Source organism: Procambarus clarkii, chromosome 58 (genome assembly GCF_040958095.1).
Source record: "Procambarus clarkii isolate CNS0578487 chromosome 58, FALCON_Pclarkii_2.0, whole genome shotgun sequence".
Taxonomy (NCBI): Eukaryota; Metazoa; Arthropoda; class Malacostraca; order Decapoda; family Cambaridae; genus Procambarus; species Procambarus clarkii.
The window spans coordinates 7946213-8018301 of record NC_091207.1 but is presented as its reverse complement, the minus strand read 5'-3'; positions in this window follow the sequence as shown (position 1 = coordinate 8018301).

The window sequence follows — 72089 nt, the reverse complement described above, 5'->3', positions numbered from 1 at the left end:
GATACTGTTTAACGACACTGTCTGCTGATACTGTTCACTGGCACTGTCTGCTGATACTGTTCATTGGCACTGTGTGCTGATACTGTACACTGGCTCTGTCTGCTGATACTGTACACTGGCACTGTCTGCTGATACTGTACACTGGCACTGTCTGCTGATACTGTTCACTGGCACTGTCTGCTGATACTGTACACTGGCACTGTCTGCTGATACTGTTCACTGGCACTGTCTGCTGATACTGTACACTGGCACTGTCTGCTGTTACTGTTCACTGACACTGTCTGCTGATACTGTTTACTGGCACTGTCTGCTGATACTGTACACTGGCACTGTCTGCTGATACTGTACACTGGCACTGTCTGCTGATACTGTTTACTGGCACTGTCTGCTGATACTGTTCACTGGCACTGTCTGCTGATACTGTTCACTGGCACTGTCTGCTGATACTGTTCACTGGCACTGTCTGCTGATACTATTCACTGGCACTGTCTGCTGATACTGTACACTGGCACTGTCTGCTGATACTGTTCACTGACACTGTCTGCTGATACTGTTTACTGGCACTGTCTGCTGATACTGTACACTGGCACTGTCTGCTGATACTGTACACTGGCACTGTCTGCTGATACTCTACACTGGCACTGTCTGCTGATCCTGTACACTGGGACTGTCTGCTGATACTGTTCACTGGCACTGTCTGCTGATACTGTACACTGGCACTGTCTGCTCATACTTTTCACTGACACTGTTTGCTGATACTGTTCACTGGCACTGTCTGCTGACACTGTTCACTGGCACTGTCTGCTGATACTGTTCACTGGGACTGTCTGCTGATACAGTACACTGGCACTGTCTGCTGATACTGTACATTGGCACTGTCTGCTGATATTGTACACTAGCACTGTCTGCTGATACTGTACATTGGCACTGTCTTCCGATACAGTACACTTGCACTGTCTGCTGATACTGTACATTGGCACTGTCTGCTGATACTGTACATTGGCACTGTCTGCATATATTGTACACTAACACTGTCTGCTGATACTTTTCACTGACACTGTTTGCTGATACTGTTCACTGGCACTGTCTGCTGATACTGTTCACTGGCACTGTGTGCTGATACTGTTCATTGGCACTGTCTGCTGTTACTGTTCACTGGCACTGTCTGCTGATACTGTTCACTGGCACTGTCTGCTGATACTGTTCATTGGCACTGTCTGCTGATACTGTTCACTGGCACTGTCTGCTGATACTGTTCATTGGCACTGTCTGCTGATACTGTTCACTGGCACTGTCTGCTGATACTGTTCACTGGCACTGTCTGCTGATACTGTTCACTGGCACTGTCTGCTGATACTGTTCACTGGCACTGTGTGCTGATACTGTTCAACGAAACTGTCTGCTGATACTGTTCACTGACACTGTGTGCTGATACTGTTCACTGACACTGTCTGCTGATTCTGTTCACTGGCACTGTGTGCTGATACTGTTTACTGGCACTGTCTGCTGATACTTTTCACTGGGACTGTCTGCTGATACTGTTCACTGGCACTGTCTGCTGATACTTTTCACTGGGACTGTCTGCTGATACTTTTCACTGGGACTGTCTGCTGATTCTGTTCACTGGCACTGTCTGCTGATACTGTACACTGGCACTGTCTGCTGATACTGTTTACTGGCACTGTCTGCTGATACTGTACACTGGCACTGTCTGCTGATACTGTACACTGGCACTGTCTGCTGATACTGTACACTGGCACTGTCTGCTGATACTGTACACTGGCGCTGTCTGCTGATACTGTACACTGGCACTGTCTGCTGATACTTTTCACTGGGACTGTCTGCTGATACTGTTCACTGGGACTGTCTGCTGATACTGTTCACTGGCACTGTCTGCTGATACTGTTCACTGGGACTGTCTGCTGTTACTGTTCACTGGCACTGTCTGCTGATACTGTTCACTGGCACTGTCTGCTGATACTGTTCACTGGCACTGTCTGCTGATACTGTTCACTGGGACTGTCTGCTGATACTGTTCACTGGGACTGTCTGCTGATACTTTTCACTGACACTGTCTGCTGATACTTTTCACTGGGACTGTCTGCTGATACTGTTCACTGGCACTGTCTGCTGTTACTGTTCACTGGCACTGTCTGCTGATACTGTTCACTGGGACTGTGTGCTGATACTGTACACTGGCACTGTCTGCTGATACTGTACACTGGCACTGTCTGCTGATACTGTTCACTGGCACTGTCTGCTGATACTTTTCACTGGGACTGTCTGCTGATACTGTTCACTGGCACTGTCTGCTGATACTGTACACTGGCACTGTCTGCTGATACTGTTTACTGGCACTGTCTGCTGATACTGTTTACTGGCACTGTCTGCTGATACTATTCATTGGCACTGTCTGCTGATACTGTTCACTGGCACTGTCTGCTGACACTGTTCACTGGCACTGTCTGCTGATACTGTTCACTGGCACTGTCTGCGGATGCAGTACACTGGGACTGTCTGCTGATACAGTACACTGGCACTGTCTGCTGTTTCTATTCACTGGGACTGTCTGCTGATACAGTACACTGGCACTGTCTGCTGATACTGTACATTGGCACTGTCTGCTGATACAGTACACTGGCACTGTCTGCTGATACTGTACATTGGCACTGTCTTCTGATATTGTACACTAGCACTGTCTGCTGATACGGTTCATTGGCACTGTCTGCTGATACTGTTCACCGGCACTGTCTGCTGATACTGTACACTGGCACTGTCTGCTGATACTGTACACAGGCACTGTCTGCTGATACTGTACACTGGCACTGTCTGCTGATACTGTACACAGGCACTGTCTGCTGATACTGTACACAAGCACTGTCTGCTGATACAGTACACTGGCACTGTCTGCTGATACTGTACACTGGCACTGTCTGCTGATACAGTACACTGGCACTGTCTGCTGATACTGTACACTGGCACTGTCTGCTGATACTGTACACTGGCACTGTCTGCTGATACTGTACACAAGCACTGTCTTCTGATACAGTACACTGGCACTGTCTGCTGATACTGTACACTGGCACTGTCTGCTGATACAGTACACTGGCACTGTCTGCTGATACTGTACACTGGCACTCTGCTGATATTGTACTATTTACAATAGTAAATACATGCACACATGCACGCACACACACACACTGTAATGCTTGTATATATGTACAATACCTCATTCAAGCCTGAAAGAAGGGAGACTGCCAAGTATTTTTCTGCTACTGTTATTGGTAATTGCTTGCTGAAAGTTAACACCTTACTTCTGAGTGTCTCTTTCTATTGCCATTAGCTACCAATAACCGTATGAATTAAATTTGTGCATAACTTTATCGTCCTGGCTTTGTGATCAGTTGTCACAATCATGTGTTTGCCTGTGTCTTGATCCCTCCTTACTGATGAAGAATGAGATGTCATCATTTGTCAGGGCCTTTCTTGGTGCAGGCATGGTTTATAAGTGCCTCTGTACATTATTATTACATCACTCAAGTGGTAAAAGATCAAGTATTTGCTTTCTTGTACTTGCACCCACCAACACTACTAGCATAGTATCACCAGTGACATCACAATAAGTACAAATTACGACAATGATAAAGCAATTTTGATCTATTTGACAAAGACAGCTCTCTACAGCACTACCACTAATGTAGAGAGACAGTTCTCTACAGCACTACCACTGATGTAGAGAGACAGTTCTCTACAGCACTACCACTGATGTAGAGAGACAGTTCTCTACAGCACTACCACTGATGTAGAGAGACAGTTCTCTACAGCACTACCACTAATGTAGAGAGACAGTTCTCTACAGCACTACCACTGATGTAAAGACCGTATATCTCTTTCCAGCCAAGCATTCACACTTGCCATACTACTACTGTACAAGCATATGAACATTTCCCACCCTTCCCCACCATTAGCAACAAGATCACATAACCTCACAATGACCCATTTCCGTTCAAATCAGATTTTGTACTACCAAATATTCTCCAACTAACAGCTCGGACAGTGAGTGTGTACAACACAGCTTTGTGTCAATTTACCACACACCCTCACTACCACAATCTGACTTCACTTACTGTTATAGGAGATCATTTCATATTCTGACTTTTACCCGGTTATCCATTCCTCCGTCCTTACCCGTTGGCAGGCTTCTTGGTCGTCTGTTACTGGTAACAAACTACGTACTCTGAAATGTTGTGTTTCCTCGTGGCCGGCCTCCTACCACCGTAACCGGCGATGGGAAACGGCTCTGGCGAGGTTGCGTATTGGCCATACTCGCTTAACCCATTGTCACTTGATGGAGCGCCGCCCTGCTCCTTATTGTCCTAGTTGCATTGTCCCTCTTACGGTCGTGCATGTCCTTCTTGAATGTCCTGACTTCCAGGACGAGCGTGTGTCTTGCTTTCCGACCGCCCCTCGCGGTCACCTGTTCCTCAATAGAATTCTTGGTGACTCGGATACTTTTGATATCGTTCGCCTTATGCGTTTTTGTTCCCGTATTGGCATCCTTGGTGATATTTAGCGCACTCTGATTATTCTGCACATTTGATGGTGCTACATAGCCTTCCCGGTTTGGTGCCTTCTTTTGATAATTACTTACTTACTTCATATTCTGATGGATAATATACTGGATTCCACAATCAATAAAATGAGCTAACATTATTTTCATCAAATGTAATATCTTGTCATAAAATTTGCTGCTCCATCTGCAAATAAATTTCTCCCCACCTCAGTTATAATACAGTATATAGCTTACACAGTGATCAACAGTCAGTACAAATCTCATTATAACAAGCAGTCAGAAGTCAAGCCTGGCCCCAGGCTGGGCTTGGGAAGTAGAACTCCCAAAACCCCCCTCTAGGTAAGATCCATGTAAGACTATTTGTATCACATTAAGTAGCCTGCAGCAGCAAGTTTGCTTTTAATTGACAACATGAAAGGTTTTCTCCACCACAGCCACTTGCACCATTATCAACACGATCACTGTTGCCACAACTTTCACTAAAATCAGATATTGTTGAATCAAGTATACTTTAGGCAGGTAGTAGAGGCAGCCAGGCAGTCAACTAGCAGTTGTTAGTTAATATTAATAGATAAATACTTTGTAGTTTTTTGTATTTAAAGTTTTGCCGGGAGCAGAAATTTGAGTGCTGAGGAATGTACCTTCTGTCATTTGGGACTGGATCGAGAGTTTCAAGTGTCTCCTTTTCCCTTATTTAGGCCATTGGAGCCAGGCAATTGTCCCTGTATGTAGTGTATGCAATGTCCTTCGGGGAGGGGAATATTCTTGAAGGGAGCATTCGAGTGGCCTAAGTTCAGATATATAACCAAATTGTTCACACAAGGGAATTAAATAGGGATTATAGATACTGTACAGCTAAAGGAATTTTCCATCATTTTTGTATTTTTAAATACTGCTGATTTTCAGTGCTTTATTGCTAAAATTACTGTATATTGTACATTAATGAAATACCTGTACACATGTAATATTAATATTTACCATGCTTTCTGCCATCTGTCTAAATTTAAAGACAATATTTCTGGTTTCTGGTCTATTGTGACCTTAAGATGATGATGATTCTGCTTAATTTGAGCAAGTGTTTAATACCATTGAATTTGTAAATATGAGTGAGTTTTCGGTGATCATTATTTTTCAAAGTAGCAGAAGAGGTGATAAAGCATTTAGTTATTTCTGTATAAGATTTAAAAAAATACATTTTGTTACTGTTAAAAATGAACAGTGTCAAAAAAAGAAATTGTTATGGTCTGTAAGGTAAGGTAAGGGAGCCGGTCGGCCGAGCGGACAGCACGCTGGACTTGTGAACCTGTGGTCCTGGGTTCGATCACAGGCGCCGGCGAGAAATAATGGGCAGAGTTTCTTTCACCCTATGCCCCTGTTACCTAGCAGTAAAATAGGTACCTGGGTGTTAGTCAGCTGTCACGGGCTGCTTCCTGGGGGTGGAGGCCTGGTCGAGGACCGGGCCGCGGGGACACTAAAGACCCGAAATCATCTCAAGATAACCTCAAGAAGAAGATGGCACTGTCTGCTGATACTGTACACTGGCACTGTAGCCTCGACTACCATCCTCTTTTGTCCGGTCATGTTGGTCGAGTGGTTAAGGGATCCTGTACGCCAGCAGAGTGCTCCTGGCAGTATGGGTTCGAGTCACATTTTGGGGGTGAGTTTTCAGTTATATATATATATATATATATATATATATATATATATATATATATATATATATATATATATATATGTTTTTATATATATGTTTCATTGAATATGACCGCATATTCTGTATTTATTATTTTCTGGTTTAGGGCTTCTATCCCTCTAACTATTTTCTTAGCATCAGGGCTTAATTGAAATAGGAGTTCTCCAAAACTCATTTTCGTACTTTTAAGGTGAAGAAAAGAAGTGATTTGCTATAGAGTGTATTACACTTATTTGTATAATTTGCACGACGTTTCGAACCTCCATGGTTCATTCTCAAGTGAACAGATCTTACAATACTAGCTGATTTTATACCCGCATTAGGTCAGGTGATAATACAATGAAGGTGAAAACATGGGGGGATACATAAGGGATAAACATAGGGGCTGCAGAAGGCTTATTGGCCCATACGAGGCATCTCCTATCTAAACACAAAGATTAATCCAGTGTAATTGGCCTGTTATGTTGGACATTGTCTTCTGTGTTGGCATCGATATGTTCTTGTCTTGTCCTTACTCTCATGGTGGGTAGAGTAAATAGTTCCGTGATTTGGGTGTTCATGGTAGGTCGCTCTATTCTTATGTGAATTGCCTCAAGAATTTGTAATCTTCTTGAATCTTGGGTTTTGTCTATTATGCAAGTATTCTTGTTCAACATTTCTCTTGTTAGAGTAATGTCATGGGCTTGTCTCATGTGATTCCTAGGGGCACCAGATTGAAGATGGCATGTCAAACGCCTCGTCAGCTTGGTCGACGTCATACCTATGTACTTACATTGAAGGTTACATCCTTCGTGGGGGCAAGTGTACATGTATACAACGCTTGACTGCTGTAGAGGGTTCTCCGTCGGCTTCGGGCTGTTTTTGATAAGGAGTTCGGAAGTCTTCTTGGTTTTGTAGAATATTATCAGGTTTATGTTTTGGTTAGGAGTAGTGCTTTTTACTCCTTTACGGATTATTTCTTTCATTATTCTTTCCTCTTTTATATGTTCACTGTGCATGGTTGATTTGTAATATAATTTTATTGGGGGTGTTGTGGTTTCTGTTCTAGGTTCTGAATTATACCAACGGTCCAAGTGTCTTCTTATAGCAGCGTTTATTTCCGCGTTGCTATATCCGTTGTTCACCAATACCTGAGTTACTCTTTCAAACTCTCTACTCACGTTGCTCCATTCAGAGCAGTGGGTAAGCGCTCGACGAATATAAGCATTGAGAACACTGGCTTTGTATCTTTGGGGGCACTCACTTCTACCGTTCAGGCATAATCCTATGTTGGTGGGCTTGGTATATACGTTGGTGCTTAAAGAGGTTCCTGTTTTTGTTATTAGTACATCCAAGAATGGCAGACTGTTATTTTCACTATTTTCATGTGTAAATCGGAGTACTGACTCTCTCTCTAGGTGTCTTTTTAGGTCAATTAGTTCATCTGAGTCTTTTACTATTACGAATATGTCATCTACATAACGGCAGTATACAGTTGGTTTTTGTCTGCTACTGAAGACCCTATCTTCGATGGTTCCCATATAAAAATTAGCAAATAAAACTCCTAAGGGGGAGCCCATTGCTACTCCGTCTATTTGTAAATGCATGTCTCCTTGTGGACTGATGAAAGGGGCTTCCTTTGTACATGCTTCGAGAAGACTTTTCAAGTGTGGCTCAGGTATGTCTAATTTGGGGGTGCTCTCGTCTCTGTATACTCTGTCCAGTATCATTCCTATGGTTGTGTCGACTGGGACGTTGGTAAAAAGGGATTCAACGTCCAGGGAAGCGATGATTCCATCGGGCTGGGTAGATTTGATCAATTCTAGGAAATCTGCTGATGATTGTAGAATAAACTTACTTGGAGTGTATGGAGTTAGGAGTTCATTGAGTTTCTTTGCCAGGTGATAAGTTGGGGTTGGTATTTGGCTGATTATAGGGCGTAGTGGGTTACCTGGTTTATGCGTCTTAACATTGCCGTAGGCATATCCTAAGCCATAGTCGCCTTGAAGTTTATTGAAATGCACACTACCTTTCTTTGCGTTGATTGCTGTAATTGTTTTGTTTACTTTCCGCTTAAGGTCTTCTACGGGGTTCCTCGTGATTCGTTGAAATTTGGAGTCGTCACTTAGGATGTCGCTAATTTTGTTCATGTATTCAAAATTAGAGAGTCAGTACTCCGATTTACACATGAAAATAGTGAAAATAACAGTCTGCCATTCTTGGATGTACTAATAACAAAAACAGGAACCTCTTTAAGCACCAACGTATATACCAAGCCCACCAACATAGGATTATGCCTGAACGGTAGAAGTGAGTGCCCCCAAAGATACAAAGCCAGTGTTCTCAATGCTTATATTCGTCGAGCGCTTACCCACTGCTCTGAATGGAGCAACGTGAGTAGAGAGTTTGAAAGAGTAACTCAGGTATTGGTGAACAACGGATATAGCAACGCGGAAATAAACGCTGCTATAAGAAGACACTTGGACCGTTGGTATAATTCAGAACCTAGAACAGAAACCACAACACCCCCAATAAGAACATAAGAACAAAGGTAACTGCAGAAGGCCTATTGGCCCATACGAGGCAGCTCCTATTCTATAACCACCCAATCCCACTCATATACTTGTCCAACCCGTGCTTGAAACAATCGAGGGACCCCACCTCCACAATGTTACGCGGCAATTGGTTCCACAAATCAACAACCCTGTTACTGAACCAGTATTTACCCAAGTCTTTCCTAAATCTAAACTTATCCAATTTATATCCATTGTTTCGTGTTCTGTCCTGTGTTGATACTTTTAATACCCTATTAATATCCCCTCGGTTATGTCCATTCATCCACTTGTAAACCTCTATCATGTCACCCCTAACTCTTCGCCTTTCCAGTGAATGCAACTTAAGCTTTGTTAATCTTTCTTCATATGAAAGATTTCTAATTTGGGGAATTAACTTAGTCATCCTACACTGGACACGTTCAAGTGAATTTATATCCATTCTATAATATGGCGACCAAAACTGAACTGCATAATCTAAATGGGGCCTAACTAGAGCAAGATATAGCTTGAGAACCACACCAGGTGTCTTGTTACTAACGCTGCGATTAATAAATCCAAGTGTCCGATTTGCCTTATTACGAACATTTATGCATTGATCCTTTTGTTTTAAATTCTTACTAATCATAACTCCCAGATCCCTTTCGCAATCCGACTTCGCAATCACAACACCATCTAGCTCGTATCTTGTAACTCTATCATCATTACCTAACCTCAGAACTTTACATTTATCAGCATTAAACTGCATCTGCCAATCCTTTGACCATTTCAAAACCCTATCTAGATCAACTTGAAGTGATAGTGAGTCCTCCTCCGAATTAATTTCCCTACCGATTTTCGTATCATCGGCAAATTTGCAAATGTTGCTACTCAAACCTGAATCTAAATCATTTATATATATTATAAACAACAGAGGTCCCAGGACAGAGCCTTGAGGCACTCCACTTACAACATTTTCCCACTCTGACTTGATTCCATTTATACTAACTCTCTGTTTCCTTTGGTATAGCCATGCCCTAATCCAGCTTAATATAGCACCCCCAATACCATGAGACTCTATTTTTTTAATCAGTCTTTCATGTGGCACTGTATCAAAAGCTTTGCTAAAGTCAAGGTATACAACATCGCAATCCTTACCACTATCAACTGCCTCAACAATGCTAGAATAAAAAGATAACAAATTTGTTAAACATGAACGGCCATTTATAAAACCATGTTGCGACTCAATTATTAATTTATGTTTTTCAAGATGAAGACGAATTTTATTTGCTATTATAGATTCGAGTAACTTTCCCACAATAGACGTTAGGCTAATTGGTCGATAGTTAGACGCAAGTGATCTATCTCCTTTCTTAAAAACTGGTATCACATTAGCAACTTTCCAAAACTCTGGCACTCTGCCTGACTCTATTGATTTATTAAATATGGTTGACAGTGGGTCACAAAGCTCCTCTTTGCATTCTTTAAGCACCCTAGCAAACACTTCATCCGGCCCTGGGGATTTGTTTGGTTTGAGTTTTACTATTTGTTTAAGAACATCCTCCCTGGTAACTGCTAAACTCGTCAACCTGTCCTCGTCCCCACCCACATAGACTTGTTCGGCTGAAGGCATATTGTTAAGTTCCTCTTTAGTAAATACAGATACAAAATATTTATTAAAAATACTACTCATCTCTTCATCACTATCTGTTATTTGACCTGTCTCAGTTTTTAATGGACCTATCCTTTCCCTAGTCTTAGTACGATATAACTGAAAAAACCCTTTAGGATTTGTCTTTGCTTGCCCTGCTATGCGAACTTCATAGTTTCTTTTTGCTTTCCTTATCTCTTTTTTAACATTTCTAACCAGTTGTACGAATTCCTGTTCTAAAGTGACCTCCCCATTTTTAATCCTTTTGTACCAAGCTCTCTTTTTACCTATAAGGTTCTTCAAATTCTTTGTTATCCACTTTGGGTCATTAGTATACGATCTATTCAATTTGTATGGTATACTACGTTCCTGTGCTTTGTTTAGAATATTCTTAAATAAGTTATATATTGAATCCACATCGAAATCCCCATTTAAGTCACCTATCGCTGGGTTCATGTCTCGCTCCAAGACCGGCCCACACCCCATACCCAAGCCTTTCCAATCAATTTGACCCAAAAAATTTCTTAGGCTATTAAAATCAGCTTTTCGAAAATCTGGCACTTTAACAGAATTTTCTCCTACTGGTCTATTCCATTCTATGCTAAATCTGATTTCTTTGTGATCACTGCTCCCTAGCTCACTCCCTATTTCGATGTCATTAATTTGCGTTTCCCTGTTAGTTAACACTAAATCTAAAATATTATTTTCCCGTGTTGGTTCCTTAATGTGTTGCGTAAGAAAGCAATCGTCAATTAATTCTAGAAAATCTTCTGCTTCACTATTCCCTGTTTTGTTCAACCAGTTTATTCCGCTAAAATTAAAGTCACCCATGACATAAATACTGTTAGATCTAGATGCTCTAGATATTTCATCCCATAGATGCTTTGCTTCCATTCTGTCTAAATTTGGTGGCCTAAATTATATTACATTTATATTACAAATCAACCATGCACAGTGAACATATAAAAGAGGAAAGAATAATGAAAGAAATAATCCGTAAAGGAGTAAAAAGCACTACTCCTAACCAAAACATAAACCTGATAATATTCTACAAAACCAAGAAGACTTCCGAACTCCTTATCAAAAACAGCCCGAAGCCGACGGAGAACCCTCTACAGCAGTCAAGCGTTGTATACATGTACACTTGCCCCCACGAAGGATGTAACCTTCAATGTAAGTACATAGGTATGACGTCGACCAAGCTGACGAGGCGTTTGACATGCCATCTTCAATCTGGTGCCCCTAGGAATCACATGAGACAAGCCCATGACATTACTCTAACAAGAGAAATGTTGAACAAGAATACTTGCATAATAGACAAAACCCAAGATTCAAGAAGATTACAAATTCTTGAGGCAATTCACATAAGAATAGAGCGACCTACCATGAACACCCAAATCACGGAACTATTTACTCTACCCACCATGAGAGTAAGGACAAGACAAGAACATATCGATGCCAACACAGAAGACAATGTCCAACATAACAGGCCAATTACACTGGATTAATCTTTGTGTTTAGATAGGAGATGCCTCGTATGGGCCAATAAGCCTTCTGCAGCCCCTATGTTTATCCCTTATGTATCCCCCCATGTTTTCACCTTCCTTGTATTATCACCTGACCTAATGCGGGTATAAAATCAGCTAGTATTGTAAGATCTGTTCACTTGAGAATGAACCATGGAGGTTCGAAACGTCGTGCAAATTATACAAATAAGTGTAATACACTCTATAGCAAATCACTTCTTTTCTTCACCTTAAAAGTACGAAAATGAGTTTTGGAGAACTCCTATTTCAATTAAGCCCTGATGCTAAGAAAATAGTTAGAGGGATAGAAGCCCTAAACCAGAAAATAATAAATACAGAATATGCGGTCATATTCAATGAAACATGTTTGAAAGAAAACCTGCTGCCAGTATACACCAATATATATATATATATATATATATATATATATATATATATATATATATATATATATATATATATATATATATATATATATATATATATATATATATATATATATATTCAATATTATATATATATATATATATATATATATATATATATATATATATATATATATATATATATATATATATATATATATATAATATTGAATATATATATATATAAATATATATATATATATATATATATATATATATATATATATATATATATATATAAATATATATATATATATATATATATATATATATATATAAATATATATATATATATATATATATATATATATATATATATATATATATATATATATATATATATATATATATATATATATATATATTAGTATATTTTGGTAGCAGTCTTTCCTGTAGACATATATTATTAAATATGACCGAAAAAGTAAGATTAATAATTCTAACACGAATTTTCTCAATCTTTCGTACATTTCTTTTCACTGTTGGAGGTAAATCAAAAATCAATTCTCCAAAATTCATTTTTATTTCTAGTCTGACGCGACACGAGCGCGTTTCGTAAAACTTATTACATTTTCAAAGACTTTAGTTCACAAATACACAACTGAATAGAACTTACGCATCTCCGATTTTATATCTACATTTGAGTGAGGTGGAAGGGGTGATGTGGCATTAACGCAAGACAGAACAAGAGTATTAATAGGGTATTAATTTCATCAACACAAGACAGAACACGAAACAATGGATATTGAATAGAAGTGTTTGTAGAAAGCCTATTGGTCCATATTTCTTGATGCTTCTATATTGGATATATATATATATATATATATATATATATATATATATATATATATATATATATATATATATATATATATATATATATATATATATATTTATATATATATATATATATATATATATATATATATATATATATATATATATATATATATATATATATATATATATATATATATATATGTCGTACCTAGTTGCCAGAACGCACTTCTCAGCCTACTATGCAAGGCCCGATTTGCCTAATAAGCCAAGTTTTTCTGAATTAATATATTTTCTCTAATTTTTTTCTTATGAAATGACAAAGCTACCCATTTCATTATGTATGAGGTCAATTTTTTGTTATTGGAGTTAAAATTAACGCAGATATATGATCAAACCTAACCAACTCTACCTAACCTAACCTATCTTTATAGGTTAGGGTAGGTAGCCGATAAAGTTAGGTTAGGTAGGTTAGGTAGTCGAAAAACAATTAATTCATGAAAACTTGGCTTATTAGGCAAATTGGGCCTTGCATAGTAGGCTGAGAAGTGCGTTCTGGCTACTAGGTACGACATGTCGTACCTAGTAGCCAGAACTCACTTCTCAGCCTACTATGCAAGGCCCGATTTGCCTAATAAGCCTAGTTTTCATGAATTAATGTTTTTTCGACAACCTAACCTAACGTTTTTGGCTACCTAACCTATAAAGATAGGTTAGGTTAGGTAGGTTTGGTTAGGTTCGGTCATATATCTACGTTAACTTTAACTCCAATAAAAAAAAATTGACCTCATACATAATGAAATGGGTAGCTTTATCATTTCATAAGAAAAAAAATAGAGAAAATATATTAATTCAGTAAAACTTGGCTTATTAGGCAAATCGGGCCTTGCATAGTCGGCTGAGAAGTGAGTTCTGGCTACTAGGTACGACATATATATATATATATATATATATATATATATATATATATATATATATATATATATATATATATATATATATATATATATATATATATATATATATATATATATATATATATATGTCGTACCTAGTAGCCAGAACGCACTTCTCAGCCTACTATGCAAGGCCCGATTTGCCTAATAAGCCATGTTTTCATGAATTAATGTGTTTTCGAATACCTAACCTACCTAACCTAACCTAACCTAACTTTTTCTGCTACCTAACCTAACCTAACCTATAAAGATAGGTTAGGTTAGGTTAGGTAGGGTTGGTTAGGTTTGGTCATATATCTACGTTAATTTTAACTCCAAACAAAAAAAATTGACCTCATACATAATGAAATGGGTAGCTTTATCATTTCATAAGAAAAAAATTAGAGAAAATATATTAATTCTTGAAATCTTGGCTTATTAGGCAAATCGGGCCTTGCATAGTAGGCTGAGAAGTGCGTTCTGGCTACTAGGTACGACATATATATATATATATATATATATATATATATATATATATATATATATATATATATATATATATATATATATATATGTCGTACCTAGTAGCCAGAATGCACTTCTAAGCCTACTATTCAAGGCCCGATTTGCCTAATAAGCCAAGTTTTCCTGAATTAATATATTTTCTCAAATTTTTTTCTTATGAAATGATAAAGCTACCCATTTCATTATGTATGAGATCAATTTTTTTTATTAGAGTTAAAATTAACGTAGATATATGACCGAACCTAACCAACCCTACCTAACCTAACCTAACCTATCTCTATAGGTTAGGTTAGGTAGCCGAAAAAGTTAGGTTAGGTTAGGTTAGGTAGGTTAGGTAGTCGAAAAACAATTAATTCATGAAAACTTGGCTTATTAGGCAAATCGGGCCTTGCATAGTAGGCTGAGAAGTGCGTTCTGGCTACTAGGTACGACATATATATATATATATATATATATATATATATATATATATATATATATATATATATATATATATATATATATATATATATATATATATATATATGTCGTACCTAGTAGCCAGAACGCACTTATCAGCCTACTATGCAAGGCCCGATTTGCCTAATAAGCCAAGTTTTCCTGAATTAATATATTTTCTCTATTTTTTTTTCTTATGAAATGATAAAGCTATCCATTTCATTATGTATGAGGTTAATTTTTTTTTATTGGAGTTAAAATTAACGTAGATATATGACCGAACCTAACCAACCCTACCTAACCTAACATAACCTATCTTTATAGGTTAGGTTAAGTTAGGTAGCTGAAAAAGTTAGGTTAGGTTAGGTTAGGTAGGTTAGGTAGTCGAAAAACAATTAATTCATGAAAATTTGGCTTATTAGGCAAATTGGGCCTTGCATATTAGGCTGAGAAGTGCGTTCTGGCTACTAGGTACGATATATATATATATATATATATATATATATATATATATATATATATATATATATATATATATATATATATGTCGTACCTAATAGCCAGAACTCACTTCTCAGCCTACTATTCAAGGCCCGATTTGCCTAATAAGCCAAGTTTTCCTGAATTAATATATTTACTATAATTTTTTTCCTATGAAATGATAAAGCAACCCTTTTCTCCATGTATGAGGTCAATTTTTTTTTATTGGAGTTAAAATTAACGTAGATATATGACCGAACCTAACCAACCCTACCTAACCTAACCTAACCTATATTTAAAGGTAAAGTTAGGTTAGGTAGCCAAAAAAAGCTAGGTTAGGTTAGGTTAGGTAGGTTACGTAGACGAAAAAACATTAATTCATGAAAACTTGGCTTATTAGGCAAATCGGGTCTTGAATAGTAGGCTGAGAAGTGCGTTCTGGCTATTAGGTACGACATATATATATATATATATATATATATATATATATATATATATATATATATATATATATATATATATATATATGTCGTACCTAATAGCCAGAACTCACTTCTCAGCCTACTATTCAAGGCCCGATTTGCCTAATAAGCCAAGTTTTCCTGAATTAATATATTTACTATAATTTTTTTCCTATGAAATGATAAAGCAACCCTTTTCTCCATGTATGAGGTCAATTTTTTTTTATTGGAGTTAAAATTAACGTAGATATATGACCGAACCTAACCAACCCTACCTAACCTAACCTAACCTATATTTAAAGGTAAAGTTAGGTTAGGTAGCCAAAAAAAGCTAGGTTAGGTTAGGTTAGGTAGGTTACGTAGACGAAAAAACATTAATTCATGAAAACTTGGCTTATTAGGCAAATCGGGTCTTGAATAGTAGGCTGAGAAGTGCGTTCTGGCTATTAGGTACGACATATATATATATATATATATATATATATATATATATATATATATATATATATATATATATATATATATATATATATATATATATATATATATATATATATATATATGTCGTACCTAGTAGCCAGAACGCACTTCTCAGCCTAATATGCAAGGCCCAATTTGCCTAATAAGCCAAATTTTCATGAATTAATTGTTTTTCGACTACCTAACCTACCTAACCTAACCTAACTTTTTCAGCTACCTAACTTAACCTAACCTATAAAGATAGGTTATGTTAGGTTAGGTAGGGTTGGTTAGGTTCGGTCATATATCTACGTTAATTTTAACTCCAATAAAAAAAAATTAACCTCATACATAATGAAATGGATAGCTTTATCATTTCATAAGAAAAAAAAATAGAGAAAATATATATATATATATATATATATATATATATATATATATATATATATATATATATATATATATATATATATATATATATATATATATATTAAATATGACCGAAAAAGTAAGATTAATAATTTTAACACGCAATTTTCTCAATCTTTCGTACATTTCTTTTCACTCTTGGAGGTAATTCAAAAATCAATTCTCCAAAATTCATTTTTATTTCTAGTCTGACGCGACACTTGAGCGCGTTTCGTAAAACTTATTACATTTTCAAGGACTTTTAGTTAACAAATACACAACTGAATAGAACTTACACATCTCCGATTTTGTTTATATCTACATTTGAGTGAGGTGGATGGGGTGAGGTGGTATTTAATAAGGTATTAATTGAAAGTGAAACGCCATGCAACCTCTGAAGAGACAACTAACACAACACCTATACCCCCCTATTAGACTATTTTACAGGAACTTCTTTTCCACAGCTCATAAAACAGAGGAAAGGGTCCTGAAAGATATTGTTAATAGAAACGTTATCCCTACAGACAAAAATCAGAGGACACAACTGACGATTTACTATAAAACCAGAAAAATGGCCAGCCTACTCATGAGAAACTCTCCAGACACAAAACAGAACGCTTTAAAAGAGACTAACGTCGTCTTTGCCTTCAAATGCCCTCTTGGGGACTGTAAGCTCCAAAAAACCCAGTATATAGGCAAGACAACAACGTCTCTTTCCAGGCTTTAACGATGCATAAGCAACAGGGCTCCATTAAGGAACATATAATCTCTTCCCACAACCAAACCATCGCCAGAGAAATACTAGTAAACAACACAGAAATCATCGATAGATACAGCGATAGGAGGCGGCTTGACGTTTGCGAGGCATTACACATCAAGAAGTCAACACCAGCAATCAACAGCCAATTATTGCACAACTATATTCTACCCACCTCAAGACTCCGCTCCAATATAGAAGCATCAAGAAATATGGACCAATAGGCTTTCTACAATCACTTCTTTTCAATACCCATTGTTTCATGTTCTGGCTTGTGTTGATGAAATTAATACCTTATTAAATACCACCTCACCCCATCCACCTCACTCAAATGTAGATATAAACAAAATCGGAGATGTGTAAGTTCTATTCAGTTGTGTATATGTTAACTAAAAGTCTTTGAAAATGTAATAAGTTTTACGAAACGCGCTCAAGTGTCGCGTCAGACTAGAAATAAAAATGAATTTTGGAGAATTGATTTTTGATTTACCTCCAACAGTGAAAAGAAATGTACGAAAGATTGAGAAAATTCGTGTTAGAATTATTAATCTTACTTTTTCGGTCATATTTAATAATATATGTCTACAGGAAAGACTGCTACCAAAATATACTAATATATATATATATATATATATATATATATATATATATATATATATATATATATATATATATATATATATATATATATATATATATATATTATATGGCTAATTGTTTAATTAACTGTAGAATGTGTTACACTTATTATAAATATGCCAATGTTTCGAGCCTTCAAGGTTCATTCTCAAGTAATGGAACTGAACTGGGCGTATTGGATCTATACAATAAGGGGGGTCAGGTACTAACCCGCTCTTGCACAAGTCAGCACATATATGACTTATTGCTTCTAGTCAATATTTTGCTTACCAATTAGTACATATGTGGTATATTCCCAGTTATATTTTTTTCAAGGCCCAAACTCTTCCTCACGTATCAATTTACGTCTCATAGTACCCGTCCATCGCCGTAGATAGCAGAATAGTCGTGATTGGTTCAATTATAATGAAAATTGTAGTTTTCAGGTCCCACATGGGTTGTGAAATTTACCTACTATTGTCCATGCTCTTGGAATATTACAGATCAGCTACATCCTATTGAAGGCTCGTTAATTTTGTTTTGAGAAATATTAGTTGTTATGGCTTAGTAATGTGGCCTAGGTACAAATATTGGGTAATATAAGGTAATATAAGTAATATGGCTCACGTACAAATATTGGAGGAATGGGTTGCACTAGAAACAGTGCAAAGATAAAACTCTAGGTAGATGGCTATGAAGATGAAATTAGGTACTTTTTGGTTTTATTTTTGAATAAGACAAAAGTTGGACAGCTTTTCAATTCATTAGAGAGTGAGTTCCATAGACTAGGTCCCTTTATTTACATAGTGTTTACATAGATTCAGTTTGACTCTGGGGATACCAAAGAGATATTTATGTCTGGTGTGGTGATAATGGGTTCTATTACATCTGTCCAGGAAGAGTTTCAGTACAGGGTTTGCACAGAAAGAAAGGGTTTTATAAATGTAATTGACACAAGAAAATGAATGGAGTCAATTTATGTTTAGCATGTTTAGGGATTTAATGAGGGGAGCTGTGTGTTGTCTGAAAGCAGAGTTTGTTATTGTCCTGATAGCAGATTTTTGCTGGGTGATGAGGGACTTGAGATGGTTTGCAGAGGTTGAGCCCCAAGCACAAATACCATAAGTAAGATAGGGATAGATTAGTGCATAGTAGAGAGAGATGAGAGCAGAGTTAGGTACATAATATCTGATCTTAGATCGAGAGTATACCAACTGTTTTTGAAACCTTTTTTGTTATGTGTTAAATGTGGGTGTTGAAGTTGAGTCTCTTGTCTAAGTATAAGCCAAGGAAATTTCCATCATTTTTACTGCCTTTTTTTACATTATCTATCTGAAGCTGAATTGCATTTGTTGATATGCTTCCATATAAGATGCAGTAGATCTTTCCAATGTTTAGTGTGAGTTTGTTGGTTGACATCCATAAGTGGACTTTTTTTAATTCATTGTTTACAACATTATTTAATGTGTGTGAGATGGGGTCAGAGTAGATGAGGGTAGTATCATCAGCAAACAATATAGGTTTAAGAATGTTAGAGACATTAGGCATATCATTGATGTATATAAAAAAACAGGAGGGGTCCTAGGATGCTGCCCTGTGGCACCCCAACGGTTAGTGGTAGAGTGGGAGAAGTTATATCATTGATGGCTACATATTGGTGTCTGTCACTAAGATAGGATCGGATATAGTTCAGAGTAAGGCCACGGAATCAATAATAGTGGAGTTTAAATAAGAGATAGTTATGGTTAACAGTATTAAAAGCCTTTCTCAGGTCAATGAAGATATGTTTCACTTCCGCCCACAGGATGGGTATGGGGTCCACAATCACCCACAAGATGAAAATTGTGTCCACTACCGCCCACAGGATGGGTATGGTTTCAATTGCCGCCCACAGAATGAGTATAGGGTCCAGTATTTCCCACTGGATGTGTATATGGTTAACTACCGCTGACAGAATGAGTATATCGTCTACTACCGCTCCCAGGATGGGTGTGTGCTTAACTACCACCCATAGGACGCGTATGGGGTCCACTACCGCCCAAAGGGTGAGTATTGGGTCCACTTCCGCCTACAGGATGGGTATGGCATCCACTGCCGCCCACATGATAAGTATGGTGTCCACTACCGCCCACAGGATGGGTAAGGACTTCACTGCCACATACAGGATGGATATAGGGTTCATTACAAACCACGGGATGGGCATGGGTTCATTACCGCCCACAGAATGCTTATGGGGGTCAAGTACCGCCCACTGTATAAGTATGGAGTCCACTACCGCCCACAGGATGGGTTTGGGGATCACTATCATCCACAGGAAGGTTCACTACCGCCCACAGGTAGTGAACCTTCAGTGGAAGGTAGTAGTTTGGGGACAACTATCATCCACAGGATGGGTATGGGGTCCATTCAAATTCAAATGTTTATTCAGGTAAAGTACATACATACAAGGTGTGATACAAACATTGATGGATTTATAGATAGAACTAGTACATACAATGCCTAAAGCCACTATTACGCAAAGCATTTCGGGCAGGAAAAAATTAAAGACTAAAACTTAATACTAATTGAGATTAAAGTATAAATGGTGTTGAGAAAATATAGAGAAAGAGAGAGAGCGTCCACCACAACCCCCACCAATTTGACACTGTTAGTGGTAGGGTCCACTACCACCAACAGGATGAGTATATTGGGTCCACTACTGCCCACAGGATGGGTATGGGGTGCACTATCTGGTCAAGTCGTCTACTGCAATTTCGGATACTGGGCTAGAAACAACTTCGTTCACTGAGAAATTTGTACATACAAACCATTTTGTTCGTATATGCGCTGGTTTGTGTTCGCTGCTGTTCTCGTCTGAATAAATACATGACACTTCATCATATAATTAGCGCTTCCATTAACAATGCTTAGCGCACTGTTTGTATTACTTTGTTAACAAAGCGCTCTCGTATCAGAGAAGGGAAGGGAAGAGAACTCTCAGGGGGGAAAGCGCCAAGCCATAAAGACTATATAGCATTTGGATGGGTCAGGTTAAGGATTTGTGATGACACGGGGGGAGGGAAGGAATGGTGCCCAACCATTTGGACGGTCGGGGATTGAACTCTTATCAGAGAAGACATCCATTATTAGAATAACAAGGTGCAACCATAACCCTTACAGTTGAAATCTATTTATTTATATACACGAAGGTACATAGGGTTGTGAGAGTACATAACATTTGTTAAGAGGTACATTGTAGCAAAATTTGAGTTGGCAGAGTGGGTAGCACAAGACACAGTGTGAGTTTGAAACACATTTAGAAACAAGGCGCCGCCGAAGGAGGCTAATTTATTATGCACCCCATACTCAACCAGTGAGTAGTGAGGCAAAACATAGATTACATGATCATAAAGTCTTAATCAGACCTCAGTGGCTATTTTTACATTAACATTTACAACTAACTTAAGTAAAATAATACCGTAGTGTTTGAATGACAATGAAGGAAAGACCCAATACATGTGAAAATGTGTTATTAAACCAAATTTTGGGACGAACTTACATTTATCAAGGTTTATCAAATAGAGAGAAAGATCTCGAAGGTTGATATCACACCGAACCTGTCCCCAGAGGCCCACATCAAAAGGATATCATCAGCGGCATATATTAGATTGGCCAACATAAGAATTGCCTTAAGAAATTTGTGTAAGTATATAACAGCTCAAATATCAAAGATTGACGTCTACTACAAAGGGTAATTACATTTTCTATAGAAACAGTAAAGAACAACAAATCTTTCAGTTAAAGAGATCCTACTAACCGCAACATTATTCTTAATGAAGCTAAATTGACAAATATAATTATTTACGAGGAGAGACTACGGGAATTAAACCTCACGTTACTGGGAGACAGAAGAGTTAGATGGGACATGATCACCACATACAAGATTCTCAGAGGAATTCATAAAGTTTAGTTTAGTTCATTTATTATGAATTGATAAAGACAGACTATTTAACACATGGGGGCAGACGCACTAGGGGACACAGGTGGAAACTGACTGCCCAAATGAGCCATAGAGACATTAGAAAGAATTTTCCAGTGTCAGAGTAGTAGACAAATGGAATGCATTAGGCAGTGATGTGGTGGAGGCTGACTTCATACTCAGCTTCAAGTGTAGATATGACAGAGCCCAGTAGGCTAAGGAACCTGTACATCAGATGATTGACAGTTGAGAGGCAGGAATAAAGAGCAAGAGCTCAACCCCCGCAAGCACAAGTAGGTAAGTACACACACACACACACACACACACACTAATGCCCTATTCACCTAGCAGTAAATTGGAATCTGGAAGTTAGAAAGCTGCTACGGGCTGCATCCTGGGGATGTGTGTTTTAGATAAAAATATCTGTTGTTTAGATATGATGGAGGAAAAGAGGTCGAGAGTCGGTACATTAGACAACCGACGCTTAGAAAGGCGGGGTCCAAGAGCTATCAGCTAAATCCTGCCTCCTAAATTCTGCAAATAATAAATCAAAATATTTAATACGCACACATACATGTTTTACATGAATTTGCCTGAGGGCGACCATCTTTGATGGCCTCGACGGGACAGGAAGTCGGCGGTTGCTCAAAGGCCTCCCCCATCCCCGATAAACCTGAGGATTTTTCCGGCTTAATTTTAAACGGAGTATGTCTTGGCATTTACGGCTTCAGCGGGTGGGCGGGTCCGTGAGTTTATTACGGCTACAGCGGGTGGGTGAGTCCGTGGGTTTATTACGGCTTCAGCGGGTGGGTGAGTCCGTGGGTTTATTACGGCTTCAGCGGGTGGGTGGGTCCGTGGGTTTATTACGGCTACAGCGGGTGGGTGGGTCCGTGGGTTTATTACGGCTTCAGCGGGTGGGTGGGTCCGTGGGTTTATTACGGCTACAGCGGGTGGGTGGGTCCGTGGGTTTATTACGGCTACAGCGGGTGGGTGGGTCCGTGGGTTTATTACGGCTACAGCGGGTGGGTGGGTCCGTGGGTTTATTACGGCTACAGTGGGTGGGTGGGTCCGTGAGTTTATTACGGCTACAGCGGGTGGGTGGGTCCGTGAGTTTATTACGGCTACAGCGGGTGGGTGGGTCCGTGGGTTTATTACACTATGAGTGAAAACAATCGCCTGTTCTCTATTTTATATTGCCGCTTATTGAACAAAGGAAACATCAAACAGGAACTTACTTAATTAAGCACTTTCGTGATAATCAACACATCATAATATACTTTGGTTGTTGTTGTTGTTAAAGATTCGCTACCTGGAACAAAGTTCCAAGTAGCACGGGCTATGGTGAGCCCGTTGATGTGTTGATTAGCAAAGAAGTGCTTAAGTAATTTCCTGTTTTAATTTTCCTTTGTGGTTTTTAACTCTACATTGTCATCCTATTCATTACTTGTTAATTTTTTCGTGCAGCCTGTGAGGTGCGGGTATTAGATAAACTTGTAGCCAGTTTTTTATTCACAGTTTGTAATTCCAGCACAATGTTGCGTATACCTATGCCTATTAATGAAAAAAGGGATTTATACACACACACAAATATATATATATATATATATATATATATATATATATATATATATATATATATATATATATATATGCGAACAAGCCTGAATGGTCCCCAGGACAATATGCAACTGAAAACTCACACCCCAGAAGTGACTCGAACCCATACTCCCAGGAGCAACGCAACTGGTATGTACAAGACGCCTTAATCCACTTGACCATCACGACCGGACAAAATGAGGTGATAGCCGAGGCTATTTGAACCACCCCACCGCCGGCACTCGGATAGTAATCTTGGGCATAGCATTTTACCAAATCACCTCATTCTTTGGGGCACACGTGAGGAACACAAATGCGAACAAGCCTGAATGGTCCCCAGGACAATATGCAACTGAAAACTCACACCCCAGAAGTGACTCGAACCCATACTCCCAGGAGCAACGCAACTGGTATGTACAAGACGCCTTAATCCACTTGACCATCACGACCGGACAAAATGAGGTGATAGCCGAGGCTATTTGAACAACCCCACCGCCGGCACTCGGATAGTGCCGGAACCTAACCTAACTTTTTCTGCTACCTAACCCAACCTAACCTATAAAGATAGTTTAGGTTAGGTTAGGTAGGGTTGGTTAGGTTCGGTCATATATCTACGTTAATTTTAACTCCAATAAAAAAAAAATTGACCTCATACATAATGAAATGGTTAGCCTTATCATTTCATAAGAAAAAAATTAGAGAAAATATATTAATTCAGGAAAACTTGGCTTATTAGGCAAATCGGGCCTTGCATAGTAGGCTGAGAAGTGCGTTCTGGCTACTAGGTACGACATATATATATATATATATATATATATATATATATATATATATATATATATATATATATATATATATATATATATATATATATATATATATATAACATGTCTCGTTGAATATGACAGCATATTCTGTATTTACTATCTTCTGGTTCAGGGCTTCTCCCTCTAACTATTATGCTTGCATCAGGGTTTAGTTGAAAGAGTTCTCCAAAAGTCATGTTCGATTTTCAAGGTGAAGAAAAAAAGAAGTAAATAACTATAGACTGTATTACACTTATTATACAATTGTACGTTGTAAATAGTATAATAAGTTAGTTTAGTTCATTTATTATGCACCCCATACCCATCTTGTGGGCGGTAGTGGAAAGGGTTACAGAAGCACCGAATGGCTCAGGGACTGCATTCGGAGACCAATATGGGAAGGAATCCACAGGAGACAGGCTCTGACTCCATCATTGATTATTTTTTTGCTCGTAAAGAGGGAATTGATTATACCAACTTGGACTGCCTTTCAGCAGCCTGAGGGCAGTTATATCCCAGGAACATCAACTAAATTTCGGAGACTTGAGGCAAAGTGAAATTCACACCAGTTACTCCATCTATCATCATTCTATTATGCAGGAAGAACCGCACGTCTATGGGTCATCCAATTAGGTTAGCAGACTTCTAGATGTTACCACTGTTAGGCTTAGGCTCGGCTACAAGTACCTCTGGGAGTTTGCAACATCTGCTGATGTAGATTTGACTAAATGTAAACTCTGTCAGCAGAACTATTCGCATACTTTGCGTCATTATATAATGGAATGTGAAAAAATCGCGGAATTTAGAGATAACACCATCAATAGTGTCCATGAAATGTGTAAGTACTTCATTCATAATGATGTGCTGCCCGAAATCTTAGCCAAGTAAATCTTAGCGAATTTGCTTACTGTAAGTAATGCATGCACATGACTGTAAAGCTGCCGCCCAGTTGGGTGGGTGTGGTGCACATGACTGTAAAGCTGCTGCCCAGTTGGGTGGGTGTGGAGCACATGACTGTAAAGCTGCCGCCCAGTTGGGTGGGTGTGGTGCACATGACTGTAAAGCTGCTGCCCAGTTGGGTGGGTGTGGAGCACATGACTGTAAAGCTGCCGCCCAATTGGGTGGGTGTGGTGCACATGACTGTAAAGCTGCCGCCCAATTGGGTGGGTGTGGAGCACATGACTGTAAAGCTGCCGCCCAGTTGGGTGGGTGTGGAGCACATGACTGTAAAGCTGCCGCCCAGTTGGGTGGGTTTGAATTGAAATTGAAATTGAAATAAGTTTATTGAGGTAAAATACACACAAAGGGATGAGGTAGCTCAAGCTATTCTCACCCCGTTCAGTACATCGTGTTAATACATACATAGACACACATCACAAGCAATAAACGTATTACCGAAACATTCTGAGAGATAAATATATACATTTCTTTGGGTGGGTGTGGCGCAAGACTAGTAACTGTGTGACATGTATATATTTTTAGATTATAACTCGTAATATGTAAATATCTAGTATTTATTTATAATAACATTTTATTTTTTATTTATGAGTATTTATTATTTTAGTATTTATGATATGCAACTTCACCCGAAACACTATGCGTGTTAGTGACTTATGCAAAAAATGTACAAAAACCAATATTATGTAATCTCACAAACCCATTCTACCATCTTGTAAATAAATAACTATGAATATTATTTTTGGTAAATGGTAAAGATAAATGGGCAGGTTTTGGGCAGATCTAGAAATGCCCGAAAGCCTTTGCGAGTTAGTGGCTTAAAAAGAATGTAAGATCACCAATGTTATGTCCTCTCGAGAAAATGTATCTTCTTGTATATAAATGAATAACTAAATTCGTTTGTTTAATTCTAATGCTTGAAGGCGAGAACAGGTGTGAACGCCAGCTAGCGCACAAGTACATGAGCGCCCAAAATACTTTTACACAAAAGACATGTACAGACAGACGCGTGGCTTCTGACTTCGTTTTTATTGATTAATATTACATATTAGGCGCTTACCTATAATAGTTTTTATTATATACAAGTATATCTATCACATAATAAATGTAAAAGGAGTTTATCCAAAAACTGACAGAAGTGTTGTGTTTTGTGCGTTGTATCGTGTTTGTGGGCATTCGGGTGTGTTGTGTTTATGCTGGCGGGCGGCGTCCTTACCAAGCTCGGATTATGTCTATTACATCACTAAACTTCATTTAATAACTATATGCCTGTTAAGTAGAAGATTTTAATTGTTAATAGCATTATATTGTCGTTTTAATATTGAACACGTACACATATGCGAAACGTCCAAAGCTGGTGTTCGAAGTGGTAAAAATATTAGTGTGCGATGTTGTCAATGTACGGAGTGTCTTGAAATCCGCACCTCCCTCAGAAGCAGCAAATTTTGTATTATTCTCTACTTAGACCTCAAATGAGCTTTTGATAGCATTCCTCATACATGCCTCCTCGCAAAGCTTGTGCGTTTAGGTGTACAGGGAAGATTACTTTTATGGTTAAAATCCTATCTTACGAACAGGACCTCTAAAGTCTATATACAAGGCGAGTTTTCCGATGACATCCCAATACAAACAGGTGTCCCACAAGGCTCCATACTAAGCCCAAACCTTTTTGCTGCATTCTTAGCAGATTTGCCTAACACCCATCCTGTTCACCTCTCGACGTACGCCGACGACTTAACATTGTATTATTCAGACAACGCCTTACCTAATACAGTCTCAACAATGCAAACAGCACTTGATCACCTCATAGATTGGACACAACAATGGGGCCTTCAAGTTAGTACTATCAAAACCTATTATCAAATTTTCACTAAAAAAAGACTTGCTCATCTACCCACCCTCACAATACACAACACTCCCATCCAACACGTTCAAGAACATAAATACCTTGGCATGCACTTAGACGCGCCCTCACTCACCTGGAAAGCACACATTCAACACCTTAAACAGACGACACAACCCCGACTCGCCATACTGAAAGCCCTCACTGGCACCACCTGGGGAGCACACCATAAAATCCTGCTCCGTTTCTATACAACCTACATTCGCAGCCAACTAGACTATTGTTGCCAAGCATATGCGTCGGCTGCGCCTACTAACCTACAGAGCCTAGAGATCATTCAAAACAATGCCATGCGACTTATATGTGGCGCAATGCGTTCCTCTCCTATCCTCGGACTTTACGGGGAAATGGGCCTCACAAGCCTAGCCCCCAGATGAAACATAATGTGTGCCAACTATCTGTCACTCTGTACCACTGCTCACCAGACACACCCATACAGATAAAAAATTAACCCAACAGATAACCCACATAACCCCCGCTTCCCAACAAATCACTCGCAACCTTTCCTCACACGGGCTACAAATAACCTCAATATAGACCTCTCTCTACTCCAAAACTCTGAAACCCAACTTACTGTTCCCCCTATTCCACCCTGGCTTTATACAACTCCTAATACAGCAATACAACTCGAAGACAACATTCCAAAGTCTGCACCAAACTCAGCCATAGCCTCAGTCTTTCTCTCAACAATGAAAAATTGCTACCCAAATACCACAGCGATTTATACAGATGGATCTCGCATCATCATGAACAACGTACCCTCGGTCACTAGCGCTGTATGGATACCGGAATACCATCTCAAGCAGGGATGGCGGTTACCCAACCAACTATCTGTTTTCACAGCTGAATTATATGCCTTATATCAAGCTCTCCAAATAATCACAACATTACCAATCGGGACATATACAATCTGCAGTGACTCCGAGAGTGCGATTCAAGCCATTACGTACTCTTCAACAACGTGCAAGGAGTTTGTTTACCCATGTCTTCAACTTCTTCATGGACATTTATTTATGCATATACAAGAATGTACATAAGGAATGTGAGGATACAAATATGGTAATTAGTCTTGTAAAGCCACTAGCACGCGCAGCGTTTCGGGCAGGTCCTTAATCTAAGAAAATTTTAAGGAGGTAAATACTTGCAAAATTTATAGAAAAAAATGATAACAGTTACATGAAATGAAAAAAAGAAGATGAGAGAAAATTGTAGGTACAGTATATTAAAGCACATAGGAAGCTAAGATTGATTGCAATGACAGCTTGAATGGTAGTTGACAAAAATTGGTAGGCACAATGCAGCAGAAACAATATAAGATTGATTGCAATGACAGCTTGAATGGTAGTTGACAAAAATTGGTAGTCACAATACAGCAAAACATCGATTAAACGGTTATGATACCTCTATCCAATGGGTCCTAGCGCATTGTGGTATTCTCCATAATGAACTAGTAGATCAACTAACCAAGGCAATGCACAACACACCTCACATTACCCGTCATCCAATTCCCCATGTTGCACGTAAAGGAGCCTTCAAAAATGCCATCCCCCAAGATTTTGCGACGAAATGGAAAACGTCATGCTCACCCTTATACTATTGGTCCAAAAAAAAAAAAATGGGAAACTTGGAAACATGTCAGATATAAAAGTAGAGAAATTGATATAGCGATGACCAGATTAAGGCTGGGACACACCAAACTAGCAGCACACAGCTCTAAGTACAGAACAGACATCAACGAACTCTGCATCCACTGTCAGGTGCCTGAAACAATCGAACACTATCTCCTTCACTGCTTCCGACATTATAGTGCCAGAGTAAATCTCAAACAAGTACTTATTTCACTTAAAATACCCTTTACCATCGAGCATATATTAGGAGGCGGTGACCACTCGTTACAAGAAAAATACCAAATAGTCAAAGCACTGGCTAAATATCTCCAGTCGACCAACAAATTGGGTCACATCTGACCCGCGCCACATTTATACCTGGCGCCACCAACAGCTAAACACAGAAAACAACTGCCTCGTCGCAGCACCAAGGATCAGCTGACGCCATAAACACAACACACCGCCCTACGGTGCGGCAAGTCTCCCTCTAACACACACCTCTGTTCTAGTCGCCGCTCTTCTGTCTACAGCACAACGCAACAAGCACTTTTGAAACTGTTATCATCCTCAACATAAACGCCTCTACCAACATCTGAACTGGTGCAGTCATCGGGAGGACAAACCCTTCATGCAAACTGCACCTACTATCAAGAAGAAGAAGAAGTCTTGTATCCCCGCCCACAGGATCGGTATGGGGTCCAATTCCGCCCACAGGATGGGTATGGGGTCCATTACTGCCTACAGAATAGCTATGGGGGTCACTACCACCAACAGGATGGGTATGGGGTCCACTTCCGCCCACAGGATGGGTATAGGGTCCAATACCACTCACAGGATGGGTATGGGGTCCAATTCCGTCCCACAGGATTGGTATGGGGTCCATTACCGCCCACAGGATGGGCATTAATTGGGTCCACTACCACCAACAGAATGAGTATATTGGGTTCACTACTGCCCACAGAATGGGTATGGGATTTATAATTATAATAAGCACATAATTATAGTAAGCAATAAGTTATTACATTTAATACTGGTGCTTCCCAAATCAACATTATATACAATAGTGTATGTTTTGAAAATCTTTGAAAAGAAAAAGAGAATGGATTGAAGGAACGTCAACAGAAAACTATGTTACATTGAAATGTCTATGGGGTAGACTAAAATCAAATCAAAACCAAAATGTTTATTCAGGTAAATGTACATACATAGAATATGAGTTACAAACATAATATTGGATTTATAGATAGAGTTAGTACATACAATACCTAAAGCCACTAATACTCACAGCGTTTCGGACAAGGAGTGGGAAGAAAAAACGCAGACTAAAAATTAATACTAACTGAGATTAAAGTATAAATTGTGTTGAAATAAGGAAAAAAAGTTAGGCGAACATGGCAGAAATCAGCAATTATACAAGTTGGTCAATCCGACTTCGCAATCTCAACACCATCTAGCTCGTATCTTGTAACTCTATCATCATTACCTAGCCTCAGAACTTTACATTTATCAGCATTAAACTGCATTTGCCAATCCTTTGACCATTTCAAAACCCTATCTAGATCAACTTGAAGTGATAGTGAGTCCTCCTCCGAATTAATTTCCCTACCGATTTTCGTATCATCGGCAAATTTACAAATGTTGCTACTCAAACCTGAATCTAAATCATTTATATATATTATAAACAACAGAGGTCCCAGGACAGAGCCCTGAGGTACTCCACTAACAACATTATCCCACTCTGACTTAACCCCATTTATACTAACTCTCTGTTTCCTTTGGAATAGCCATGCCCTAATCCAAGTTAATATAGCACCCCCAATACCATGAGCTTCTATTTTTTTAATTAGTCTTTCATGTGGCACTGTATCAAAAGCTTTGCTAAAGTCAAGGTACACAACATCACAATCCTTACCACTATCAACTGCCTCAACTATGCTGGAATAAAAAGTTAGCAAATTTGTTAAACATGAACGGCCATTTGTAAAACCATGTTGCGACTCATTTATTAATTTATGTTTTTCAAGATGAGACGAATTGTATTTGCAATTATTGATTCAAGTAACTTTCCCACAATAGACGTTAGGCTAATTGGCCGATAGTTTGACGCAAGTGATCTATCTCCTTTCTTAAAAATTGGTACCACATTAGCTACCTTCCATGACTCTGGCACTCTGCCTGACTATTGATTTATTAAATATGGTTGACAGTGGCTCGGAAAGCTCCTCTTTGCATTCTTTAAGCACCTTGGCAAACACTTCATCCGGCCCTGGGGATTTGTTTGGTTTTAGTTTTTCTAATTGTTTAATTACATCCTCCCTGGTAACTGCTAAACTAGTCAACCTGTCCTCATCCCCACCCACATAGACTTGTTCGGCTGAAGGCATATTGTTAAGTTCTTCTTTAGTAAACATAGATATACAATATTTGTTAAAAATACTACTCATCTCCTTGTCATTATCCATTATTTGACCTGTCTTAGATTTTAATGGACCTATCCTTTCCCTAGTTTTAGTTCGATATAACTGAAAAAAAACTTTAGGATTAGACTTTGCTTGCTCTGCTATGCGAACTTCATAGTTTCTTTTTGCTTTCCTAATCTCTTTTTTAACATTTCTAACCAGTTGTATGAATTCCTGTTCTAAACTGACTTCCCCATTCTTAATCCTTTTGTACCAAGCTCTCTTTTTACCTATAAGGTTCTTTAAATTATTTGTTATCCACTTTGGGTCATTAGTGTTCGATCTATTCAATTTGTATGGTATACTACGTTCCTGTGCTTTGTTTAGAATATTCTTAAATAAGTTATATATTAAATCCACATCGAAATCCCCTTTTACGTCACCTATCGCTGGGTTCATGTCTCGCTCCAAGACCGGCCCACACCCCATACCCAAGACTTTCCAATCTATTTGACCCAAAAAATTTCTTAGGCTATTAAAATCAGCTTTTCGAAAATCTGGCACTTTAACAGAATTTTCTCCTACAGGTCTATTCCATTCTATGCTAAATCTGATTACTTTGTGATCACTGTTCCCTAGCTCACTCCCTATTTCGATGTCAATAATTTGTGTTTCCCTGTTAGTTAACACTAAATCTAAAATATTATTTTCCAGTGTTGGTTCCTTAATGTGTTGCGTAAGAAAGCAATCGCCAATTAATTCTAGAAAATATTCTGCTTCACAATTCCCTGTTTTGTTCACCCAGTTTATTCCACTAAAATTAAAGTCACCCATGACATAAATACTGTTAGATCTAGATGCTCTAGATATTTCATCCCATAGATACTTTGCTTCCATTCTGTCTAAATTTGGTGGCCTATATATAACTCCTATTATAATATTATTTGCTTTTTCGTTTAATTCTATCCAAATAGTTTCTGTGTGTGGCTCAGTTTTGATCCCCTCTTTGAGACTACATTTCAAATTGTCCCTAACATATATGGCTACTCCCCCTCCTCGTCTAATATATCTATCTGTGTGAAATAGTTTAAATCCATTTATTTGATATTCAGCTAATAGTTCTCTATTTTCTACATTCATCCACGTTTCGGTAAGTGCAATAATATCTATTTTTTTCTGTGCAGACAAGAGCATTTAATTCGTTAATTTTATTTCTTAGACTTCTACTGTTAGAGTAATATATCCTAAGTGAATTGTTATTTTGAGGCCCTTTTCCTTCCCTGATCATTTTGCCAATTCTTTTCTCCCACGAACACATACTTTTATTACCTCCTTCCTCCAAATCAATTCCCATACCACTATCTACTAACAGTTTAAACCCAAACAAACACCTGTAACCACTGGTTCCAACGAGTTCGCAACAGCAACACCCCCAGCCCTCGATAGATGCACCCCATCACGAGCATACATTTCATTTCTTTCATAGAAATGTTCCCAGTTGTCTATGAAAGATATTGCATTTGATTTGCAATATCTTTCCAGCCGGCAATTGACACCAAGTGCCCTCGACATCCATTCATTTCGCACTCCCTTTCTTGGAAGAATGCCACATATGATCGGGATTCCTCCCCTGCTCCTAACTAATTCAATGGCTGTCCTGAATCTCTGTATTAGTTCCTCACTCCTAACTCGCCCAACATCATTACCCCCTGCACTAATACAAAAAATGGGTTTGTTCCCATTTCCCGTCATAATATCATTCATGTTTCCAACAATATCACCAATTCCAGCTCCCGGATAGCAAACCCTTAATCTGTTCCCCCTATCTCTGGCATGTTGAATTTCTGTGAGGAGTTGTATATTATCTCTGTGCTGACTGGATAACAATGCCTGGAGCGAAGATTTAGAGTCTGTATGAATGATGACATCATGTAAATTATTCTCAATTGCATAGTTTATTGCCTCCTTCAGGGCATATAATTCTGTTTGCAATGTTGAGCACCCACTATTCATGCTCCAGTAAGCTTCATGGTTGGTAGTGTAAACTGCTGCCCCAGCAGAACCTTTTTCTTGATCAACTGATCCGTCTGTGAATATGTGAGTCGTTGTAGGTCTAGAGATAGTTTCCATTTGTTGTTCTATTACTTCCTTGAGCCTCTGCGGGTCACATGCTGATTTTTGAACAGGTAATCTTTCAATGATTAACTTTAGATTCGATTCTTCCCATGGAGGAGGCTGTCGAAAGTATTGATATGGTCTATCTTCCCCTTCGTTTTTAATGGTCAATTTCAGGTCAATTTTCTCTAAAATCTTGACCACATTATCCATCCATGAGCTGGTTCTATACTGTAGGTTTTTCTGAAAGGATCTCTGTATGCTGTCTTTGATTGACAGTCTGGCGGTTGTTCCAGTAAGTTTTCCTATTATGGTGGCTATCCTTTGTTTCATCCTGTTTTCTAATGCTGGTAGATTTGTTACCATTCTAAGGTTCTCTTTACGCGTCCATATAGGTGCTCCCAGCATTGTTCTCAGAGCTTCATTTTGAGACACTTCCAGCTTCTCCCATTGGTTATCACTGAGGGATGTAAGAGGAGGGACAGCATAGTCGATGAGTGACTTAACTGCTTGAACGTAGTACATTTTAAGTACTGGTAGAGGGACACCCTCTCTAAGACTGGTCAGGAAGCGCAAAGCTGAGTTTCTTGCTTTACAGCGTTGCCGAAGATATTCAATTTCTTGAGTGAATTTCAACTGGTTGTCTATTATGACTCCTAGGTATTGAAAAGAGGTAACTCACTCAATTCCTTGTCCTTGTATTGCCAGTCTGATGTCTTGAGTTTTCATTTTAACGGCAATAGCTTTTGTTTTATTGCTGTTTATTTTCACTGCTATGCGTTCCGCTTCCCTGCTGACATTATCTAGGCATTTTTGTGCATGGTTCCTTGCACCTTTGCCATTGATGATGACCACAAAGTCGTCTGCATAGTTAAGAAGTTTGGCTTTTGGTAGCTTGAGCTTCATAAATTGTTCCATGAGATAGTTGAAGAAGAAGGGGCTTAGTATTCCTCGCGGCGGAGTTCCATTTTCCAGCATCTTTGAAGTCGATGTTTTTCCTTGGAATTTGACTTTAGCTTCTCGGTTAAGCAGGCTTCCTTTGGCAAGGGCAAGAGCGTGTCTTTTGATTTCCTTATCCACAAATTTAGGGCAGTCCAGTTAGTCAGGTGCTGTCACAGTGAGAGGTTGTGCTAGCTGTAGCTCCGATTGTAGTAATATTATTACAGCAATAATGGAAGGATTAGTGAAGGAACTGGTGAATTTAGTAGGAGCTCTGAGGACAGAACTGGATTCGCTACGGGAGGAAATACGACAGCTGAAACAACATCAGGAAGAAACAAAGGAGGAGACCAGTGTTAAAAAGACTTCGTCTTGGCAAGTTGTAAAGGACAGGGGTCTTAAGAAGACCTTGGCAAAACCGACACCTAATAGCCTAAGAACTTCTAACGCATTTGATGTGTTAGAGGACGAGTGCTGTGGTGAACCTGTAGTTCAACGAGGAGGCAGAGGCAAAGCAACGAGGAACATTGAAGCGCAGGTCCCTCAAAGTGCCCTAAAGGAAAAGAGAGGAACGAAGCGAATTTTGGTTGTAGGAGATTCCCAGGTGAGGTATTTAGACAGAACGTTTTGTGCCAGAGATAAAGGGAACAGGTTAAGGGTTTGCTATCCTGGAACTGGTATTGGCGATATTGTTGGAAACATGAAAGATATTATGACGGGAAATGGGAACAAACCCATTATTTGTATTAGTGCAGGGGGTAATGATGTTGGGCGAGTTAGGAGTGAGGAACTAATACAGAGATTCAAGACAGCAATAGAATTAGTTAGGAGCAAGGGAGGAATCCCGATCATATGTGGCATTCTCCCAAGAAAGAGAGTGGGAAATGAATGGATGTCGAGGGCACTTGGTGTCAATTGCCGGCTGGAAAGATATTGCAAATCTAATGCAATATCTTTCAAAGACAACTGGGAGCACTTCTATGGAAGATATGAAATGTATGCTCGGGATGGGGTGCATCTATCGAGGGCTGGGGTTGTTGTTGTTGCGAACTCGTTGGAAGAAGTGGTTAGAGGTGTTTGTTTGGGTTTAAACTGTTAGTAGATAGTGGTATGGGAATTGATTTGGAGGAAGGAGATAATATAGGTATGTGTTTGGCGGAGAAAGGAATTGGCAAAATGATCAAGGAAATTGAAGGGCCTCAAAATAACAATTCACTTAGAGTATATTACACTAACAGTAGAAGTCTAAGAAATAAAATTAACGAATTAAATGCTCTTGTCTGCACAGAAAAAATAGATATTATCGCGCTTACCGAAACGTGGATGAATGTAGAAAATAGAGAACTAATAGCTGAATATCAAATAAATGGATTTATACTATTTCACACAGATAGATATATTAGACGAGGAGGGGGAGTAGCCATATACGTTAGGGATAATTTGAAATGTATTCTCAAAGAGGGAATCAAATCTGAGCCACACACAGAAACTATTTGGATAGAATTAAACGAAAAAGCAAATAATATTATAATAGGAGTTATATATAGGCCACCAAATTTAGACAGAATGGAAGCAAAGCATCTATGGGATGAAATATCTAGAGCATCTAGATCTAACAGTATTTATGTCATGGGTGACTTTAATTTTAGTGGAATAAACTGGTTGAACAAAACAGGGAATAGTGAAGCAGAAGATTTTCTAGAATTAATTGACGACTGCTTTCTTGCGCAACACATTAAGGAACCAACGCGGGAAAATAATATTTTAGATTTAGTGTTAACTAACAGGGAAACACAAATTAAGGACATCGAAATAGGGAATGAGCTAGGGAACAGTGATCATAAAGAAATCAGATTTAGCATAGAATGGAATAGATCTGTAGGAGAAAATTCTGTAAAAGTACCTGATTTTCGAAAAGCTAGTTTCAAAACCTAAGAAATTTATTGGGTCAAATAGATTGGAAAATCTTGGGTATGGAGTGTGGGCCGGTCTTGGAGCTAGACGTGAACCCAGCGATAGGTGACGTAAAAGGGGTTTTCGATGTGGACTCAAAATACAGCCTATTTAAAAATATTCTAAGCGAAGCCCAGGAACGTAGTATATCATATAAATTGAATAGATCGAATACTAATGATCCAAAGTGGATAACAAAGGATCTGAAGAACCTTATAGGTAAAAAGAGAGCCTGGTACAAAAGGATTAAGAATGGGGAAGTCAGTTTAGAACAGGAATTCGTACAACTGGTTAGAAATACTAAAAAAGAGATAAGGAAAGCTAAAAGAAACTATGAAGTTCGCATAGCAGAGCAAGCGAAGACAAATCCTAAAGGGTTTTTCCAGTTATTCCAGACAAAGATTAAGGAAAAGATAGGTCCATTAAAAACTGAGACAGGTCAAATAACAGATAATGATGAAGAGATGAGTAGTATTTTTAATAAATAATTTATATCTGTATTTACTAAGGAGGAACTTAACAATATGCCTTCAGCCGAACAAGAATATGTGGGTGGGGATGAGGACAGGTTGACTAGTCTAGCAGTTACCAGGGAGGATGTAATTATACAAATAGTTAAACTCAAACCAAACAAATCTCCAGGGCCGGATGAAGTGTTTGCCAGGGTGATTAAAGAATGCAAAGAGGAGCTTTCCGAGCCACTGTCTACCATTATTAATAAATCAATAGAGTTAGGCAGAGTGCCAGAGTTATGGAAAGTTGCTATTGTGATACAAATTTTTAAGAAAGGAGATAGATCACTTGCGTCAAACTATCGACCGATTAGCCTAACGTCTATTGTGGGAAAGTTACTTGAATCTATAATTACAAATAAAATTCGTCTTCATCTTGAAAATAACAAAATAATAAATGAGTCGCAACATGGTTTTACAAATGGCCGTTCATGTTTAACAAATTTGCTATCTTTTTATTCCAGCATAGTTGAGGCATTTGATAGTGGTAAGGATTGTGATGTTGTGTACCTTGACTTTCGCAAAGCTTTTGATACGATGCCACATGAAAGACTGATTAAAAAAATAGAGGCTCATGGTATTGGGGGTGCTATATTAAGTTGGATTAGGGCATGGCTATTCCAAAGGAAACGGAGAGTTAGTATAAATGGGGTTAAGTCAGATTGGGAAAATGTTGTAAGTGGAGTGCCTCAGAGCTCTGTCCTGGGACCTCTGTTGTTTATAATATATATAAATGATTTAGATTCAGGTTTGAGTAGCAACATTTGCAAATTTGCCGTTGATCCTTTAATTTTAGTGGAATAAACTGGTTGAACAAAACAGGGAATAGTGAAGCAGAAGATTTTCTAGAATTAATTGACGATTGCTTTCTTACGCAACACATTAAGGAACCAACACGGGAAAATAATATTTTAGATTTAGTGTTAACTAACAAGGAAACACAAATTAATGACATCGAAATAGGGAGTGAGCTAGGGAACAGTGATCACAAAGAAATCAGATTTAGCATAAAATGAAATAGACCTGTAGGAGAAAATTCTGTTAAAGTGCCAGATTTTCGAAAAGCTGATTTTAATAGCCTAAGAAATTTTTTGAGTCAAATTGATTGGAAAGTCTTGGGTATGAGGTGTGGGCCGGTCTTGGAGCGAGACATGAACCCAGCGATAGGTGACTTAAATGGGGATTTCGATGTGGATTCAATATATAACTTATTTAAGAATATTCTAAACAAAGCACAGGAACGTAGTATACCATACAAATTGAATAGATCGAATACTAATGACCCAAAGTGGATAACAAAGAACTGGAAGAACCTTATAGGTAAAAAGAGAGCTTGGTACAAAAGGATTAAAAATGGTGAGGCCACTTTAGAACAGGAATTCGTACAACTGGTTAGAAATGTTAAAAAAGAGATAAGGAAAACAAAAAGAAACTATGAAGTTCGCATAGCAGGGTAAGTAAAAACAAATCCTAAAGGGTTTTTTCAGTTATATCGTACTAAGACTAGGGAAAGGATAGGTCCATTAAAAACTGAGACAGGTCAAATAACAGATAGTGATGAAGAGATGAGTAGTATTTTTAATAAATATTTTGTATCTGTATTTACTAAAGAGGAACTTAACAATATGCCTTCAGACGAACAAGTCTATGTGGGTGGGGACGAGGACAGGTTGACGAGTTTAGCAGTTACCAGGGAGGATGTTCTTAAACAAATAGTAAAACTCAAACCAAACAAATCCCCAGGGCCGGATGAAGTGTTTGCCAGGGTGCTTAAAGAATACAAAGAAGAGCTTTGTGACCCACTGTCAACCATACTTAATAAATCAATAGAGTTAGGCAGAGTGCCAGAGTTTTGGAAAGTTGCTAATGTGATACCAGTTTTTAAGAAAGGAGATAGATCACTTGCATCTATCTATCGACCAATTAGCCTAACGTCTATTGTGGGAAAGTTACTCGAATCTATAATAGCAAATAAAATTCGTCTTCATCTTGAAAAACATAAATTAATAATTGAGTTGCAACATGGTTTTATAAATGGCCGTTCATGTTTAACAAATTTGTTATCTTTTTATTCTAGCATAGTTGAGGCAGTTGATAGTGGTAAGGATTGTGATGTTGTGTACCTTGACTTTAGCAAAGCTTTTGATACAGTGCCACATGAAAGACTGTTTAAAAAAATAGAAGCTCATGGTATTGGGGGTGCTATATTAACTTGGATTAGGGCATGGCTATTCCAAAGGAAACAGAGAGTTAGTATAAATGGGGTTAAGTCAGAGTGGGATAATGTTGTTTGTGGAGTACCTCAGGGCTCTGTCCTGGGACCTCTGTTATTTATAATATATATAAATGATTTAGATTCAGGTTTGAGTAGCAACATTTGCAAATTTGCCGATGATACGAAAATCGGTAGGGAAATTAATTCGGAGGAGGACTCACTATCACTTCAAGTTGATCTAGATAGGGTGTTGAAATGGTCAAGGATTGGCAAATGCAGTTTAATGCTGATAAATGTAAAGTTCTGAGGCTAGGTAATGATGATAGAGTTACAAGATACGAGCTAGATGGTGTTGAGATTGCGAAAGGGATCTGGGAGTTATGATTAGTAAGAATTTAAAACAAAAGGATCAATGCATAAATGTTCGTAATAAGGCAAATCGGACACTTGGATTTATTAATCGCAGCGTTAGTAACAAGACACTTGGTGTGGTTCTCAAGCTATATCTTGCTCTAGTTAGGCCCCATTTAGATTATGCAGTTAAGTTTTGGGCGCCACATTATAGAATGGATATAAATTCACTTGAACGTGTCCAGCGTAGGATGACTAAGTTAATTCCCCAAATTAGAAATCTTTCATATGAAGAAAGATTAACAAAGCTTAAGTTGCATTCACTGGAAAGGCGAAGAGTTAGGGGTGACATGATAGAGGTTTACAAGTGGGTGAATGGACATAACAAAGGGGATATTAATAGGGTATTAAAAGTATCAACACAAGACAGAACACGAAACAATGGGTATAAATTGGATAAGTTTAGATTTAGGAAAGACTTGGGTAAATACTGGTTCAGTAACAGGGTTGTTGATTTGTGGAACTAATTGCCGCGTAACATTGTGGAGGTGGGGTCCCTCGATTGTTTCAAGCGCGGGTTGGACAAGTATATGAGTGGGATTGGGTGGTTATAAATAGGAGCTGCCTCGTATGGGCCAGTGGGCCTTCTGCAATTGCCTTTGTTCTTATGTTCTTACAAAAATCGGCAGGAACATTAACACGGAAGAAGACTCACTATCACTTCAATTCAAACATAAGAACATAAGAACAAAGGTAACTGCAGAAGGCCTATTGGCCCATACGAGGCAGCTCCTATTCTATAACCACCCAATCCCACTCATATACTTGTCCAACCCGTGCTTGAAACAATCGAGGGACCCCACCTCCACAATGTTACGCGGCAATTGGTTCCACAAATCAACAACCCTGTTACTGAACCAGTATTTACCCAAGTCTTTCCTAAATCTAAACTTATCCAATTTATACCCATTGTTTCGTGTTCTGTCCTGTGTTGATACTTTTAATACCCTATTAATATCCCCCCGGTTTTGTCCATTCATCCACTTGTAAACCTCTATCATGTCACCCCTAACTCTTCGCCTTTCCAGTGAATGCAACTTAAGCTTTGTTAATCTTTCTTCATATGAAAGATTTCTAATTTGGGGAATTAACTTAGTCATCCTACGCTGGACACGTTCAAGTGAATTTATATCCATTCTATAATATGACGACCAAAACTGAACTGCATAATCTAAATGGGGCCTAACTAGAGCAAGATATAGCTTGAGAACCACACCAGGTGTCTTGTTACTAACGCTGCGATTAATAAATCCAAGTGTCCGATTTGCCTTATTACGAACATTTATGCATTGATCCTTTTGTTTTAAATTCTTACTAATCATAACTCCCAGATCCCTTTCGCAATCCGACTTCGCAATCACAACACCATCTAGCTCGTATCTTGTAACTCTATCATCATTACCTAACATGAGAACATAAGAACATAAGAACAAAGGTAACTGCAGAAGGCCTATTGGCCCATACGAGGCAGCTCCTATTCTATAACCACCCAATCCCACTCATATACTTGTCCAACCCGTGCTTGAAACAATCGAGGGACCCCACCTCCACAATGTTACGCGGCAATTGGTTCCACAAATCAAGAACATAAGAACATAAGAACAAAGGTAACTGCAGAAGGCCTATTGGCCCATACGAGGCAGCTCCTATTCTATAACCACCCAATCCCACTCATATACTTGTCCAACCCGTGCTTGAAACAATCGAGGGACCCCACCTCCACAATGTTACGCGGCAATTGGTTCCACAAATCAACAACCCTGTTACTGAACCAGTATTTACCCAAGTCTTTCCTAAATCTAAACTTATCCAATTTATGAAAAACATAAATTAATAATTGAGTCGCAACATAAGAACATAAGAACATAAGAACAAAGGTAACTGCAGAAGGCCTATTGGCCCATACGAGGCAGCTCCTATTCTATAACCACCCAATCCCACTCATATACTTGTCCAACCCGTGCTTGAAACAATCGAGGGACCCCACCTCCACAATGTTACGCGGCAATTGGTTCCACAAATCAAGAACATAAGAACATAAGAACAAAGGTAACTGCAGAAGGCCTATTGGCCCATACGAGGCAGCTCCTATTCTATAACCACCCAATCCCACTCATATACTTGTCCAACCCGTGCTTGAAACAATCGAGGGACCCCACCTCCACAATGTTACGCGGCAATTGGTTCCACAAATCAACAACCCTGTTACTGAACCAGTATTTACCCAAGTCTTTCCTAAATCTAAACTTATCCAATTTATGAAAAACATAAATTAATAATTGAGTCGCAACATGGTTTTATAAATGGCCGTTCATGTTTAACAAATTTGTTATCTTTTTATTCTAGCATTGTTGAGGCAGTTGATAGTGGTAAGGATTGCGATGTTGTATACCTTGACTTTAGCAAAGCTTTTGATACAGTGCCACATGAAAGACTGATTAAAAAAATAGAGTCTCATGGTATTGGGGGTGCTATATTAAGCTGGATTAGGGCATGGCTATACCAAAGGAAACAGAGAGTTAGTATAAATGGAATCAAGTCAGAGTGGGAAAATGTTGTAAGTGGAGTGCCTCAAGGCTCTGTCCTGGGACCTCTGTTGTTTATAATATATATAAATGATTTAGATTCAGGTTTGAGTAGCAACATTTGCAAATTTGCCGATGATACGAAAATCGGTAGGGAAATTAATTCGGAGGAGGACTCACTATCACTTCAAGTTGATCTAGATAGGGTTTTGAAATGGTCAAAGGATTGGCAGATGCAGTTTAATGCTGATAAATGTAAAGTTCTGAGGTTAGGTAATGATGATAGAGTTACAAGATACGAGCTAGATGGTGTTGTGATTGCGAAGTCGGATTGCGAAAGGGATCTGGGAGTTATGATTAGTAAGAATTTAAAACAAAAGGATCAATGCATAAATGTTCGTAATAAGGCAAATCGGACACTTGGATTTATTAATCGCAGCGTTAGTAACAAGACACCTGGTGTGGTTCTCAAGCTATATCTTGCTCTAGTTAGGCCCCATTTAGATTATGCAGTTCAGTTTTGGTCACCATATTATAGAATGGATATAAATTCACTTGAACGTGTCCAGCGTAGGATGACTAAGTTAATTCCCCAAATTAGAAATCTTTCATATGAAGAAAGATTAACAAAGCTTAAGTTGCATTCACTGGAAAGGCGAAGAGTTAGGGGTGACATGATAGAGGTTTACAAGTGGATGAATGGACATAACCGGGGGGATATCAATAGGGTATTAAAAGTATCAACACAGGACAGAACACGAAACAATGGATATAAATTGGATAAGTTTAGATTTAGGAAAGACTTGGGTAAATACTGGTTCAGTAACAGGGTTGTTGATTTGTGGAACCAATTGCCGCGTAACATTGTGGAGGTGGGGTCCCTCGATTGTTTCAAGCACGGGTTGGACAAGTATATGAGTGGGATTGGGTGGTTATAGAATAGGAGCTGCCTCGTATGGGCCAATAGGCCTTCTGCAGTTACCTTTGTTCTTATGTTCTTATGTTCTTATCCAATTTATATCCATTGTTTCGTGTTCTGTCCTGTGTTGATACTTTTAATACCCTATTAATATCCCCGGACACGTTCAAGTGAATTTATATCCATTCTATAATATGGCGACCAAAACTGAACTGCATAATCTAAATGGGGCCTAACTAGAGCAAGATATAGCTTGAGAACCACACCAGGTGTCTTGTTACTAACGCTGCGATTAATAAATCCAAGTGTCCGATTTGCCTTATTACGAACATTTATGCATTGATCCTTTTGTTTTAAATTCTTACTAATCATAACTCCCAGATCCCTTTCGCAATCCGACTTCGCAATCACAACACCATCTAGCTCGTATCTTGTAACTCTATCATCATTACCTAACCTCAGAACTTTACATTTATCAGCATTAAACTGCATCTGCCAATCCTTTGACCATTTCAAAACCCTATCTAGATCAACTTGAAGTGATAGTGAGTCCTCCTCCGAATTAATTTCCCTACCGATTTTCGTATTGAAATTGAAATTGAAATAAGTTTATTGAGGTAAAATACACACAAAGGGATGAGGTAGCTCAAGCTATTCTCACCCCGTTCAGTACAACGTGTTAATATATACATATACACACATCACAAATAAACATATTACCAAACATTCTGAGAGGTAAAAATATACATTTCCTCCCTCACAAGGAGTATGGTATCAGACGTACACACAAATACTTTTATGACCTAGGTATACTGTATAGACAATTTGCAAGACACCTGCAGATAATTCAACAAAATATTACAATCTTGGTGCAAAATTCTTATATCTCTCAAGAATATCATCAACCTTTCCGTTGTGACACATCCAGGCTATTTGTTCAGGAACAGTCCTTATCTCAGTGTTTCTATATACACTAATCAACGGACAATCAAGAATATAATGGGCAAGGGTGTGAGACCTTAACATACCACATAGTTTACACTTCGTGTCATTACCATGAACATCTATCCCATATTCCCAGATTTTCGTATCATCGGCAAATTTGCAAATATTGCTACTCAAACCTGAATCTAAATCATTTATATATATTATAAACAACAGAGGTCCCAGGACAGAGCCTTGAGGCACTCCACTTACAACATTTTCCCACTCTGACTTGATTCCATTTATACTAACTCTCTGTTTCCTTTGGTATAGCCATGCCCTAATCCAGCTTAATATAGCACCCCCAATACCATGAGACTCTATTTTTTTTTAATCAGTCTTTCATGTGGCACTGTATCAAAGGCTTTGCTAAAGTCAAGGTATACAACATCGCAATCCTTACCACTATCAACTGCCTCAACAATGCTAGAATAAAAAGATAACAAATTTGTTAAACATGAACGGCCATTTATAAAACCATGTTGCGACTCAATTATTAATTTATGTTTTTCAAGATGAAGACGAATTTTATTTGCTATTATAGATTCGAGTAACTTTCCCACAATAGACGTTAGGCTAATTGGTCGATAGTTAGACGCAAGTGATCTATCTCCTTTCTTAAAAACTGGTATCACATTAGCAACTTTCCAAAACTCTGGCACTCTGCCTGACTCTATTGATTTATTAAATATGGTTGACAGTGGGTCACAAAGCTCCTCTTTGCATTCTTTAAGCACCCTAGCAAACACTTCATCCGGCCCTGGGGATTTGTTTGGTTTGAGTTTTACTATTTGTTTAAGAACATCCTCCCTGGTAACTGCTAAACTCGTCAACCTGTCCTCGTCCCCACCCACATAGACTTGTTCGGCTGAAGGCATATTGTTAAGTTCCTCTTTAGTAAATACAGATACAAAATATTTATTAAAAATACTACTCATCTCTTCATCACTATCTGTTATTTGACCTGTCTCAGTTTTTAATGGACCTATCCTTTCCCTAGTCTTAGTACGATATAACTGAAAAAACCCTTTAGGATTTGTCTTTGCTTGCCCTGCTATGCGAACTTCATAGTTTCTTTTTGCTTTCCTTATCTCTTTTTTAACATTTCTAACCAGTTGTACGAATTCCTGTTCTAAAGTGACCTCCCCATTTTTAATCCTTTTGTACCAAGCTCTCTTTTTACCTATAAGGTTCTTCAAATTCTTTGTTATCCACTTTGGGTCATTAGTATACGATCTATTCAATTTGTATGGTATACTACGTTCCTGTGCTTTGTTTAGAATATTCTTAAATAAGTTATATATTGAATCCACATCGAAATCCCCATTTAAGTCACCTATCGCTGGGTTCATATCTCGCTCCAAGACCGGCCCACACCCCATACCCAAGCCTTTCCAATCAATTTGACCCAAAAAATTTCTTAGGCTATTAAAATCAGCTTTTCGAAAATCTGGCACTTTAACAGAATTTTCTCCTACTGGTCTATTCCATTCTATGCTAAATCTGATTTCTTTGTGATCACTGCTCCCTAGCTCACTCCCTATTTCGATGTCATTAATTTGCGTTTCCCTGTTAGTTAACACTAAATCTAAAATATTATTTTCCCGTGTTGGTTCCTTAATGTGTTGCGTAAGAAAGCAATCGTCAATTAATTCTAGAAAATCTTCTGCTTCACTATTCCCTGTTTTGTTCAACCAGTTTATTCCGCTAAAATTAAAGTCACCCATGACATAAATACTGTTAGATCTAGATGCTCTAGATATTTCAACCCATAGATGCTTTGCTTCCATTCTGTCTAAATTTGGTGGCCTATATATTACTCCTATTATAATATTATTAGCTTTTTCGTTTAATTCAATCCAAATAGTTTCTATGTGTGGCTCTGTTTTGATTCCCTCTTTGAGACTACATTTCAAATTGTCCCTAACATATATGGCTACTCCACCTCCTCGTCTAATATATCTATCTGTGTGAAATAGTTTAAATCCATATATTTGATATTCAGCTAATAGTTCTCTATTTTCTACATTCATCCACGTTTCGGTAAGTGCAATAATATCTATTTTTTCTGTGCAGACAAGAGCATTTAATTCGTTAATTTTATTTCTTAGACTTCTACTGTTAGTGTAATATACCCTAAGTGAATTGTTATTTTGCGGACCTTCTCTTTAAGAACATAAGAACATAAGAACAAAGGTAACTGCAGAAGGCCTATTGGCCCATACGAGGCAGCTCCTATTCTATAACCACCCAATCCCACTCATATACTTGTCCAACCCGCGCTTGAAACAATCGAGGGACCCCACCTCCACCACGTTACGCGGCAATTGGTTCCACAAATCTACAACCCTGTTACTGAACCAGTATTTACCCAAGTCTTTCCTAAATCTAAACTTATCCAATTTATACCCATTGTTTCGTGTTCTGTCCTGTGTTGATACTTTTAATACCCTATTAATATCCCCCTTGTTATGTCCATTCACCAACTTGTAAACCTCTATCATGTCGCCCCTAACTCTTCGCCTTTCCAGTGAATGCAACTTAAGCTTTGTTAATCTTTCTTCATATGAAAGATTTCTAATTTGGGGAATTAACTTAGTCATCCTACGCTGGACACGTTCAAGTGAATTTATATCCATTCTATAATATGGCGACCAAAACTGAACTGCATAATCTAAATGGGGCCTAACTAGAGCAAGATATAGCTTGAGAACCACACCAGGTGTCTTGTTACTAACGCTGCGATTAATAAATCCAAGTGTCCGATTTGCCTTATTACGAACATTTATGCATTGATCCTTTTGTTTTAAATTCTTACTAATCATAACTCCCAGATCCCTTTCGCAATCCGACTTCGCAATCACAACACCATCTAGCTCGTATCTAGTAACTCTATCATCATTACCTAACCTCAGAACTTTACATTTATCAGCATTAAACTGCATCTGCCAATCCTTTGACCATTTCAAAACCCTATCTAGATCAACTTGAAGTGATAGTGAGTCCTCCTCCGAATTAATTTCCCTACCGATTTTCGTATCATCGGCAAATTTGCAAATGTTGCTACTCAAACCTGAATCTAAATCATTTATATATATTATAAACAACAGAGGTCCCAGGACAGAGCCTTGAGGCACTCCACTTACAACATTTTCCCACTCTGACTTGATTCCATTTATACTAACTCTCTGTTTCCTTTGGTATAGCCATGCCCTAATCCAGCTTAATATAGCACCCCCAATACCATGAGACTCTATTTTTTTAATCAGTCTTTCATGTGGCACTGTATCAAAAGCTTTGCTAAAGTCAAGGTATACAACATCGCAATCCTTACCACTATCAACTGCCTCAACAATGCTAGAATAAAAAGATAACAAATTTGTTAAACATGAACGGCCATTTATAAAACCATGTTGCGACTCAATTATTAATTTATGTTTTTCAAGATGAAGACGAATTTTATTTGCTATTATAGATTCGAGTAACTTTCCCACAATAGACGTTAGGCTAATTGGTCGATAGTTAGACGCAAGTGATCTATCTCCTTTCTTAAAAACTGGTATCACATTAGCAACTTTCCAAAACTCTGGCACTCTGCCTGACTCTATTGATTTATTAAATATGGTTGACAGTGGGTCACAAAGCTCCTCTTTGCATTCTTTAAGCACCCTAGCAAACACTTCATCCGGCCCTGGGGATTTGTTTGGTTTGAGTTTTACTATTTGTTTAAGAACATCCTCCCTGGTAACTGCTAAACTCGTCAACCTGTCCTCGTCCCCACCCACATAGACTTGTTCGGCTGAAGGCATATTGTTAAGTTCCTCTTTAGTAAATACAGATACAAAATATTTATTAAAAATACTACTCATCTCTTCATCACTATCTGTTATTTGACCTGTCTCAGTTTTTAATGGACCTATCCTTTCCCTAGTCTTAGTACGATATAACTGAAAAAACCCTTTAGGATTTGTCTTTGCTTGCCCTGCTATGCGAACTTCATAGTTTCTTTTTGCTTTCCTTATCTCTTTTTTAACATTTCTAACCAGTTGTACGAATTCCTGTTCTAAAGTGACCTCCCCATTTTTAATCCTTTTGTACCAAGCTCTCTTTTTACCTATAAGGTTCTTCAAATTCTTTGTTATCCACTTTGGGTCATTAGTATACGATCTATTCAATTTGTATGGTATACTACGTTCCTGTGCTTTGTTTAGAATATTCTGTTTTTAGAATATTATGTTTTTCAAGATGAAGACGAATTTTATTTGCTATTATAGATTCGAGTAACTTTCCCACAATAGACGTTAGGCTAATTGGTCGATAGTTAGACGCAAGTGATCTATCTCCTTTCTTAAAAACTGGTATCACATTAGCAACTTTCCAAAACTCTGGCACTCTGCCTGACTCTATTGATTTATTAAATATGGTTGACAGTGGGTCACAAAGCTCCTCTTTGCATTCTTTAAGCACCCTAGCAAACACTTCATCCGGCCCTGGGGATTTGTTTGGTTTGAGTTTTACTATTTGTTTAAGAACATCCTCCCTGGTAACTGCTAAACTCGTCAACCTGTCCTCGTCCCCACCCACATAGACTTGTTCGGCTGAAGGCATATTGTTAAGTTCCTCTTTAGTAAATACAGATACAAAATATTTATTAAAAATACTACTCATCTCTTCATCACTATCTGTTATTTGACCTGTCTCAGTTTTTAATGGACCTATCCTTTCCCTAGTCTTAGTACGATATAACTGAAAAAACCCTTTAGGATTTGTCTTTGCTTGCCCTGCTATGCGAACTTCATAGTTCCTTTTTGCTTTCCTTATCTCTTTTTTAACATTTCTAACCAGTTGTACGAATTCCTGTTCTAAAGTGACCTCCCCATTTTTAATCCTTTTGTACCAAGCTCTCTTTTTACCTATAAGAACATAAGAACATAAGAACAAAGGTAACTGCAGAAGGCCTATTGGCCCATACGAGGCAGCTCCTATACGGTTTCTATAAGGTTCTTCAAATATAAGATAACCTATAAGGTTCCTATAAGGTTCTATAAGCTATAGGTTCTATAAGAACCTATAAGGTTCTTCAAATTCTTTGTTATCCACTTTGGGTCATTAGTATACGATCTATTCAATTTGTATGGTATACTACGTTCCTGTGCTTTGTTTAGAATATTCTTAAATAAATTATATATAGACCAGCAGTAAAGGGACCTCGTCTTGGAGAGTTGCGAAAGACAGGGGCCTTAAGAAGACTTTGATAAAGCCGCCTTCAAACGCCATAGCAACTTCAAATTCATTTGACGTTTTGGAGGACGAGTGCTGTGGAGAGACTGTGGATCGCGCAAAAGGGAAAGCAACGAAGAGAAAGGAAGCGCAGGCCCCTCAGAAAGTAAAGGAAGTACCTAAGCAAACATTAGTTGTGGGAGATTCCCAGATAAGGTATTTGGATAGAACGTTTTGTGCTAGAGATAGGGGGAACAGGTTAAGGGTTTGCTATCCCGGAGCTGGCATTGGTGATATTATAAGCAACATGAATGATATTATGGCTGGTAATGGGAACAATCCCATTATTTGCATTAGCGTGGGAGGAAATGATGTTGGTCGAGTCAGGAGTGAGGAACTGATTCAGAGGTATAAAACAGCCATAGAGTTAGTTAGGAGCAAGGGAGGAATCCCGATCATATGTGGCATTCTTCCAAGAAAGGGAGTGGGAAATGAATGGATATCGAGGGCACTTGGTGTCAATTGCCGGCTGGAAAGATATTGCAAATCAAATGCAATATCTTTCATAGACAACTGGGAACACTTCTATGGAAGAAATGAAATGTATGCTCGTGATGGGGTGCATCTATCGAGAGCTGGGGTTGTTGCTGTTGCGAACTCGCTAGAAGAAGTGGTTAGAGGTGTTTGTTTGGGTTTAAACTGTTAGTAGATAGAGGTATGGGAATTGATTTGGAGGAAGGAGGTAATAAAAGTATGTGTTTGTGGGAGAAAGGAATTGGCAAAACGATCAGGGAAAGAGAAGGTCCGCAAAATAACAATTCACTTAGGGTATATTACACTAACAGTAGAAGTCTAAGAAATAAAATTAACGAATTAAATGCTCTTGTCTGCACAGAAAAAATAGATATTATTGCACTTACCGAAACGTGGATGAATGTAGAAAATAGAGAACTATTAGCTGAATATCAAATATATGGATTTAAACTATTTCACACAGATAGATATATTAGACGAGGAGGTGGAGTAGCCATATATGTTAGGGACAATTTGAAATGTAGTCTCAAAGAGGGAATCAAAACAGAGCCACACACAGAAACTATTTGGATTGAATTAAACGAAAAAGCTAATAATATTATAATAGGAGTAATATATAGGCCACCAAATTTAGACAGAATGGAAGCAAAGCATCTATGGGATGAAATATCTAGAGCATCTAGATCTAACAGTATTTATGTCATGGGTGACTTTAATTTTAGCGGAATAAACTGGTTGAACAAAACAGGGAATAGTGAAGCAGAAGATTTTCTAGAATTAATTGACGATTGCTTTCTTACGCAACACATTAAGGAACCAACACGGGAAAATAATATTTTAGATTTAGTGTTAACTAACAGGGAAACGCAAATTAATGACATCGAAATAGGGAGTGAGCTAGGGAGCAGTGATCACAAAGAAATCAGATTTAGCATAGAATGGAATAGACCAGTAGGAGAAAATTCTGTTAAAGTGCCAGATTTTCGAAAAGCTGATTTTAATAGCCTAAGAAATTTTTTGGGTCAAATTGATTGGAAAGGCTTGGGTATGGGGTGTGGGCCGGGCTTGGAGCGAGACATGAACCCAGCGATAGGTGACTTAAATGGGGATTTCGATGTGGATTCAATATATAACTTATTTAAGAATATTCTAAACAAAGCACAGGAACGTAGTATACCATACAAATTGAATAGATCGTATACTAATGACCCAAAGTGGATAACAAAGAATTTGAAGAACCTTATAGGTAAAAAGAGAGCTTGGTACAAAAGGATTAAAAATGGGGAGGTCACTTTAGAACAGGAATTCGTACAACTGGTTAGAAATGTTAAAAAAGAGATAAGGAAAGCAAAAAGAAACTATGAAGTTCGCATAGCAGGGCAAGCAAAGACAAATCCTAAAGGGTTTTTTTCAGTTATATCGTACTAAGACTAGGGAAAGGATAGGTCCATTAAAAACTGAGACAGGTCAAATAACAGATAGTGATGAAGAGATGAGTAGTATTTTTAATAAATATTTTGTATCTGTATTTACTAAAGAGGAACTTAACAATATGCCTTCAGCCGAACAAGTCTATGTGGGTGGGGACGAGGACAGGTTGACGAGTTTAGCAGTTACCAGGGAGGATGTTCTTAAACAAATAGTAAAACTCAAACCAAACAAATCCCCAGGACCGGATGAAGTGTTTGCTAGGGTGCTTAAAGAATGCAAAGAGGAGCTTTGTGACCCACTGTCAACCATATTTAATAAATCAATAGAGTCAGGCAGAGTGCCAGAGTTTTGGAAAGTTGCTAATGTGATACCAGTTTTTAAGAAAGGAGATAGATCACTTGCGTCTAACTATCGACCAATTAGCCTAACGTCTATTGTGGGAAAGTTACTCGAATCTATAATAGCAAATAAAATTCGTCTTCATCTTGAAAAACATAAATTAATAATTGAGTCGCAACATGGTTTTATAAATGGCCGTTCATGTTTAACAAATTTGTTATCTTTTTATTCTAGCATTGTTGAGGCAGTTGATAGTGGTAAGGATTGCGATGTTGTATACCTTGACTTTAGCAAAGCTTTTGATACAGTGCCACATGAAAGACTGATTAAAAAAATAGAGTCTCATGGTATTGGGGGTGCTATATTAAGCTGGATTAGGGCATGGCTATACCAAAGGAAACAGAGAGTTAGTATAAATGGAATCAAGTCAGAGTGGGAAAATGTTGTAAGTGGAGTGCCTCAAGGCTCTGTCCTGGGACCTCTGTTGTTTATAATATATATAAATGATTTAGATTCAGGTTTGAGTAGCAACATTTGCAAATTTGCCGATGATACGAAAATCGGTAGGGAAATTAATTCGGAGGAGGACTCACTATCACTTCAAGTTGATCTAGATAGGGTTTTGAAATGGTCAAAGGATTGGCAGATGCAGTTTAATGCTGATAAATGTAAAGTTCTGAGGTTAGGTAATGATGATAGAGTTACAAGATACGAGCTAGATGGTGTTGTGATTGCGAAGTCGGATTGCGAAAGGGATCTGGGAGTTATGATTAGTAAGAATTTAAAACAAAAGGATCAATGCATAAATGTTCGTAATAAGGCAAATCGGACACTTGGATTTATTAATCGCAGCGTTAGTAACAAGACACCTGGTGTGGTTCTCAAGCTATATCTTGCTCTAGTTAGGCCCCATTTAGATTATGCAGTTCAGTTTTGGTCGCCATATTATAGAATGGATATAAATTCACTTGAACGTGTCCAGCGTAGGATGACTAAGTTAATTCCCCAAATTAGAAATCTTTCATATGAAGAAAGATTAACAAAGCTTAAGTTGCATTCACTGGAAAGGCGAAGAGTTAGGGGTGACATGATAGAGGTTTACAAGTGGATGAATGGACATAACCGGGGGGATATTAATAGGGTATTAAAAGTATCAACACAGGACAGAACACGAAACAATGGATACAAATTGGATAAGTTTAGATTTAGGAAAGACTTGGGTAAATACTGGTTCAGTAACAGGGTTGTTGACAGGGTTGTTAGTTAGGAGCAAGGGAGGAATCCCGATCATATGTGGCATTCTTCCAAGAAAGGGAGTGGGAAATGAATGGATATCGAGGGCACTTGGTGTCAATTGCCGGCTGGAAAGATATTGCAAATCAAATGCAATATCTTTCATAGACAACTGGGAACACTTCTATGGAAGAAATGAAATGTATGCTCGTGATGGGGTGCATCTATCGAGAGCTGGGGTTGTTGCTGTTGCGAACTCGCTAGAAGAAGTGGTTAGAGGTGTTTGTTTGGGTTTAAACTGTTAGTAGATAGAGGTATGGGAATTGATTTGGAGGAAGGAGGTAATAAAAGTATGTGTTTGTGGGAGAAAGGAATTGGCAAAACGATCAGGGAAAGAGAAGGTCCGCAAAATAACAATTCACTTAGGGTATATTACACTAACAGTAGAAGTCTAAGAAATAAAATTAACGAATTAAATGCTCTTGTCTGCACAGAAAAAATAGATATTATTGCACTTACCGAAACGTGGATGAATGTAGAAAATAGAGAACTATTAGCTGAATATCAAATATATGGATTTAAACTATTTCACACAGATAGATATATTAGACGAGGAGGTGGAGTAGCCATATATGTTAGGGACAATTTGAAATGTAGTCTCAAAGAGGGAATCAAAACAGAGCCACACACAGAAACTATTTGGATTGAATTAAACGAAAAAGCTAATAATATTATAATAGGAGTAATATATAGGCCACCAAATTTAGACAGAATGGAAGCAAAGCATCTATGGGATGAAATATCTAGAGCATCTAGATCTAACAGTATTTATGTCATGGGTGACTTTAATTTTAGCGGAATAAACTGGTTGAACAAAACAGGGAATAGTGAAGCAGAAGATTTTCTAGAATTAATTGACGATTGCTTTCTTACGCAACACATTAAGGAACCAACACGGGAAAATAATATTTTAGATTTAGTGTTAACTAACAGGGAAACGCAAATTAATGACATCGAAATAGGGAGTGAGCTAGGGAGCAGTGATCACAAAGAAATCAGATTTAGCATAGAATGGAATAGACCAGTAGGAGAAAATTCTGTTAAAGTGCCAGATTTTCGAAAAGCTGATTTTAATAGCCTAAGAAATTTTTTGGGTCAAATTGATTGGAAAGGCTTGGGTATGGGGTGTGGGCCGGTCTTGGAGCGAGACATGAACCCAGCGATAGGTGACTTAAATGGGGATTTCGATGTGGATTCAATATATAACTTATTTAAGAATATTCTAAACAAAGCACAGGAACGTAGTATACCATACAAATTGAATAGATCGTATACTAATGACCCAAAGTGGATAACAAAGAATTTGAAGAACCTTATAGGTAAAAAGAGAGCTTGGTACAAAAGGATTAAAAATGGGGAGGTCACTTTAGAACAGGAATTCGTACAACTGGTTAGAAATGTTAAAAAAGAGATAAGGAAAGCAAAAAGAAACTATGAAGTTCGCATAGCAGGGCAAGCAAAGACAAATCCTAAAGGGTTTTTTCAGTTATATCGTACTAAGACTAGGGAAAGGATAGGTCCATTAAAAACTGAGACAGGTCAAATAACAGATAGTGATGAAGAGATGAGTAGTATTTTTAATAAATATTTTGTATCTGTATTTACTAAAGAGGAACTTAACAATATGCCTTCAGCCGAACAAGTCTATGTGGGTGGGGACGAGGACAGGTTGACGAGTTTAGCAGTTACCAGGGAGGATGTTCTTAAACAAATAGTAAAACTCAAACCAAACAAATCCCCAGGACCGGATGAAGTGTTTGCTAGGGTGCTTAAAGAATGCAAAGAGGAGCTTTGTGACCCACTGTCAACCATATTTAATAAATCAATAGAGTCAGGCAGAGTGCCAGAGTTTTGGAAAGTTGCTAATGTGATACCAGTTTTTAAGAAAGGAGATAGATCACTTGCGTCTAACTATCGACCAATTAGCCTAACGTCTATTGTGGGAAAGTTACTCGAATCTATAATAGCAAATAAAATTCGTCTTCATCTTGAAAAACATAAATTAATAATTGAGTCGCAACATGGTTTTATAAATGGCCGTTCATGTTTAACAAATTTGTTATCTTTTTATTCTAGCATTGTTGAGGCAGTTGATAGTGGTAAGGATTGCGATGTTGTATACCTTGACTTTAGCAAAGCTTTTGATACAGTGCCACATGAAAGACTGATTAAAAAAATAGAGTCTCATGGTATTGGGGGTGCTATATTAAGCTGGATTAGGGCATGGCTATACCAAAGGAAACAGAGAGTTAGTATAAATGGAATCAAGTCAGAGTGGGAAAATGTTGTAAGTGGAGTGCCTCAAGGCTCTGTCCTGGGACCTCTGTTGTTTATAATATATATAAATGATTTAGATTCAGGTTTGAGTAGCAACATTTGCAAATTTGCCGATGATACGAAAATCGGTAGGGAAATTAATTCGGAGGAGGACTCACTATCACTTCAAGTTGATCTAGATAGGGTTTTGAAATGGTCAAAGGATTGGCAGATGCAGTTTAATGCTGATAAATGTAAAGTTCTGAGGTTAGGTAATGATGATAGAGTTACAAGATACGAGCTAGATGGTGTTGTGATTGCGAAGTCGGATTGCGAAAGGGATCTGGGAGTTATGATTAGTAAGAATTTAAAACAAAAGGATCAATGCATAAATGTTCGTAATAAGGCAAATCGGACACTTGGATTTATTAATCGCAGCGTTAGTAACAAGACACCTGGTGTGGTTCTCAAGCTATATCTTGCTCTAGTTAGGCCCCATTTAGATTATGCAGTTCAGTTTTGGTCGCCATATTATAGAATGGATATAAATTCACTTGAACGTGTCCAGCGTAGGATGACTAAGTTAATTCCCCAAATTAGAAATCTTTCATATGAAGAAAGATTAACAAAGCTTAAGTTGCATTCACTGGAAAGGCGAAGAGTTAGGGGTGACATGATAGAGGTTTACAAGTGGATGAATGGACATAACCGGGGGGATATTAATAGGGTATTAAAAGTATCAACACAGGACAGAACACGAAACAATGGATATAAATTGGATAAGTTAGATTTAGGAAAGACTTGGGTAAATACTGGTTCAGTAACAGGGTTGTTGATTTGTGGAACCAATTGCCGCGTAACATTGTGGAGGTGGGGTCCCTCGATTGTTTCAAGCACGGGTTGGACAAGTATATGAGTGGGATTGGGTGGTTATAGAATAGGAGCTGCCTCGTATGGGCCAATAGGCCTTCTGCAGTTACCTTTGTTCTTATGTTCTTATGTTCTTATTGAATCCACATCGAAATCCCCATTTAAGTCACCTATCGCTGGGTTCATGTCTCGCTCCAAGACCGGCCCACACCCCATACCCAAGCCTTTCCAATCAATTTGACCCAAAAAATTTCTTAGGCTATTAAAATCAGCTTTTCGAAAATCTGGCACTTTAACCTCAGAACTTTACATTTATCAGCATTAAACTGCATCTGCCAATCCTTTGACCATTTCAAAACCCTATCTAGATCAACTTGAAGTGATAGTGAGTCCTCCTCCGAATTAATTTCCCTACCGATTTTCGTATCATCGGCAAATTTGCAAATGTTGCTACTCAAACCTGAATCTAAATCATTTATATATATTATAAACAACAGAGGTCCCAGGACAGAGCCTTGAGGCACTCCACTTACAACATTTTCCCACTCTGACTTGATTCCATTTATACTAACTCTCTGTTTCCTTTGGTATAGCCATGCCCTAATCCAGCTTAATATAGCACCCCCAATACCATGAGACTCTATCTTTTTAATCAGTCTTTCATGTGGCACTGTATCAAAAGCTTGGCTAAAGTCAAGGTATACAACATCGCAATCCTTACCACTATCAACTGCCTCAACAATGCTAGAATAAAAAGATAACAAATTTGTTAAACATGAACGGCCATTTATAAAACCATGTTGCGACTCAATTATTAATTTATGTTTTTCAAGATGAAGACGAATTTTATTTGCTATTATAGATTCGAGTAACTTTCCCACAATAGACGTTAGGCTAATTGGTCGATAGTTAGACGCAAGTGATCTATCTCCTTTCTTAAAAACTGGTATCACATTAGCAACTTTCCAAAACTCTGGCACTCTGCCTGACTCTATTGATTTATTAAATATGGTTGACAGTGGGTCACAAAGCTCCTCTTTGCATTCTTTAAGCACCCTAGCAAACACTTCATCCGGCCCTGGGGATTTGTTTGGTTTGAGTTTTACTATTTGTTTAAGAACATCCTCCCTGGTAACTGCTAAACTCGCCAACCTGTCCTCGTCCCCACCCACATAGACTTGTTCGGCTGAAGGCATAAGAACATAAGAACATAAGAACAAAGGTAACTGCAGAAGGCCTATTGGCCCATACGAGGCAGCTCCTATTCTATAACCACCCAATCCCACTCATATACTTGTCCAACCCGTGCTTGAAACAATCGAGGGACCCCACCTCCACAATGTTACGCGGCAATTGGTTCCACAAATCAACAACCCTGTTACTGAACCAGTATTTACCCAAGTCTTTCCTAAATCTAAACTTATCCAATTTATATCCATTGTTTCGTGTTCTGTCCTGTGTTGATACTTTTAATACCCTATTAATATCCCCCCGGTTATGTCCATTCATCCACTTGTAAACCTCTATCATGTCACCCCTAACTCTTCGCCTTTCCAGTGAATGCAACTTAAGCTTTGTTAATCTTTCTTCATATGAAAGATTTCTAATTTGGGGAATTAACTTAGTCATCCTACGCTGGACACGTTCAAGTGAAAAGGCATATTGTTAAGTTCCTCTTTAGTAAATACAGATACAAAATATTTATTAAAAATACTACTCATCTCTTCATCACTATCTGTTATTTGACCTGTCTCAGTTTTTAATGGACCTATCCTTTCCCTAGTCTTAGTACGATATAACTGAAAAAACCCTTTAGGATTTGTCTTTGCTTGCCCTGCTATGCGAACTTCATAGTTTCTTTTTGCTTTCCTTATCTCTTTTTTAACATTTCTAACCAGTTGTACGAATTCCTGTTCTAAAGTGACCTCCCCATTTTTAATCCTTTTGTACCAAGCTCTCTTTTTACCTATAAGGTTCTTCAAATTCTTTGTTATTTCAAGTTCAAGTATGTTTATTGAGATAAGCAATAAATACATCTCAAAGGGATAGAGTAGCTTAGGCTATTTCTACCCCCCTCTACTTGAAGTCCCTCAAGGGGCGCACAAATTCAGTGAGTACAAATAGACATATAACAGTACAAGAATCCCATTTAACATTGCATACAGCAAGTACAGCATATAATTGTTACATTCTTGGGGCAAAATTCTTGTAGCTCCTAAGTATACTGTCTATTATACCATTATCACACATCCAAACAATTTGATGTGGTACACTATTTATTTCCTTATTTCTATATTTTTCAATAAGGTGACACTAATACATAATGTTCTAAGGCGTGGGCGTACGGCATACTACATAATTTACACTCCTTATCTTTTTCACTGACATCAACACCGTATTGCCAGATATATTTATATCCTAATCGTAATCTCATGTAAATTGAATCCTTCCAAGTAGACTTTCCTTTCCCATAAGTGAAGGACGAATTTGTATTTATTATTGAATAATTCTTAAGTGTGTTACTACTGTCCACCATTGCCATTCTCTTTATCATTTCTTCACCTTCCTGAATCACCTTGAGTCTTGTTTTTATTTGTTTCAAGGTTAACTGACATACAACATCAACAAGAGTTTTTTCAGTGGCTCTCTTCGCTATGTCATCAACTACCTTATTCAACAGTATTCCCACATGTGAAGGGATCCACATGAATCTTACTTTATACCCAGTTTTTTCTAGTCTCTTAACATTCTCTCTACATCACAATATTCTGATATACTGGGCGTCTGCTATTTAAAGACTCTAACGCTCCTCTGCTGTCAATAAAGAAGCAAGCATTTTTACCACATTTGACTACTTCCTGTAATCCTGCTAATACTCCTTGGAGTTCAGCCTGCGTTGAAGAGACATTGGACGTCAGTTAAGCGGCGTCCAATAACAGTATCTACAGTGCCGATGTCAGTGTACTCCCTGATCAAGACTCCACATCCTGCCTTCCCATCCCTAGCTACTGACCCATCACAATATACATGTAGAGTGTTTTCTGTAGGCAGTTTTCTAATTATACAATCATATGTTGCCCTCAGCTCTCCTATTTCATACATACTTTTTTTTTTTTTTTTTTTTTTTTTTTTTGAGATATATACAAGAGTTGTTACATTCTTGTACAGCCACTAGTACGCGTAGCGTTTCGGGCAAGTCCTTAATCCTATGGTCCCTGGAATACGATCCCCTGCCGCGAAGAATCGTTTTTTCATCAAAGTACACATTTTACTGTTGCGTTAAACAGAGGCTACAGTTAAGGAATTGCGCCCAGTAAATCCTCCCCGGCCAGGATACGAACCCATGACATAGCGCTCGCGGAACGCCAGGCGAGTGTCTTACCACTACACCACGGAGACTTTTCTTATGCAAGGGAGTAATTACTACATCTACATTACAATCCTCCCATGGTGGTGTAAATTTTCTCTTGGGCACAGCAATACACTCTGTAATAACATCATACTTTATAACATTATAACATAATTTATTCATATATACTCTCTTCTTCATCATACACTGTTCACTACTTCCCACCTTTTGAACCGAGAGGATTAATTCATTAGCTCCTCCACCTCTCATTAATCTAATGGCAGAGGCTACATTTATCTCTGAAATTCTATCCCCAATACTCTGCAGATTCAACTCCATCCTCATTATCTCAATCATAGCATTTCTTGAGCATCCTAAGATAATTCTCATTGCTTCATTTTGTACCTTCTCCAACTTGCCCATCCCTTGCTCATCTATCGAGAGCTGGGGTTGTTGCTGTTGCGAACTCGTTGGAAGAAGTGGTTAGAGGTGTTTGTTTGGGTTTAAACTGTTAGCTGATAGAGGTAGAGGCTAATAGAGGCTAACAATGGATATAAATTGGATAAGTTTAGATTTAGGAAAGACTTGGGTAAATACTGGTTCAGTAACAGGGTTGTTGATTTGTGGAACCAATTGCCGCGTAACATTGTGGAGGTGGGGTCCCTCGATTGTTTCAAGCACGGGTTGGACAAGTATATGAGTGGGATTGGGTGGTTATAGAATAGGAGCTGCCTCGTATGGGCCAATAGGCCTTCTGCAGTTACCTTTGTTCTTATGTTCTTATGTTCTTAGGTATGGGAATTTATTTGGAGGAAGGAGATAATAAAAGTACGTGTTTGTGGGAGAAAGGAATTGGCAAAATGATCAGGGAAAGAGAAGGGCCTCAAAATAACAATTCACTTAGGGTATATTACACTAACAGCAGTAAAGGGACCTCGTCTTGGAGAGTTGCGAAAGACAGGGGCCTTAAGAAGACTTTGATAAAGCCGCCTTCAAACGCCATAGCAACTTCAAATTCATTTGACGTTTTGGAGGACGAGTGCTGTGGAGTGACTGTGGATCGCGCAAAAGGGAAAGCAACGAAGAGAAAGGAAGCGCAGGCCCCTCAGAAAGTAAAGGAAGTACCTAAGCAAACATTAGTTGTGGGAGATTCCCAGATAAGGTATTTGGATAGAACGTTTTGTGCTAGAGATAGGGGGAACAGGTTAAGAGTTTGCTATCCCGGAGCTGGCATTGGTGATATTATAAACAACATGAATGATATTATGGCTGGTAATGGGAACAATCCCATTATTTGCATTAGCGTGGGAGGAAATGATGTTGGTCGAGTCAGGAGTGAGGAACTGATTCAGAGGTATAAAACAGCCATAGAGTTAGTTAGGAGCAAGGGAGGAATCCCGATCATATGTGGCATTCTTCCAAGAAAGGGAGTGGGAAATGAATGGATATCGAGGGCACTTGGTGTCAATTGCCGGCTGGAAAGATATTGCAAATCAAATGCAATATCTTTCATAGACAACTGGGAACACTTCTATGGAAGAAATGAAATGTATGCTCGTGATGGGGTGCATCTATCGAGAGCTGGGGTTGTTGCTGTTGCGAACTCGCTAGAAGAAGTGGTTAGAGGTGTTTGTTTGGGTTTAAACTGTTAGTAGATAGAGGTATGGGAATTGATTTGGAGGAAGGAGGTAATAAAAGTATGTGTTTGTGGGAGAAAGGAATTGGCAAAACGATCAGGGAAAGAGAAGGTCCGCAAAATAACAATTCACTTAGGGTATATTACACTAACAGTAGAAGTCTAAGAAATAAAATTAACGAATTAAATGCTCTTGTCTGCACAGAAAAAATAGATATTATTGCACTTACCGAAACGTGGATGAATGTAGAAAATAGAGAACTATTAGCTGAATATCAAATGAGATTCAGATTCAGATTCAGATGTTTATTCAGGTAAGGTATATACATACAAGTGATGTTACATTAATGGATTGATATATAGATAGAGCTAGTACATACAATGCCTAAAGCCACTATTACGCCATGCGTTTCGGGCAAGAAAAACATTAATATCTAGAACTTAATACTAATTGAGCATAAAGAATAAAAGATGTTGAGAACAAATACAAATAAAGATAAAAAAAAAAGGGGGAACATGACTGAAAAAGCAGCACAAATACAATAGGTTGACAAACAGTGTTGATTACAAAAAAGAAAAAAAAAAGAAAATAACAGACATGGGTTGACAATAGAGGAGTGAGGTAGATTACAGGGAATTTATTAGGTAGTGTTTAGTTTTTATCTTAAACTGGTTGAGAGAGGGACAGTCTTTAACATGGTTGGGAAGGTCATTCCACATTCTGGGCCCCTTGATTTGCAGAGCATTTCTAGTTTGATTAAGACGTACTCTAGGAATATCAAAACTGTATTTATTTCTGGTGTGGTGCTCATGGGTTCTGTTACAACCTTCTATGAAGCTTTTAAGATCAGGATTGGCATTATAGTTTAGCGTTTTATATATGTATAATACACATGAGAGAATGTGCAGTGACTTAATATCTAACATATTAAGAGATTTGAGTAGGGGTACCGAGTGATGTCTGGGGCCAGAGTTGGATATTGTTCTAATAGCGGCTTTGTGTTGGGTAATTAGAGGACGTAAGTGATTTTGGGTAGTAGAACCCCAAGCACAAATACCATAGTTGAGATAAGGATAGATAAGGGAGTAATAGAGAGTCACCAGAGCAGGGCGTGGTACATAATATCTGATCTTAGAAAGAATGCCCACAGTTTTTGAAACTTTTTTTGATATATTTAGAATGTGTCCCTGGAAATTCAGCTTGTTGTCAATGAGAATGCCAAGGAATTTGCCATCTAATTTGTTACAAATTTGGGTATTGTTTATTTTGAGATTTATAAGACTAGAGGATTTATTGCCAAACAGAATATAGAAGGTTTTGTCAATGTTAAGGGTGAGTTTGTTGGCAGTTAGCCAATGATGGACTTTATCTAGCTCAGTATTTACTGTGGCATTTAGAGCAAGAGGGTCAGGACTGGAGTAAATGAAGGTTGTGTCGTCAGCAAATAGAATTGGTTTGAGGTGTTGGGAGGCATTTGGAAGGTCATTAATGTAGATGAGAAAGAGGAGAGGGCCAAGTATGCTGCCCTGAGGAACACCAATGTTGATGGGTAGGGTGGGAGAAATGAAATGAAATATATGGATTTAAACTATTTCACACAGATAGATATATTAGACGAGGAGGTGGAGTAGCCATATATGTTAGGGACAATTTGAAATGTAGTCTCAAAGAGGGAATCAAAACAGAGCCACACACAGAAACTATTTGGATTGAATTAAACGAAAAAGCTAATAATATTATAATAGGAGTAATATATAGGCCACCAAATTTAGACAGAATGGAAGCAAAGCATCTATGGGATGAAATATCTAGAGCATCTAGATCTAACAGTATTTATGTCATGGGTGACTTTAATTTTAGCGGAATAAACTGGTTGAACAAAACAGGGAATAGTGAAGCAGAAGATTTTCTAGAATTAATTGACGATTGCTTTCTTACGCAACACATTAAGGAACCAACACGGGAAAATAATATTTTAGATTTAGTGTTAACTAACAGGGAAACGCAAATTAATGACATCGAAATAGGGAGTGAGCTAGGGAGCAGTGATCACAAAGAAATCAGATTTAGCATAGAATGGAATAGACCAGTAGGAGAAAATTCTGTTAAAGTGCCAGATTTTCGAAAAGCTGATTTTAATAGCCTAAGAAATTTTTTGGGTCAAATTGATTGGAAAGGCTTGGGTATGGGGTGTGGGCCGGTCTTGGAGCGAGACATGAACCCAGCGATAGGTGACTTAAATGGGGATTTCGATGTGGATTCAATATATAACTTATTTAAGAATATTCTAAACAAAGCACAGGAACGTAGTATACCATACAAATTGAATAGATCGTATACTAATGACCCAAAGTGGATAACAAAGAATTTGAAGAACCTTATAGGTAAAAAGAGAGCTTGGTACAAAAGGATTAAAAATGGGGAGGTCACTTTAGAACAGGAATTCGTACAACTGGTTAGAAATGTTAAAAAAGAGATAAGGAAAGCAAAAAGAAACTATGAAGTTCGCATAGCAGGGCAAGCAAAGACAAATCCTAAAGGGTTTTTTCAGTTATATCGTACTAAGACTAGGGAAAGGATAGGTCCATTAAAAACTGAGACAGGTCAAATAACAGATAGTGATGAAGAGATGAGTAGTATTTTTAATAAATATTTTGTATCTGTATTTACTAAAGAGGAACTTAACAATATGCCTTCAGCCGAACAAGTCTATGTGGGTGGGGACGAGGACAGGTTGACGAGTTTAGCAGTTACCAGGGAGGATGTTCTTAAACAAATAGTACAACTCAAACCAAACAAATCCCCAGGGCCGGATGAAGTGTTTGCTAGGGTGCTTAAAGAATGCAAAGAGGAGCTTTGTGACCCACTGTCAACCATATTTAATAAATCAATAGAGTCAGGCAGAGTGCCAGAGTTTTGGAAAGTTGCTAATGTGATACCAGTTTTTAAGAAAGGAGATAGATCACTTGCGTCTAACTATCGACCAATTAGCCTAACGTCTATTGTGGGAAAGTTACTCGAATCTATAATAGCAAATAAAATTCGTCTTCATCTTGAAAAACATAAATTAATAATTGAGCCGCAACATGGTTTTATAAATGGCCGTTCATGTTTAACAAATTTGTTATCTTTTTATTCTAGCATTGTTGAGGCAGTTGATAGTGGTAAGGATTGCGATGTTGTATACCTTGACTTTAGCAAAGCTTTTGATACAGTGCCACATGAAAGACTGATTAAAAAGATAGAGTCTCATGGTATTGGGGGTGCTATATTAAGCTGGATTAGGGCATGGCTATACCAAAGGAAACAGAGAGTTAGTATAAATGGAATCAAGTCAGAGTGGGAAAATGTTGTAAGTGGAGTGCCTCAAGGCTCTGTCCTGGGACCTCTGTTGTTTATAATATATATAAATGATTTAGATTCAGGTTTGAGTAGCAACATTTGCAAATTTGCCGATGATACGAAAATCGGTAGGGAAATTAATTCGGAGGAGGACTCACTATCACTTCAAGTTGATCTAGATAGGGTTTTGAAATGGTCAAAGGATTGGCAGATGCAGTTTAATGGTGATAAATGTAAAGTTCTGAGGTTAGGTAATGATGATAGAGTTACAAGATACGAGCTAGATGGTGTTGTGATTGCGAAGTCGGATTGCGAAAGGGATCTGGGAGTTATGATTAGTAAGAATTTAAAACAAAAGGATCAATGCATAAATGTTCGTAATAAGGCAAATCGGACACTTGGATTTATTAATCGCAGCGTTAGTAACAAGACACCTGGTGTGGTTCTCAAGCTATATCTTGCTCTAGTTAGGCCCCATTTAGATTATGCAGTTCAGTTTTGGTCGCCATATTATAGAATGGATATAAATTCACTTGAACGTGTCCAGCGTAGGATGACTAAGTTAATTCCCCAAATTAGAAATCTTTCATATGAAGAAAGATTAACAAAGCTTAAGTTGCATTCACTGGAAAGGCGAAGAGTTAGGGGTGACATGATAGAGGTTTACAAGTGGATGAATGGACATAACCGGGGGGATATTAATAGGGTATTAAAAGTATCAACACAGGACAGAACACGAAACAATGGATATAAATTGGATAAGTTTAGATTTAGGAAAGACTTGGGTAAATACTGGTTCAGTAACAGGGTTGTTGATTTGTGGAACTAATTGCCGCGTAACATTGTGGAGGTGGGGTCCCTCGATTGTTTCAAGCGCGGGTTGGACAAGTATATGAGTGGGATTGGGTGGTTATAAATAGGAGCTGCCTCGTATGGGCCAGTGGGCCTTCTGCAGTTACCTTTGTTCTTATGTTCTTATGTTCTTATGTTAACAGTAGAAGTCTAAGAAATAAAATTAACGAATTAAATGCTCTTGTCTGCACAGAAAAAATAGATATTATTGCACTTACCGAAACGTGGATGAATGTAGAAAATAGAGAGCTATTAGCTGAATATCAAATAAATGGATTTAAACTATTTCACACAGATATTAGACGAGGAGGGGGAGTAGCCATATATGTTAGGGACAATTTGAAATGTAGTCTCAAAGAGGGAATCAAAACTGAGCCACACACAGAAACTATTTGGATAGAATTATACGAAAAAGCAAATAATATTATAATAGGAGTTACATATAAGCCACCAAATTTAGACAGAATGGAAGCAAAGCATCTATGGGATGAAATATCTAGGGTATCTAGATCTAACAGTATTTACGTCATGGGTGACTTTAATTTTAGTGGAATAAACTGGTTGAACAAAACAGGGAATAGTGAAGCAGAAGATTTTCTAGAATTAATTGACGATTGCTTTCTTACGCAACACATTAAGGAACCAACACGGGAAAATAATATTTTAGATTTAGTGTTAACTAACAGGGAAACACAAATTAATGACATCGAAATAGGGAGTGAGCTAGGGAACAGTGATCACAAAGAAATCAGATTTAGCATAGAATGGAATAGACCTGTAGGAGAAAATTCTGTTAAAGTGCCTGATTTTCGAAAAGCTGATTTTAATAGCCTTAGAAATTTTTTGGGTCAAATAGATTGGAAAGTCTTGGGTATGGGGTGGGGGCCGGTCTTGGAGCGAGACATGAACCCAGCGATAGGTTACGTAAATGGGGATTTCGATGTGGATTCAATATATAACATAAGAACATAAGAACAAAGGCAACTGCAGAAGGCCTATTGGCCCATACGAGGCAGCTCCTATTTATAACCACCCAATCCCACTCATATACATGTCCAACCCATGCTTGAAACAATCGAGGGACCCCACCTCTACAATGTTACGCGGCAATTGGTTCCACAAATCAACAACCCTGTTACTGAACCAGTATTTACCCAAGTCTTTCCTAAATCTAAACTTATCCAATTTATACCCATTGTTTCGTGTTCTGTCTTGTGTTGATACTTTTAATACCCTATTAATATCCCCTCTGTTATGTCCATTCACCCACTTGTAAACCTCTATCATGTCACCCCTAATTCTTCGCCTTTCCAGTGAATGCAACTTAAGCTTTGTTAATCTTTCTTCATATGAAAGATTTCTAATTTGAGGAATTAACTTAGTCATCCTATGCTGGACACGTTCAAGTGAATTTATATCCATTCTATAATATGGCGACCAAAACTGAACTGCAAAATCTAAATGGGGCCTAACTAGAGCAAGATATAGCATGTGAACCACACCAGGTGTCTTGTTACTAACGCTGCGATTAATAAATCCAAGTGTCCGATTTGCCTTATTACGAACATTTATGCATTGATCCTTTTGTTTTAAATTCTTACTAATCATAACTCCCAGATCCCTTTCGCAATCTCAACACCATCCAGCTCGTATCTTGTAACTCTATCATCATTGCCCAACCTCAGAACTTTACATTTATCAGCATTAAACTGCATCTGCCAATCCTTTGACCATTTCAAAACCCTATCTAGATCAACTTGAAGTGATAGTGAGTCCTCCTCCGAATTAATTTCCCTGCCGATTTTCGTATCATCGGCAAATTTGCAAATGTTGCTACTCAAACCTGAATCTAAATCATTTATATATATTATAAACAACAGAGGTCCCAGGACAGAGCCTTGAGGCACTCCACTTACAACATTTTCCCACTCTGACTTGACTCCATTTATACTAACTCTCTGTTTCCTTTGGTATAGCCATCCCCTAATCCAGTTTAATATAGCACCCCCAATACCATGAGCCTCTATCTTTTTAATCAGTCTTTCATGTGGCACTGTATCAAAAGCTTTGCTAAAGTCAAGGTACACAACATCACAATCCTTACCACTATCAACTGCCTCAACTATGCTAGAATAAAAAGATAACAAATTTGTTAAACATGAACGGCCATTTATAAAACCATGTTGCGACTCAATTATTAATTTATGTTTTTCAAGATGAAGACGAATTTTATTTGCTATTATAGATTCGAGTAACTTTCCCACAATAGACGTTAGGCTAATTGGTCGATAATTAGACGCAAGTGATCTATCTCCTTTCTTAAAAACTGGTATCACATTAGCAACTTTCCAAAACTCTGGCACTCTGACTGACTCTATTGATTTATTAAATATGGTTGACAGTGGGTCACAAGCTCCTCTTTGCATTCTTTAAGCCTTATTTAAGAATATTCTACAAAAGGATTAAAAATGGGGAGGTCACTTTAGAACAGGAATTCGTACAACTGGTTAGAAATGTTAAAAAAGAGATAAGGAAAGCAAAAAGAAACTATGAAGTTCGCATAGCAGGGCAAGCAAAGACAAATCCTAAAGGGTTTTTTCAGTTATATTGTACTAAGACTAGGGAAAGGATAGGTCCATTAAAAACTGAGACAGGTCATATAACAGATAGTGATGAAGAGATGAGTAGTATTTTTAATAAATATTTTGTATCTGTATTTACTAAAGAGGAACTTAACAATATGCCTTTAGCCGAACAAGTCTATGTGGGTGGGGACGAGGACAGGTTGACGAGTTTAGCAGTTACCAGGGAGGATGTTCTTAAACAAATAGTAAAACTCAAACCAAACAAATCCCCAGGGCCGGATGAAGTGTTTGCCAGGGTGCTTAAAGAATGCAAAGAGGAGCTTTGTGACCCACTGTCAACCATATTTAATAAATCAATAGAGTCAGGCAGAGTGCCAGAGTTTTGGAAAGTTGCTAATGTGATACCAGTTTTTAAGAAAGGAGATAGATCACTTGCGTCTAACTATCGACCAATTAGCCTAACGTCTATTGTGGGAAAGTTACTCGAATCTATAATAGCAAATAAAATTCGTCTTCATCTTGAAAAACATAAATTAATAATTGAGTCGCAACATGGTTTTATAAATGGCCGTTCATGTTTAACAAATTTGTTATCTTTTTATTCTAGCATTGTTGAGGCAGTTGATAGTGGTAAGGATTGCGATGTTGTGTACCTTGACTTTAGCCAAGCTTTTGATACAGTGCCACATGAAAGACTGATTAAAAAGCTAGAGTCTCATGGTATTGGGGGTGCTATATTAAGCTGGATTAGGGCATGCCTATACCAAAGGAAACAGAGAGTTAGTATAAATGGAGTCAAGTCAGAGTGGGAAAATGTTATAAGTGGGGTGCCTCGGGGCTCTGTCCTGGGACCTCTGTTGTTTATAATATATATAAATGATTTAGATTCAGGTTTGAGTAGCAACATTTGCAAATTTGCCGATGATACGAAAATCGGTAGGGAAATTAATTCGGAGGAGGACTCACTATCAAGTCAGAGTGGGAAATCAGAGTGGGAATCAAGTCAGAGTGGGAAAATGTTGTAAGTGGAGTGCCTCAAGGCTCTGTCCTGGGACCTCTGTTGTTTATAATATATATAAATGATTTAGATTCAGGTTTGAGTAGCAACATTTGCAAATTTGCCGATGATACGAAAATCGGTAGGGAAATTAATTCGGAGGAGGACTCACTATCACTTCAAGTTGATCTAGATAGGGTTTTGAAATGGTCAAAGGATTGTCAGATGCAGTTTAATGCTGATAAATGTAAAGTTCTGAGGTTAGGTAATGATGATAGAGTTACAAGATACGAGCTAGATGGTGTTGTGATTGCGAAGTCGGATTGCGAAAGGGATCTGGGAGTTATGATTAGTAAGAATTTAAAACATAAGGATCAATGCATAAATGTTCGTAATAAGGCAAATCGGACACTTGGATTTATTAATCGCAGCGTTAGTAACAAGACACCTGGTGTGGTTCTCAAGCTATATCTTGCTCTAGTTAGGCCCCATTTAGATTATGCAGTTCAGTTTTGGTCGCCATATTATAGAATGGATATAAATTCACTTGAACGTGTCCAGCGTAGGATGACTAAGTTAATTCCCCAAATTAGAAATCTTTCATATGAAGAAAGATTAACAAAGCTTAAGTTGCATTCACTGGAAAGGCGAAGAGTTAGGGGTGACATGATAGAGGTTTACAAGTGGATGAATGGACATAACCGGGGGGATATTAATAGGGTATTAAAAGTATCAACACAGGACAGAACACGAAACAATGGATATAAATTGGATAAGTTTAGATTTAGGAAAGACTTGGGTAAATACTGGTTCAGTAACAGGGTTGTTGATTTGTGGAACCAATTGCCGCGTAACATTGTGGAGGTGGGGTCCCTCGATTGTTTCAAGCACGGGTTGGACAAGTATATGAGTGGGATTGGGTGGTTATAGAATAGGAGCTGCCTCGTATGGGCCAATAGGCCTTCTGCAGTTACCTTTGTTCTTATGTTCTTACTATCACTTCAAGTTGATCTAGATAGGGTTTTGAAATGGTCGAAGGATTGGCAGATGCAGTTTAATGCTGATAAATGTAAAGTTCTGAGGTTAGGTAATGATGATAGGGTTACAAGATACGAGCTAGATGGTGTTGAGATTGCGAAGTCGAATTGCGAAAGGGATCTGGGAGTTATGATTAGCAAGAATTTAAAACAAAAGGATCAATGCATAAATGTTCTTTATAAGGCAAATCGGACACTTGGATTTATTAATCGCAGCGTTAGTAACAAGACACCTGGTGTGGTTCTCAAGCTATATCTTGCTCTAGATTAGGCCCCATTTAGATTATGCAGTTCAGTTTTGGTCGCCATATTATAGAATGGATATAAATTCACTTGAACGTGCCCAGCGTAGGATGACTAAGTTAATTCCCCAAATTAGAAATCTTTCATATGAAGAAAGATTAACAAAGTTTAAGTTGCATTCCCTGGAAAGGCGAAGAGTTAGGGGTGACATGACAGAGGTTTACAAGTGGGTGAATGGACATAACAAAGGGGATGTTAATAGGGCATTAAAAGTATCAACACAAGACAGAACACGAAACAATGGGTATAAATTGGATAAGTTTAGATTTAGGAAAGACTTGGGTAAATACTGGTTCAGTAACAGGGTTGCTGATTTGTGGAACCAATTGCCGCGTAACATTGTGGAGGTGGGCTCCCTCGATTGTTACAAGCATGGGTTGGACATGTATATGAGTGGGATTGGGTGGTTATAAATAGGAGCTGCCTCGTATGGGCCAACAGGCCTTCTGCAGTTGCCTTTGTTCTTATGTTCTTATGACTAAGTTAATTCCCCAAATTAGAAATCTTTCATATGAAGAAAGATTAACAAAGCTTAAGTTGCATTCACTGGAAAGGCGAAGAGTTAGGGGTGACATGATAGAGGTTTACAAGTGGGTGAATGGACATACCAAAGGGGATATTAATAGGGTATTAAAAGTATCAACACAAGACAGAACACGAAACAATGGGTATAAATTGGATAAGTTTAGATTTAGGAAAGACTTGGGTAAATACTGGTTCAGTAACAGGGTTGTTGATTTGTGGAACCAATTTCCGCGTAACATTGTGGAGGTGGGGTCCCTCGATTGTTTCAAGCATGGGTTGGACATGTATATGAGTGGGATTGGGTGGTTATAAATAGGAGGTGCCTCGTATGAGCCAACAGGCCTTCTGAAGTTGCCTTTGTTCTTATGTTCTTATCCTACCTTTACCAAAACAAGAAATGACAGGTGCAGCATAATCAATAAGAGATCTTACAGTACTCAAGTATAACATTCGTAGCACACGGACTCCCACTCCCTTTCCACAGCATGCCAAAGCCTTCAGAGGTTGTAATCTCTTCCGACATTGACCCAACAGTCTGTTCATCTCAGCTTCCAAACTCTCATGGGTATATCCAACATATATGCCTAAATATTTATATATATTAACTCTATATTTTTATCGTTTATTTTCAAAACAATGGGGCTCCGACTTCTACATTCAAACTTAGTTTAGTTTTCATTAACCACCAATCCCATATGGTGACACAGGTTTCCCAAATTGTCCAACACTGTTTGAACCTTTGAAATATCTTTGCTCTGAAACAAAATATCATCGGCATATATGATCGGAGTTACCCCATTTGAGTATCTCTCAGATGCTATCTTATTCATTAGTACATTAAACAGGGTGGGATGTAGATTAGGATTAAACAGGTTTAAATGTAGTTATTGTCCTTGTATATAAGTCACCGGAGGCAAACCCTCAGCAGTTTAAAGACCAACTAATGAAAATAGAACACTGCTTGGAAAACCTCACAAATCCAGCTCCGAACATCATCCTGCTTGGGGACTTCAACCTACGGCACCTGAAATGGAAGCACCTGGCTAATACAGTAATATCAGAAAGAATACCAGGAAGTAGCCTAAATGAACAGGCACATGCAAATGACCTGCTACGGATGTGCGACAGGTTTGCCTTAAACCAGCAAATAGTAGAACCAACTAGGAAGGAGAACACGCTGGACCTCATTTTCACTAATAATGATGAATTGATCAGGAACATAATGATTACAAATACCTGTTACTCAGATCACAACTTAATTGAAGTTATGACAACCATGGGGAGTAGACCTTCAAAACCAGTCCAGATTCCCGGTAGAGGAGATTTCAGCAAATTCAACTTCAATAATAAACAGATAAACTAGGAGCAAATAAACCAGGACTTCACAGAAATAAACTGGGAAGAACAGTGTGAAAATGCAAACCTGAACCAGTGCCTGGAAAAAATAAGCTCAGTAGCACTAGAAATATGTTCAAACCGCATAC